The following is a 72,089-nucleotide window of genomic DNA, read 5'->3' on the forward strand; positions in this document are numbered from 1 at the left end:
ACAGATGAATTGGAGCACAGAGGAGCAGAGGCCCCAAGCAAACAAACGTCCCTGAAGAACATTGTGAAAATCAGCAATCACATGAGAAGTCGTTCATACTAGTACAACATGCCAGTCAATCAGGAAACAGATTATTTTATCAGAGTTTTTAAAAATGTCTTGCAAGGCCCCTAGAGAACTATGCAGCCTCAACCATGCCCTCAGTATCTCACGAGGGAAGCATATGCACAAGAACTCATGTACGAGGAAGTGTGCATGTATGCTTCAAGTACAATGGCTTTTACTTGTCAGTGAGTGCAGATAGACATATGGGGTTTTAGTCCAAGATTTTTCACAAACTAGTCATGAATCACTTCTTGGCGAGCCACTTAAAAAAAAAGTTAAGTACTGCTAGTAAGCAGTTGGAAAAAATTATCCTCCTGGTATAAAAGTATCCAACCTTTGGGCTAATGGCCATGTGAAACAGAGTTCTCTGTCCCTGGAGAGCTGGCCAGTGCAGTTGGTTTACCCCTGTGTACCCAGAGGAGTGGATTCCCCTGCCTGATCTGGGAACATCCCTGATGAGTCTCATTCCTATAACTCTTTTGTACAAGTTGTTCTCTCCGTAAGAGCTGACACCTCCCTCTCTCCCTTTCTGACCTTGGTCTTCAGGAGAAACTTTGCCATTTCTTTCTTGGAATTGAGCCTCCGTCACATAAAAATGCTGTCCGTTGGTTTCCCTGTGATCTGGAAGGAGATCATAAAAGATGATGCATGTTTTGGACTATAACTGTAGGCTTTTGGGGGTTATAATTCTGCTTCCAGAAATTTACTGTTAGGAAGTATTTCTAAATGTGCTTAATGATTTAAGCACAAAGATGTTATTCATCAAGCTGTATAATTTATAACTGAAAAAAAGACCCGGTAAGCATCCAGAAAGTTTAGAATAGAGGAATAGTGAAGATGGTAGACTTAATAGAATGTCATGTTTTTAAAAAAAACATTATTAAGAGTTTGAAATAACTACTTGGAGGATGCTTATTTTGGAAGTGTATAAAAGTGAGATTTTAGATATTATGTGTGGGGGATGGTTTCAATTCTGTCGGCCAAAAATGAATCGGCAAATAGTTGTAAAGAAATGCATCAAGGGGGGCTGGAGCAATAGCACAGCGGGTAGGGCGTTTGCCTTGCACGCGGCCTACCCGGGTTCAATTCCCAGCATCCCTCCAGGAGTAATTCCTGAGTGCATGAGCCAGGAGTAACCCCCGTGCATCGCTGGGTGTGACCCAAAAAGAAAAAAAAAAAGAAATACACCAAGAGCTGGGGGTGCAAGTGTAAGGCAGAGAGTTCCAGTCCCATTGCTGCTGACAGGCACCTGAATGTTCTTTTTCCAGCCCACAACCAAGTATGAGAGCAAGGTCTGCAACCAAGGGTATGTAAAAAAGTGTGCAACTCCGGGGACCAGAGTGATAGTACAGTGATCGGGTATTTACTTTCCATGTGTCTGACCTGGGTTCAATTTCCAGCATCCATATGGTCCCCCGAGCACCACCAGGAGTAATTCCTGAGTGCAGAGGCAGAAGTAAGCCCTGAGCATCGCTGGGAGTGACACAAAAAGAAAAATTTTAAAAAGTATGTACCCTCCCCAGCAAACACCATGGAAAAGATGTATGGACTTCTGGTGAGTACCACCCAGGACTGAGCATGCATATAAGATGCCCTCCTCCAAACCCCTCCCCCCTCATAAGTATACACAGCAAATGGAAGAAAGGAGGGGAAAGGATATACCAAATTGCTACGTAGTTTTTCTAGATTATTTATTGCTTCTGAAAGAACTCACCTTTTATTTTTAATCTGTTATTTGTCCAAAGTACAATTATGATTCAAACAGAAACAAGCCTGAATTAACAATGAGCTCCCCCAGTGAAGAAAATACAGACGATGTTGGCGCCCTTCTCTACATTTTTCTGCATTTTCCAAGCCATCTAATATTTGTGGAATCAAAGAAAACATTCCAGCAGCCCAAGTGCTGAGTTTCCAGCAGGATGTTTCTGGCTGGCTCCCCGCCCTCCCTGCCCTTGCAGCATCCCTGGGGAGCTTCTACATGGGCTCCTTCACACTCGGGACCTTCCCAAGTGACTCAGGCGGAAGGTGTGCTGCTGTGCTTGTCACTAAATTTAGACTACAGGTGGCAGGAAGGACACGGGGGAAGGAGGAGGGCCCCATGGGGAGGTTGCCTGGAAAGCTCCAGCCCTCTCGCCTGGGTGGAGTAATGGTGGAAGCAGAGGACGCGGTCAGCCCCTGCCATGTGCTTTATTCTGAGACCACCAGCACCTGGGCACCGCCCCAGAGGCCCAGAGCAGCCTGCGGTCAGGAACTGAGGGGGCGGGGAGTCCACGCAGGACTCTACCATGTGGTCTGCTGCTTCCCTTCACTACTCCAAAGATGGGGAGACTCCAGCTGGCTGGAGGGGTCAGTCAGAGTCCATAGGCACAAACAGGCAGAAAGCAGTCCAGCAAAATTCTAGAAACTCCTGGTTCTTTCCATCTCTGAGGCATTCCTGTGAAGAATGAGCGCTCGCTCATCCACTGGAGCTACGCTTGTCTTCTGGCTCTTCCACCGACTTGCTAAGACCATGGCACAAACTGTTTGCTATGTGCCTCAATTTCCCCATTTCAGATCATCTGTTGAACCCTATTTGGTGATAGGTGGGAATAGTGACAAATGAATATCTCAGCGTAAGAGAGGGTGGTCCTCATCAGACATACTCTCAAGGAACTCACAGGGGTCCTCTTCTTTGGGAAGACATGGAAGGGTACACCTACCACACCACTCCACACCCCAACGCACTCACACACACTCAGCTCAGAGGATTTCTTCCTGCTCACCCAGGCATTTTTCTGTTTTTCCTCTTGGGGATCAGGCAGAAATTCAATTTCCACTTCGGCATTACTCCCGGGCTTATCTGGGGCGTCACCCAGCCCCAACTTTATCAACATCTGGCCCAACACAAGTGAGTGAGAGAGGTGATAAGCGGGCTAGAAACAGACATGAAAGACCCGCTTAATCCCTGCCCTGCCCAAGTTCATTGTTAAACCAGTGGAGAATGAGCTGGGTGTGATTCAGCTTGCGGCATGTAAAGGAGAACCTGAACCCCCAGCTTGGGAGTGGAGGAGAGTCTGGCGAAGTGGAGTGAGGCCTCCCCTTTGAGCCATCGGGAAGGGGCACTCATTCGCCTCCCAAACAGCAGGTGAGTGAGAAGTGAACCGAGAGGACGGGGGTGCTGGGTTTCACAAGGAGACTGAATCCTCTGGGTGTCAGAGGGAGCATCTGTGTGGTTGGAGTCCGGGTGTGGGGGAAGTGTTCTGAGTGTTCACAGGCGTGAGTGGGCTGGGAGCCCGGCGACTCCCACATACTGTTTGGAACTCAGTGGGAGGGTAGAGGTTTGCTTCTGAGCTGAACAGAGAAACTATTTTTAAAAAAGCGGGGGGGGGGGGGGGGGCAGAGTGATAAGACAGTGGGTAGGGCATTTGCCTTGCACACAGCCAACCTAGGTTCTACCCCCGCCACCCTCTGTGGTCTTCTGACCCCTTAGCATCAGGACTGATCCCTGAACACCACCATACATGATCCCTGAGCACTACTAGGGATGGCCCTAAAACAAAAACAAAGCAAAAGCATAAAGAAATACAGGGCCAGAAGAGAGCACAGCAGCACCCTGTTCCATTCCCAGCATCACAAGTTCCCCCTGGCACCACCATGCCTTGGAGACCCCAGCCCCCGCGGGGTGGCCCCTGTGTACCCACTTCTGCAGAAACTGGGCAGCACCGCGTCCTCAAGTCTGCTGAGACTCACAGTGGGGACCCCTGGACCTCCTGTGCATGTTTGGGAGCCTAAACACCACCCCCCTGGGGGGAGGGGAAATAAAACCAGAAACACTAGGTGCAGAGAGCAGAGGGACTGGAGAGTTCTCAGGGAGATCCCCAGAATGACTTGGGGCAAAGGGCCGGCTCTAGGCATGAGGCTGGGGGTCCCACCCTGGCCCTCTGGACAGAGTGTGGGCTGTGGGCGTTGCCTTTGGGATCCCTGAGTGTCCCTGTGACCCCTGACCCCGTCCCTCCCCCACCCCAGCCATTACCATGGCAACAGCAAAGGGAAGGAAGTGGAACTGTGTCTCAGGGTGAGCTTTGTTGTCACAGGTGCAGGCCGGTGGGGTGGCGTGGCGAGGAGCTGGGGTACAGGCCTAGCGGTACAGGAGGGACTGCAGCATTATTTCTCCCCTCCCTCCCTGCCCTGCTTCCTCTCACACATTCCCGTGTCCCTGCTAACCGTGATGTTACCATATTATCTCTAGAAATAACGTGGAAAAGCCTTCCACCCCCATTTCCCACCACCTCCACCCCGCACCCCTGCCTCTGGTCACTCGCAGTGAAGTCTGGGCTTGCTCAAGCCAAGAGAAACCAGCGCACAGGGTTCAGAGCCCCCAGGGGGCAGGCTACATGAAAGAAACCATAACAGGAGATGCAGGCATCCCCAGGGGCTGGCGAGAGAATGTTCCAGCCCACAGTCTTCCCCAGGGCCTGGGAGGGACGGGAGAGCTTCCCCCGGGTGAATCTGAGCAGGGAGATTAAACAGAAGAGAAAACCAAGAGAGGGACAGAAGAGGAGGGGTGAGCGGAAGCCACCCCCAAAGTCAGATAATGTTCTCTGTGCCTGTGAGGTACCCTTCAGAGTGGCCACTGTCATGGCTGCCTTTCTCCCTCTGGGTAGACTGGGGATTCCTCCGACACTGCACCAGACATCAGCCAAGTGGACAAGGAGCCGTAGAGTCAACGGGTGCTTGTGTGTGTGTTTGTGTGTGTGTTTGTGTGTATCTGTGTGTGTGTCTGTGTGGGTGTGCCTGTGTGTGTGTGTGTGTGTGTGTGTGTGTGTGTGTGTGTGTGTGTAAACAAGGTTTGAGTTTGTCCACTAGCAAATCAGCCCCACCAGCAACAACTGTTCAGGCGATTGGGGATTAGAAACTTCCTCAGAGGCTAATTTAAGTCATGTGTTGGACTTAGTTAAGTGAGTGTTGTTGGGTTCTCCATGTGGGCACTATGGGGAAACAGAAATTCCTTCTCAGTGAGGTCTGAAGAGTGAGTGAAGCGAGGCCAGAGAGTTGGGAGGAGCAACTGGGGTGTGTGTGTGGGAGGTGGGGGGGGAGGCTGGTGGCATCAGAGCTTCCACATGGAGACAGGGAGCCCAGCAGGAGAACATCATAAAATGCAGCTTCCCCAGCCCTGGCCTGGGGGTCCCATTCTGTTCTTCCTGTCCCCACCGACTGTGAGTCAGGACCAGCTTCTCCTCCCAGGATCCTGAGTCTGAGGGAATCCTAGTCATAAGTAACCATAGTCACACCTTCCTATCCCCTTTTCCAAAGAACGTTTCTTTCATTGTGTTTCCTACTCCGTGCCAGGGATGGAACCCAGCTCTCATGTCTGCACAGCTGCAGGCATGTGCTTGGCTATGGAGCCAGGCTCCCTGCTCCTCTTTCATTATGTTTTCATAGCAAAAGCACCACTGCTAATCACAAATAATTTGTCTTTTAAATGGACAAGTAAAAAGAAAGGCAAAATGCCCATGGTCTTTATCTTTCTTTTTTATTTTTTGCAGGGGTCGCACACCTGGAGATGCTTAGACATTATTCCTGGATCTCCACTCAGGAATCACTCCTGGCAGGTTCAGGAGACTGTGTGGGGTTCTGGGATTTGAACCTGAGTCTGCCACGTGTAAGTGAAGCACCTGCCCTACCCACTGTACTATCACTCCAACCCATGGTCTTAGCTACTTTAAACGCTTACTGGTGATATTATGCTAGCCAACTAGAATATGCCCCTCTAATACATATAAGTGTGTGTGTGTGTGTGTGTGTGTGTGTGTGTGTGTGTAAAGAGAGAGAGATTGTGCTGTTAGACACATTTTTACATCACTTGATCACTTGACATCCCGTTACTCATTGATTTGCTCAAGCAGGCACCATTAATGTCTCCATTTGTCCCTGTCGCATGCTAGTGTAGCCCAATGGCGTCTGCTTGTTCTAGGAACCCAAAGAGCCTCAAACTGATTGTTCAGGGTCTTGACGAAGAAGTCTGACCATCTCTTAGGTGGGCGGCCATGCAATCTTTGGACATCCCGTGGAATCCAGTCGGTAATGGCTCTAGTCCAGCGGCCATCTCCAAATCTCATTACGTGTCCAGCCCATCTGATTTTCGATGCCTTGGCAAACGAGACAGTGTCCCTGATTCTTGATCTTCGACAGAGGTCCGAACTTCGGATTCTTTCTCTCATTTGAGTGAAGCGGGTTACTCCAAGCATAGCTCTTTCAGTTCCTCTTTGGGAAACCCTAATAGCGTTCTCATCCTGTTTTTGTAGGGCCCAGGTCTCTGAGGCGTATGTTAATGAGGAAGAACAGTGGAATGGAAAAGAAGTGCCCAGAGCTGGAGCTTCTTCATCCTCTTAGCTATTTCTTCGATGCTCTTGAAGGTGTTCCAAGCCTCTCTCTTCTTTTTGCACAACTCAGGTGCCAGGTCATTTGTCATGTTGACTTCTCGACCTAGGTACACATAACTATTGCATTCGGAGATGGTCGTTCCGTTGAGAGCAAATGGAATGTCAGGAACAAAACTGTTTCTCATAAACATTGTCTTCGTGAGATTCAGCTGGAGTCCAACCTTTCCATACTCACGGTCAAAGTCGGCCAGCATTTGTGCCGCTTGGCTAATGTTTGGTGTTATTAAAACGATGTCATCAGCAAAGCAGAGTTGGTGTAGTTGCCGACCATCTATCTTCACTCCCATTCCTTCCTATTCTAGTTGTAGCATGACGTTACAAGGGTGGCATATTTTCATATTTCATATTACATATTTTCAAAAACAAAAATATACCTTTTCAAATAATAAGGGGTTCTTTCTGTACGTACTCTTCCAGATTTTCTCTCCTATTGCCTAGCATTTTCTGTAGCTATTAGTCATTTCTCAACATTATTGTATTGTATTGTGTTTGGCAAGTGGGGGAGTTTAGGAGAGTGCTCAGAAGTGACCCCTGGTGCTCAGAAGTGACCTTGGGACCATATACAGTGCCAGGTTTCAAACCTAGGTCAACTGCATGCAAGGCACATGCCTTAACCCTGGGTCTATCTCTTTGGCCTCCTGGTGCTATATTTGAGAAAGTGGTATAAGGTTCATCCTCCATCTCAAGCCTTTTTAGTAGTACAGTTTCAATGGAACCACCCATGGTCACACATGTAAATCTATATTCTTCCCTTCCCCCTGAGGAGAGAAGTGAGGATGGGGTAACAAGATCAGCGATAGGTTTATGGGGGGATGCAAGTGTGTGTGTGTGTGTGTGTGTGTGTGTGTGTGTGTGTGTGTGTGTAAGAGAGAGAAAGGCTGCAGCCACGTCAGATGAGTGTTGGCCTGGGCGTGAGGAGAGGGAACCCATGCTCTGCTGGTGATGTGCTGTGTGGCTTTGAGGAAGTTTCTTTCCTATGCTGGTCCTGTTTCTTTATCAATTAGCCATGGGCATCAAACCAACTGAACTCTCCAGCCCCTTTCTGAGCCCGCAGCTTTGCTGTTCTTTGCTCTTTTGATCCACCCTTCTGTTAATCTGGCCAGGAATTTTTTCACAATTCTGAGGGTCATTGGTGTCTTCTGAATCTCTCCGGGCATGTTGCCAGGCATAGACCGAATGCTAATGCCATGGCAGCATTCCCTGGTCTTTGTCCATGGCAGCACCCCCACCCCCCCACTTACCTCTTCTCTAGCCACACGCTCTGGCTTGTAGGTCACTGTGCCCCTTGTTTCTAAAGCCCCAGATGTGGCGGCCTCCAGGAGCTTGGACTGTCCAGCTGTCAGTGAGGCTGGCAAGTCCTCAGCGTCAGCTGGACCTTCCGAGTCGGCAGAGGTATTTCTCCAGTGAACCAGCCACGTAAGTACTACATAAGTACACATAAGTACATACTCCCGGGGGGTGGGGAGAGGTAGGCACACTGGGCCCCTCCATCTCCAGAGAGAAAGCCAGGTCTCCTGGACCAGAGCATATGAGGGGTTGAGGACTCCCTGTTGAGGACCGGAATATTGGCTTCCGTCTCAGCTTTCCTGCAAGCGCTTTCCTCCATTCCTGGGAAGCGACCTGCAGAATTGAGAACAGGAGCTTGGAGAAAAGATGGTGACTGGTGCTGTCAAACAGGCCTGACGTGCACCCCAGACCTGGGTGCGTGGAGACAAGGCATCTCTGTCATCCCAGGCTGAGTTCCCTGGAGCTGACTTAAGCCTTCACAGCAATTACATCTCCGCATCCCCCCTTTGAGGTTAATTTTAGTTACCTACTACTTATTTATCGGGGGCTCCCAAGCAAGGCTCAGGCAGTTCTGGGGATCACTCTGGGTGCCAGTCAACCAGAATGGACAGGTAAGTGCTTCAGACATGCCCATGGTGCAGGAGGCCATGAAGACAAGAGTCATAAGCAGGGGTGTGGGTGGCCAGGATGGAACTTGGGTCCTTAAGCGTGCATGACATGTGTGCCTGACTCCTGAAGTATTCCCCTGCCTGGCTCCAAGTTTTATTTTTATACTGATCACACTCAGAGGTGCTGGGGAGTAGGGAGTGGGGAGTCTCTTGTGCTCTGAGCAATGTTTGGGCCTACAACGCAGGCCTAAAGTCTCAGTGCTTGGGCCCAGTGGTATTCAGGGGATACACCTGGCAGAGCTCAGAAAACATGCTGTGCTCAAGAGCACTCCCAAGGCTTGCTGGTCCATGTCCTCTGGAGCCACAGGTTGTTTGAAATCTTCTGTGGAAGAAGCTTTGGCTTTGAGGTGGTGGGGTGTGTCCTTGCAGTGAAATTGGCACCGAGCCTGTTTCTCTGGATGTAACATTTTATGGACTGGGTGTTGGAACTTCAAAGAAGATCCATGATCTTGGTCTGGCAATGAATAGCTGAGAAATCAGCACTTGGGCATATGTGTGATGCTCGCCACTCTCCCTTTCCTCATGACTGCAAAGGAAAGTCCCTCTCGGGAGCCGGTGTCAGAGGAGCTGCCCGTGTGGCACAGAACTAAGAAGGTCTTTCAGAACAGGCCACGGCAATCTGGGGTGAGCATGTGGCTCTGCTCACAGCACTGGACCCACTGGGCAAGCCACAGTCTGGAATCAGGTTCACCACTGTTAGCTGGTCAGGCCAGGATTAAGTTGGTTGGGCACAGGGATTAAGACTTGTGTCATATTGGTGGAGGGATGGATACTCGATCATTGTATGACTGAAATGCAAGCACAGAAGTTCGTAAATCTGTAACTGTACCTCACGGTGATTCACTAATAAAAAAAAAAATAGGCTTGTGTCAAACGCGACTGACCCTGGTTCAATCCCTGGCATCCCATAGGGTTCACTGACCCCTACCAACAGCATTCTCTGAGTGCAGAGCACTGAACACAGCCAGGTGGGGCCCAAACATCCCAAACATATACCCCTAGAATAGGAAAAAAAAAAGAAAGAAAGAAAAGAAAAGAAACACATTGTGTCCACTTTCAGCTTGTTGCTCACTGAGAAAAATAGAGTCACCTCTTCATGCCTTGGTTTCCTTATCTGTCACCAGTCCTGCCCACTCAAATGGGTTGGAGGATGATCTAACAGGGAACAGATGCAAGTGTACATTGAAACGTTGGCTCAGAGAGATTTAAACGAAAGGCAGGGTTGTTTGTTTCTGTAAGTGAAGCTGACCCTCTGCCATCATGACGGGAGAGGCTGTTTGAGCCAAAAGTATTTGACCTTTGAACTTTCCCTCTGGGCTGGCGCAGTGGTGGGTGGCTGGAATGTGAAGAGAGAGGATGAAGCTGAGTTAGCAAGCATGGATCTAAGTCTTAGCTGGCTGGGATTGGGGAGGGGAGGGGGGTTGTGGCCAGTGGGAAGGGATAATCTCAAGTAGTACTTTGTGGTCATGAGTAATGCATTTGTGGGACTGTCTCTAAGACAAAGCTTTAGGGAACACTTAATCAATGGAAGGCAGGAGTGGTACTCTTTCTACCTAGGCTTCACAAATCTACATGAAATGGAGAATTGAGGACATGATCTAAATAATTCTACACACATGCACATCACAAACACTCATGCCTGTGTGTACACACACATACACACACATGCAAGGATTATTCCACCCACAGGGACACAGAGTGGCTTCAGCGCCATGGCCCTCTTCTAGCTTCTCTCCATGTGAGAGATCATCCAGTCTTCAATCTTCTTCCGGTTCTTTTATCAGTGATTTAAACCTCAGTGCCAGGCACAAAATCTGTTTGGAAGCTAATTAATGAAATGACCTCTGACCCGGGGTGTCCTGTTACAGTGACACCCTGAATTGTGCCTCTCTGAATCCTGGCTCCTGGGACAGCCCCTGCCACACTGGCTCTGGGCTGAGTCACATGATTTGCTGTGGTCAGTAGGACCTCAGCAAAGGTCACATAAGCAGGCCTTGGAAAGCTCACCTGAGCAGGCACACTGTATGCACATGTCTGAGCTAGCTTGCTGCAGAGAGTTTGCGGTTAGTTCCAGCCACCAGTCACATAAGCGATGTGACTTGATGCAATAGACAGAATGTGACTAAATCCACTAGTCTTCTTCAAGCCGTAGGAGAATTTTCAATCAGCAAAGTCAGAAAGAATTACTGAGTTTAGTCAAAATTTGCTGACCCCACAAGAAAATATAATTGTCAATTGTCATACAAAGTCGCTGAATTTTAAGTAGACATATTGTACACAAACCAACTGTTAAGATGCTATTTATCATTTTTATTTTAAATATTCTTTAATTTTTCTTTAGAATAGAAACGATAAATGTGACATCATGGCATCTCATCCATTAACTTGAATGGATTTGTAGTTTCTTCCCGAAAGGCTATGTTAAGAAGAATTTGAAGAGCAGTTTAACGGATCAGAAAGCCATGATTCACTAGGATGTGTGTGAAGTGCATAGGCGTGAGCAGTGGCATTAGACGTGCCTTTTATTTGCAAGACTCATTCCATAGTATCAGTCAGAGGTTAAGGAAAAGGAAAGCAGAGTCACCAAAGTTAGATGATAGAGGACCCATTGGAATGGGGATTTTCCAGCGAGTTGGGTGACGTCTTCCAGCCCCAGAGATAATGAAGCTGAACTCCCCAGGTGACTTCAGTCAGACATGATTTATGGCACAGAGAATGCAGAGCTGTGAGGAAGGAGACCTGCTGTGTGGGATGCTGGTTAGTTCCCTGGGCTTGTCAGATTTACAACTAGATTCCCAGAGCAGGCCATGGGCCCCGGAGGTCCCAAAGGTTAGTGTTGGGGCATCCAGAGTGGACTGGGCTTTGGGAACTGGTCAAGAACACGTTCATGAGCTACTGACAGCAAGCATGCATACGGCAGCTTTCATCTGCTCTGTAGACTGAATGAGTCATCATAAAGGCTGAGTCCCACAAGGATGAGAAGAAGGAAAGTCAAAAAGTTCAGAGGGAATACTTCATAGGAGTTAGGGAAGGCAAATAAACCATCTCTGACTGACAACAGCACCCTCTCTGCACCCGTGGGAAAGTTCCTGCGCATAGGTCTGCCCCCACCCACTTCCTTGTGAATAACTGGAAGGACACTGACATTTTGGAAGCATGGATTCCTCTTCTAGCATCTCTCATTCCTTCCAAGAGATGATATTCCTCAGACCTGTGAGCCTAGTCCATCAGGCCTTTGCTTCTGTTCTGCTCAGAAGGACCATCCGTGAGTCCCACCTTACTTAGAGTTTGTTTCCTTGGGTTTCCGACTATACATTACAATGTTGAGATACAAGGCCTCTTGTCTCGTTGAAGATTTTTACACAATGTTCTGATTTTGACCACCCACTTATCCATCCTCCATCCATTTATTCATCCATTTGATCCATTTATTCTGCACGCAGTTGGTGTTGGGTCTACAGAGACAAACAGGCACAGGCACTGTCTCCCAGAGGCCCTCAGGAGAAGAAAGGCAGCCCTGGGAATAATGCAGTAGGCTAGAAGGAAGCCAGGGAGAGTATGAGATCCTGGTGCCACTTTGCAGTGAGGTGATATTGACTGCACCCACCCAGTTTAGGCTCCCAGTAATTGGGATTGGGGGGGGGGGGAGACAAGAAAGAAGCCAGCATCTAGGTGGGATACGAATCCTTCACAGCCCATGGAAAAATAAGGATATGATTGAGCAGAGAAGATTGGGAGGAAGGGGCATATAATTTTAAGAAAAAGTTAAAGAAAGAAAACAAACTATGACTATCTTTGTGACTTGGCATGAGGGAGAAGGAAAAGACCAGAATAATAAGAAGGAGGAACTGGAGCAACAGTATGGTGGGTATGGCATTTGCCTTGCATACGGGTCAGCTGGGTTTGATCCCCAGCATCCCATATGGTCCCCTGAACATGCCCAGGAGTAATTTCTGAGGGCAGAGCCTGGACTAATCCCTGAGCATTGCAGAGTGTGGCCCCAACACAAAAACAACATAAAAACAAAAAATTGGTTGGTAACTTAGAAGCATGCATTAGTTGTCATTGTTTTTTGAATAGCAGTGTTTACTGGAGCATTTTCACCAAGTCAAATATAATTCTGTCCTTTACAGGCTGGAGCGATAGCACAGTGGTAGGGCGTTCGCCTTACAAGCGGCCAACATGGCCGACCCGAGTTCGATTCCTCCGCCCCTCTCGGAGAGCCTGGCAAGCTACCGAGAGTATTTGATATGCCAGACACAGTAACAACAAAGTCTCCAATGGAGACATTACTGGGCCCGCTCGAGCAAATCAACGATCAACGGGAGGGCCTTTTTTTAATTTTTTTTATCTTTACAGGCATAAAATTAATTTATTATTAAATCCTTGCAAGATCAGGACAAGTTCGTATTTCAGGTTAGCAAATGGAAGTGCAGTGGGAGAAGCAATATGTCCCAGGTTGAGGCCGGCTATCAATGGGGGTGTGTGGAGGGAGCCAGGATCACCCCTGTGCCCAGTGCAGTGTCTGAGTGGGTGTTCCCTTTGATGAGAGATAAGAGGAGAAGACACACAGAACAGTTCGAGAAGGTGTGGTTTGGGATGCCTGGCCCAACTCCGCAGAGCACACCAGGATGGAGCTGAATATCTGGAACCAGGACCACAGAGAGCATCTGTGCTGGAAACACCCATGGGGACCAGCTGTCCTGCATGTGGTGGTGACACTGCTGAAGCTCTCATGCAGACTTTCAAAAATGTGACCCAGGTCAGGACTTGGGAGAAGACCCGTGAGTCAGGGGCAGTTGGAGGAAGAGAAGGAAGAAGGCAGCGAGAGCCTGGAAGTGAATGGATGAGACTCAGGAAGGGGTGTCCATGAGGGTGTGAGAGGGAAGAGCTTCAAAGAGGTAGCAATAGGCCACTGGCTCCCAGATCACCAAAGCATGCAAATGGGGCCTGAAATGTAGCCATGAAATGAGATCATAAGAGCCTTTGGCAATGAGTGACCTTGACAAGCACAGACATGAGCACAATAAAGCAAACGGATCAGTGGTCCTCACAGGCTGAGGCAGAAGAATCAACAGCAGTTGCCCAAAAGGCAGATTCCTAGGGTTCCTCATCTCCAGTGGGGCCCAGGAATCTGAATTTGTATTACATCTCCATACCCTGTAGGTGATTCTCATCCCTTTTGTTCACAAACTGGATTTTGGTCAACACTATCCTGAAGGTATCAGCACTTCCTTTCCCTGGGGCCTGGGCTCCTTTTACATGGACCATAGCCTTGCCAACCTTCACAGTTCACATCTTCTCAGAGGGCTCCTCTCTCTGAGGCCCAAGTGGCATAGTTGTAATGCCAATATGACAATCAGCAAAACATTTCTGTAACACACATACACACACGCGCACGTGCGCACACACACACACACACACACACACACACACGGTAATGTATGTACACAGACTAGGAGGGAAAAACACTTCTCTCAGAGATGAATATTTCCAACATAAATGACCACAAATGCACGAGATCGGTGGGACCAGGGATGGGAAGAAACCTGGGAGCCAGCACTCGGGTGAGTCACATACCACCAAAGGAACATCTCAAGGAGGTTACTACCTATGAAGAGTGCATCTAAGGGGGTGGGGGGCGTATAGAAGAGAGGCACAAATTCATAGCTGGGAGGAGTGGGTGAGGACATCCTTGAAAAGATGACATGGGAGTCATTGACCAGTAAGAGGCCACAAAGTGGAGGAAATAAGAAGGATGCAAGCAGAGGCACCAAGGCTCCATGAAGGAGCACAAGGACCATGGGGTTTCCGGGAGGGATAAGATGCTGAGCGTAGCTGGAACTTTGAGGCAGAAGGGTCTCGGAGGGAGGGGGCTGGGGAAATTCAGATGGAATGATTCGCCAGTGAGGTTGGACAGCTACCTCAGTCTGCCCTTAGCAAGTGCCTTGATTTGTGGAGGGGAATCTGCACTTCAGCTTGGAAGAAATAGAGGCCACATGTGATGTCGGTGGGCCCCACGGGTGACTTATGTGAAGCAGGGCGGAGAAAGACAGTCACTTTCTCCCCACCCACCTCTGCCACTCGGGACCCAGGGTTGCTGGGTTCTTGTCTCGCCTCGCAGAAAGGAATTTCAGGAGTAGACAAGCAGTGAAGTAAATAGATTTTATTTGGAGGATTTTTAGGTATGGAGGGAGGGAGAGAGAGTGAGAGAGTAAAGTTAGACACGAAAGCATGAAAGTCCACATCTCAAGAGGGGAGATGCGGGCGACACACGTGCTCGGGAACCACATGTGCTCGGCCACGTGGGCGCAAGCAGCACATGGGCTCGGGCAGCAAATGCGTGTGCTTCCTTCGTTCAAGGTGGCCTTTATAGGGTTCCTCCAACCTGCCCCCACGTGGGGCTTCTTCCCAGGTAAATGTCCCGTTGCTAAGGAGGTTGCCAGGGAGGATGTGAGTGGTGATGGTCTTCTTTGAAATTCCTTTCCTGGCCTTTTGTTCCTAGAGGAGCTTCTTTGGGTCCGTTGCTGGAGCCAGGTGAGGGTCTTATCAAGCCTTAGTTCCTGTTTTCCTATTTTCTGCAGGGCTGGCTTTTGTCCTTGCCTCGGGAGGGGGCCCTCCCTGTCTACCTGCCTACATCAACATGGTGCAGGAAGGTGTTCCCATCTTTTGTTTGCAGAGGCTGAGGGACTCACCCTGTGAGTGCTGCTATGTCACCAATTCGACCCTGCTGCAGCATCTTTCATAAAGAAGATCTCCAGTCGAGACAGATGCCTGGTTCACAGGGTATTTTCCCACCTTGGTTCCTCAGTGTGTTTCTTTAAGCGATGGCTCCTGTGAAGCCCATCATTTGGAAAATAAACTCCCGAGAATTGAGAGGAGAGCGGAGAAAGAACTAACACTCAAGCCCACTTACTCCCATGGGGTAGGAGGCAGGGACCTGGGGGGAGGAGAGAAGTAGGTAGAGCGTCTCCCTGGCTAGAGGTGGGTGTTTAAATACCACCAAAAAGTAAGGCTTATTTTTTGTGGGGTGAGAGAGAAAATTTAAAAAGGAGGGGAATCCAAAATGGCCAAAGAACAACAAAGCAGAGAAAACAAGCAGAGGAGGAAGGACTATGAGAACAGGATGCGGCAAGCCAGCAGTTCCCCGTGAGGTCACTGGCAAAGGCCCAGGGGCGATTACCCACAGGCCTGAGGGTGCAGGGTGGGGAGGAGGAGCTGGCATGGGCTTTTCCTCATAGCCTTGAGCACTAGACCAGGCCAGGACCCAAGGTCAATGCTGTAAACACCTGGAAAATTCCCAAAATGATTTCTATTTGGGATAGGGAGAGGGGGCAGCTCCTGGCTGAAGGCAGCAACCAAATTCAAGCCAAAATCTGGGTCCGGTGTGTGTGTGTGTCTGGAACAGGAAAAGCCACTGCCACCACCAGGGACCGGCCTCGTCTGAGATTCACTGTGGTTGGCATCTGGGTGACCAGGGAACAGCACCTGAAATCCAGCTGGGCGCTCGGCAGGAGTGATGGCCAGGAAGAGAAAACATTCTCTTCTCCTGCCAGCCTAAGCCAGAGTGCCCCGGATGGACGGACGGGGGTCTCTCCAAGGGGTGCCCTTTCTCTTTCCTTGGCTGAGCTCCAGAGAGGGTGATGACGGCAGAAGTGTGGGGGGCTGCAGTGTGTGGGGTTGGAGCAGCGGCTGAGGCCGTGTCCCGGAGGATCTTGGAGGCCTTGCTGGCAGCTTGGGCTTGGTCTGGAGAGAAAGGGAAGGCGGTGGGAGCGGCCCGCTGGCTGCCTCCCTGTCTGGGCGCTCCCACCTCTTCCCACAGCTGCCAGCCTCAGCCTCTGGGCAGCGAGCAGGGATCCTGTGTTCTTTCCTCCCTTAACCGGGCAGCGCACGTTTTGAGGGTGTGCGTCCTGGTGCAGCTACGCCGGAAGTCTGGACTCCAGGATTCAGAGCACCCATGCCTGGTGCTTTGACTTGGTGCCTCAAAAGCATCCTGGTCCCTTCCTGATCTTCCCCCACAGAGACAGTCCTGACCCTACACAGAGCTGCACCTCCCAGTGCCCAGAGAAAACTGACACCATCTGGCGAGAAATCCCTCAGCCCGAAGTCTCCCTCCCAGGAACTTATTTATGTCTGCTGCCCCCAGCCAATGTTGGGGTGAGAGGGGGTGGCCCACGCAGCCAGAGCCCAGAATGGCTTGGCCTGTGCCCTGGATTCCCCACCCTCTGGGTTCCTCTGAAAGTGGGTGGTCTTTGCCACCCACCTCAATGCTCTCTTGCTCTTTCCATTCGCATAGATGAGTTATGTGTGGGGGGAGAGAGGTGGAGGGGTGAGGGATAGAAAGAAGGAGGAAGGGAGGGAGGGAGAGAGGAAGAGAGAGAGGAAGGGAGGGAGGGAGAGAGGGTGGGAGTGAGGAGGAGGAGAGAGGGAGAGAGAGCACAAGAGAGAGAGAAGAGAGAGGGAGGGAGAGGAAGACAGAAAGAGGGAGGGAAGGAGGGAGAGAGAGGGAAGGAGGGAGGGAGGGAGAAAAAGAAAGAAAGAGGGAGGGAGGGAGAGAGGGAGGGAGAGAAAGAGGGAGAGAGAGAGGAAGGGAGGAGAGAGAGTACAAGAGAGAGGGTGAGAGGAGAGAGGGGGAGAGAGAGGGAGGAGGGAAGAGAGAGACAAAATAAACTGGGTTTTTGAAGTCTCTACAGCAAAGATCAGCAGTTCTCCAGGCTGCCTCAATTTCCTCAAGTCTTTGTGTGCCTTCAGAGGAGGGCAGGTATGGAAACAGCCTGAGGAAGGCCAGGCGTGGAGCCCACTGGTGTCAGCTGCAGCCCTGCTCCGAATGTGACCCCACCTTGAGGCCAGGGCTCGTCTTCCAGCAGCATCGGAGCTTCCGCAGGTTTTGGGCAGCCGAGCCTCTGTCCTAGGTTGCCCTGGGCAGCCCCTCCTGCCCAATGGCATCTTCAGTCTCCAAGCCCAAGACTGGAGAGGACCCAAGTTGGGCCAAAGGCCTGTCCTGTCTGGGGCTCAAACAGGCCCAAATGTCTCAGCAGGAATAGCGCAGGGCAACGTGGGGACAGGGGTGAGGGGAGGACAGGTTCTGCACCTGGGTTACTCATGTTTTTTTTTTGCTTTGGGGCCATACCCAGAGGTACTCAGGGATTACTCCTAGCAGTACACTCAGGAATCACTCCTGGTGGGCTTGAGGGACCATACAGGGTGTCAAGGATCAAAGCCAGGTGGGCTGCACACAAGTTCTGCCCATGGTACTATCTCTTTGGCCCTTGATTGCTGTTACTTTATAAAAAAAAAAAAAACTAACTAGCATACTTATTTATTTTGGTCTGGGGGTCACACTTGGTGGTGGTCAGGCTTTACTCTGGGCTCTGTGCTTAGGGATCACTCCTGGCAGGGCTCAGGGGACCCTAGGCCATGTGGGAGACTGAACTGAAGTAGATGTCTGCAAGGCAAGTGCCTTCCCCTCTGTGCTGTCATTACTGTGCTCCATTACTGCTCATGACACTCTTCATGTCCCAACAGAACCCCCAAGATCAGAATCGCGTCTGGGAAATCTTCCAGACTGGCCTGCTGTCCCTGCCCAGCCCTCCGGTAGGCCAAGGACAGCGTCGGCAGAATGCAGACTCAAAGTCTCTGGACACCACCTCTTCACTTTCCTCACCATTGCATCAAACCAGCATTGTGTGAGCGGAGCCTGTGTCCAGTCATCGGCTAAATATCTCACACACGTCATCGCCTTTCATGCCCTCAGTGCTGACTCTGTGAAGTAACTGCTTTGGTCTCTATCTCACCGAGGAGGAAACTGGGATGAGACAGGTTAAGGATCCGCCCAGGTGTATGTGGGTAGCAAAGGAGCTGAGCTCTGTCTGTCTGACTGCCCTCAATCCTGACCCAAAGGCAGCGCCAAGAATGATGAGTTGATGAGCCTGAGAGGTGGTACAGTGGACAGGGCTCCTCCACGCATGCAGCTGACCCAGGTTCTGTTCCCAGCACTCCTGCCAGGAGTGACCCGGGCCTAGAATCAGGAGTAAGCTCTGAGCACCGTTGCATGTGGCCAAAATCATGATCATGATCACGATTATCCTGTTGTTCATCGATTGCCTCGAGCAGGCACCAGTAACGTCTCCTTCTTCTTAGCCCTGAGATTTTAAAAAGTGCCAGATTCAAGTCTCTGTCAGGGTTTAGGAGAATGAGACCCATCATTGTTACTGGTATTTGGCATACTGGGTACACCACGGGGAGTTTGCCAGACTCTGCCGTGTGGGCAGGTTACATTTGGTAGCCTGCCATGTTGTCCAAAGTAAGAATGAGATAATAAGATGTTGCGCTTCCGGGAGCTGGGTTTTACAGTCTCTGGGTCTTGGCCGTTGATGGGATTACACGGCGCCAGGGTGTGATCCCTGCCTACTGGAATTTGGAGGATCTGGGTAGAGGATGCTCAGCCCCTATCCCAGCAGGCTTGAAGATCTCAGCCCCGGGACCCGCATGCCTTTGTTCCTCTGCTGGTACCTTCATGCGTGTGGACAGTGGTCTCAGCATGGTTGTGGCTGGTTAAGGAGGTCTTCGGCTGCTGGAACTCTGCTCGGGGCAGAGAGGGAAACTCTACCCACCCCCCTCCCAGGGGCCCCTGCGAGGACAGCCAGGCGCAGGGGCAGGAGACTCTGCGCTGTTCCCTTCCAGTAGCTGGATTTTATAGTCTCTGGGTCTTGGCCGTTGATGGGATTACACAGCGCCAAAATAACAACAAAATAACAACAGAAAATAACAACAACAACAAAAAAAAAATCTTAGTTTGTACCAAAACACACTCCGGATGAAGGCAAGTGACACCCCAAACGTGGCCGGCTCTCTGTTGCCAGAGTCAGCAGGATCCCCAAGGCCTGTGACTGGGAACTCCCCACATTAGCTCCCTTAAAAATCAAAGAAAAAAAAACACTAAGAGGCCAGGGTGAGGTGCCAATGGATAATGTGGTGTGCTTTTTTGGGGGGCAAAGGGGGAGGAAGAGGTGGGGCTATCCCAGGGCAGTGAGAAAGGGAAAATGAGGCAGGGAAAGAGTGAACGTCAACACAAAGGTGTCTGTTCCCAGTGGCTGGGCAAGGCAGAGAAATTCAGGGAAGCCACAGAAAGTGTCCCCTGCTGGCAGCTCCAGGATGTCTCCTGGGCCCTCAGAGGAAGGCACGGCTCTTGAGAACTATTTATCCAGGCTATTAAGGGGTCGGGAGCAATAGCACAGGCTGGAGCGATAGCACAGCGGTAGGGCGTTTGCCTTGCACACAGCCAACATGGCCGACCCGAGTTCGATTCCTCCGCCCCCCTCGGAGAGCCCGGCAAGCTACCGAGAGTATTCGATATGCCAGACACAGTAACAACAAAGTCTCCAATGGAGACGTTACTGGGCCCGCTTCGAGCAAATCGACGACAAACGGGAGGGCCTTTACCTTTTACCTTTATTAAGGGGTCGGGAAACTCTTAATTGCTTCCTCTTCGTCTCAGTCCTCTCCTGGTCTAACGTCACCCTATGGCACCTCAGCCACCGTGTCCTTCCAGGTAATGGGCATGTGCACCTGTCCAATGGTGGGGCCAGCTCAGGGCCAGCTCATGTTGGCCTTGGAGGCTGGAGTGTTTTCCTGACTTGTGTGAGTGCAGACTCCCAAACAGTGCACCTGCCCGCAAGTAGCGCACACCCCCGCAAACAGCCCACACCCACAAACAGCCCATACCCAGATCCAGCCCACACCGTGGCAAATAATGCATGCGCGCACCGCCGCAAACAGCCAGCGCATCAGGATCCAGCGCTCGTAACGCAGCCAGAGCTCAAACCCACCCCCAGAGCTCACACCCACAAACAGCACGCACCCCCACAGCCAGAGCTCAAACCCACAACTAGCGCGCACCCATGCAAACAGCCGGTGTATCACCATCCAGCATGCACATCCGCAGTCAACAGGCACACCGGCAGCCAGCCGCACCCCTGGGCTCTGAGAGCCGAGAGGGAGGGCTGTGTCTCAGAGCCGCACCCACTGGGCCGAGGACACCATGATGCGTGGATTATTCCCCTCTCCCCTCACCCTCTGCTGAGCAGTCAGAAGGGGCAAAGCTCAGGGAGATGTTCGCTCCCTCAGGGCCGCCCACCCACTCCCCAGGGCAGTCTCGGCTTCCTCTCCAGGCCCAGAGACTGACAGCCCTCGTTCTCTGCTCCGGCGCTGCAGGGCAGATGGCCAGGTGAGACCCCTACCTTCCCAGAAGTGTGTAAGTGTGTGTGTGTGTGTGTGTGTGTGTGTGTGTGTGTGTGTGTGTGTCCACATCTGGCAGTGCTCATGATTTCTTCCTGGCTGTGCTCTCAAGGATCACTCCTGGTGGAGCCCCGGGGACCATAGGGGGGCCGGGGACTGAACTGGGTCTGCTGAGTGCAAGGCCCTACCCACTGTACTATCCCTCCAGTGGGGACTGAGATCAGTGTTTCCATGCTGGGATCCCCAGTGGTGGAGCTAGGCAGAGCCCGCTGTGGCCTGAGTGTACCTGAGTGTACAAGTGGAGGTATCCCCATAACCTCTTGCCCATAACCTCGGCCCACCCCCAACTCTGCCTCCTCCCCAAGGCCCCATCAACCAGGTCAAGTTGCCCTGCCAATGTCCACTGGTGCCAAGGTCAGCGGCATCTAAGCTTTGTTCCTGGTCCTCTGATGAGCTGATGGTGACTGGCTCTGCAGTGCTCCGTAGACGGGCTGTCTCCTAGGACTCCCCATGAAGGGGAAGCAAGGGGGTGTGGAGGTGTGTGTCTGCACAGGAGACTCAGACAGGACAATGAACACCCACTCCTGTCCTATATCCGGGAGAGATCGGTGCTTCCCCACGTGCCATGAACTCACAGACACCCCTAGGCAGAGGCAGCCCAGGCTTTTAGGTGAGAGATTAATCACCGGGATGGGATCCACCGCGCTGCTCACTGCTCTGAATTGCTCCCACCTCCTGCGCTCTCAGCAGACTCAGGGCTTTCCGTCTCCTCCCTCGTTGTGTGGAAACTGTTCTGCTATCCTTGTTGTGCCGCCCCCTGGTGGTCCAATAGTGTAAGTGCTCATTAAGGCTCATCCAAGCCTGGTTTGTCAGGTTCACTCTAGCAAGCACACTCGGAGAAATCCAGCCAACTCTTTATGTTAAAAACAAGAACCAAGGATGGAGACATAGTAGAACGCATAAAGCACTTGCCTTCCATGGTACCCAGGTTCAATCCCCGGTACCACACACAGTCCTCAGAGCCTTGCCAAGGAATGATGCCTGTGTGCTGTCAGGAGCAAGCCCTAATCCCAGCCAGGTCCCCAACCCTTCTCTACCCAGAGAAACAAAAAAACAGCCAGACTCCAAGGAAGGACCCTTCCCCAGGGATCAATGGCAACTGTCTTGAGTCGGGGGGGGGGGTTGGTTCAGAGTGGGGAGCGTTCCATTGCCATCCCTCACAGGCTCTAGTTCCTCTCCACTCTATTCGCCATTTTACCCAGCATCACCCAGAGTGGGATGCTTGACCACGTCCTATTCCAGTGGGGTCATTTCTCATCCTTACCCTCAGCAGCTGTTGGTGTGGCTGCCTGCCTGTGAGTGTCACCTTCATAAAGGCAGTGACGTCCGGACCCCCACCTTGAGTTCTGATTTAGTTGTTTGGGGTGAAACATCGGTACGAAGCTCTCCCTGTGGTTCTAACATGCAGTCAGGGTCAAGAGCTGCTGTAAAAATGAGTAACACGGGTCAGACAGCACCATGTTTATTGCTATTTCTGCTGGAAGTATTCTTCTCACATGCACACCTCGCACACAGGCAGAAGTGGGGCATGCACCAAATCTACATGGCTGGTAGGAAAAATGAAGTCATAAAATTTGCTTATAAATGGATGGACGTGGAGAACATCATGCTGAATCAGAAGGAGAAGGACAGGTATAGAATGACTGCATTCATTCGTGGAATATAAAACGTATATATAGTATGAGACTAATATCCAAGGCCAGGGTAAACGGAGGCCAGGAGGACTGGTCAATGGCACAAGAGTATGTGGAGGAAGAAGGGCAGTTAGGATATAGAAGGGACCAGCATGACAATGATACTTGGGAATGGTAGTTTTGGAAAGGAACCGAGTGTTGAAAGTAGGTAAAGGGATAGACCTGATAACCTTTCAGTGCCTGTATTGCAAGCCATAAGGCCCAACCAAAAGGAGAACAGAAAGAAACACACACACACACACACACACACACACACACACACACATACACACGTATACACCTAGCTGGAGCTTGCACATTTTTAGCTGTGACCTTTCTGAGGCTGGGGTTGGGGGTCGAGCATCCACACATCAGGCCTGGTCATCACCAGGCACACAGTTCTTTCGTTTTGTGTTTGCACTCTCAGTTGGGGCTCACAGTCATGGTTGTGGGGTGTGCTGGGGTCTCCAGGGTGCTCACACATCTGCTAGCCAGGGGTCAAGGCCACAGAACTTGAACCCAGATCCACGCTCTCGTACCCATCACCCCAGACTCCCACATGAGGTCCCACTGTTCTCCTGCCCAGTAAGTGCGGGCTGTGGGGAAGCCACAGAGGAGATGAGGGGAGTTCTGGGGGGACCCGCCTCCCATTACTCTTTGTGTTGTGTTTTATTTGGTTTGGGGGGCCATACCTGGTGGAGCTCAGGGCTTTCTCTGGGCTCTGTGCTTAGGGTCACTCCTGGAGGTGCTCGGAGGACCAAGTGCAATGCCAGGACGGAACCTGGGTCAGCTGTGTGCAAGGTAGATGCCCTGCTCATGGCTGTCGAGGCTCCCCAGCCCACTCCCCATTTTCTTTCTTTCTTTCTTTCTTTCTTTCTTTCTTTCTTTCTTTCTTTCTTACTTTTTGGGTCACACCTGGCGATGCTCAGGGGTTACTCCTAGCTCTGCACTCAGGAATTACTCCTGGAGGTACTCAAGGGACCATACGGGATGCTGGGAATCGAACCCAGGTCAGCCACATGCAAGGCAAACACCCTACCCACTGTACTATCTAGGTTTTCTGGCACAGATTAAAGAGAAGCTCCATTTCCCCCCTTTCCTATGTGTATATTTTTGTCTTTGTTTTGCTCTGTTTGGGTTTTAGTAGAGTAATTACCAGTGTGTGTTTGTGCAGGCAGGGGGGAGAGGGAAATCTCTGAGTCACGACTTTCTCCTCTCAGTATAAGCAAAGACTCTGGACTACATTACCTCCACCCCCCACCCCAGTGAAACATTTCCATTTCAAATGGTCTCAAATTTGAGTTCTCACACTAAGTGATTCAAGGAGGCAGGCCTAACCCTTTCAAGGAGGCATTTCCCCACAGCCATGAGGAACGGGCTTTGATGAGAAAAAGCCCCAAAGCCGGGAAAGGCAGAAACATCCCATGAAACCTTGACTGAAATATCCGCTTTGAGTGGGAATTGGCAGCTTGGGACAGGGTGGAGGGAGGGAATTAACAGTCTCCTTGCTCTCTTTCCCTTCCCTCCGCCTCCCCGCCCCACCCGCTGCAGACACCCCTATTAGTGCTCCATTACCACTCTTTTCTGCATTCACCAAGGCGCTGGCTTGGCCACATGCCCTTTCTGGAACATTTGGGAGCAGAGGCGTACCTCCTTCCCGTGATGCTCCGTTTTCGAGACAAGCCTCACTTGTTGGTGGGCATAAGGCCGCACAGAAATGGCTCTGGGAGGTGCTCAGACTTGCCCGGGTCCTGAGCTGTGAGTTCATAGTGACAGAGTCCAGGCTGGGGGCCGCAAACAAGCTGGCAGCACTGGTTTCTGGGGCCAGGCGGGGCCGCCCTGTGCCAGAGACCCTCTGCAGGCCTGCAGACACCAGTTTGTTGATTTTGAGCCGGCAGCCAAGGAAACACATCAGAGGAGGCGGATCCCTGCAGCCTGAGAGTGAACCAGACAAGGAAATTCTCTCTGACCACAAGGCAAAGCCACACTTGAAAAGCAAACGGAGGATTGGATCCTCACAGTTGGATCCTTAGTCTCAGTTAAGTGTGCCGGTTTATTCGACCTCTCTTCTCAAGTCATGAGGGCTTTCTCAAATTAATCGTCCTTTACAGGAAAAGCCCCCTTCTGGCCAGTATTCCAGGTGAACTATGCAGTCAGAATGATGGTTAAGAAGTACCCAGTTTTCGAGGGTTGAAATAAAGAAACCAACATTGTATGCAGAAAACTCTACCACAAACAGGATTCTCAATCAACAGTGCTGAAATAAAAATGGAAGGAAAAAGAAACAAAATCTAGATTCATTTCCAGGTGGCTCTGCATGACTAATCTATTTCTTAGACCTCTGTGGGTTTGTGAAACTTTCTCTAGCTCAAAGCTCCAGCCAGACTGGCCTGGTTGTATTCAGTATTTTGGGGGGCTGGGAGAGGGGCTTAGAAACATTGGTAAGGCTAAATATACATCACTGTCATTGTCACTGTTCTCCCGCTGTTCATCGATTTGCTCGAGCGGGTCCAGTAACATTGTGAGACTTGTTATCGTGTTTGGCATTCGAATATATCACGGGTAGCTTGCCAGGCTTTGCGGTGTGGGCGAGATACTCTCGGTAGCTTGCCGGGCTCTCTGAGAGGGGCGGAGGAATTGAACATATACATATGCTCAATATTGTCTATCACTCTTTTATGATCTTAAAAAGAAGAAAACTTACTCCTGGTCAGTTTCACTCTTGTGACTAGTTTTATGAAGTTTCCCGGATACACAGGTTATTGGAATAGCAGCACAAATAGGGTGCAGAAAAACTCCACTGCCAGGGATAATTCCCACTGCCAGGGATAATTCCCACATGCCTCCACGTTGGAAGTCAGCTCCTGCCCCTTGTCCCCCACAACCACCTGTTCCTCAGGTTAGCCTTTTCCAGATTTCCTCAGAAATCAATCATGAGTATATAACATTTTGTGGTTGACTTCTTTCCCTTGTCATCACACAATCATAATTCAAGATTCATCCAGATGGTTGTGGATAGTCATGGCTGGTTGCCTTTTTATGATTGAGTAATATTCCATCTAACGGACTGCCATAGTTTTTTTATTCATTGACTCATTAAAGACTATTTTAGTTCTATCTAGTTTGTAGCAAATATGAACAGTGCAGCTATTATACATTTCATATGTGGTTTTGTGTGAACATACATTTTCATTTCTCATTAAAGACCTGTGGTGAGATTGCTGAGCCCAATGGTAAGCCCCTGTTTCCTTTCATAAGAAAATATCAAATTTGTCCCCAGAATTCCTGTCTCCACATTTTGTCAGCATCTCATATTATCAGGATTGTTCATCTTAATTATCCTGGCAGGCATGTAATAGTGTCTATGGTGGTTTTAAATTTGCATTTTCCTCACGACTAATGATGTGAACAGCTGTTTAATTGCCATCTTTATAACCTCTTTGGTGGGGTGCATGTTCAAACATTTTATTCATTAAGTAAACTGGGCTCTTATTGTTGAGCTATTGAGTATTCGTGCTCTTATTCTTGCATTTTTGAGAGTATTTTACATATTCCGAATACAAGTCTTTTGTGAGATACGAGATTTGCAAATATTTTCCCCCAATCTGATGCTTGTCTTTTAATCATTCTTTTTTGGAATATAATCTTTCATTCAATGAACTCCAATTCATCACGATTTAAAAGGATCTTGACTTGTGATCCAAAGCATGAAGATTTTTTTCTTATGTTTTAATCAAGAATTTTGTTTTAATCGAGAATTTTAATTTGTTTTAATCAAGAATTGTAATTTGTTTTTTTTTTTTTTGTCATTTGGCCACACCTGACAGATCTCAAGGCTTACTCCTGGCTCTGCGCTCATGGATCACTCCTGGCAGTGCTCAGGGGATCATATGTGGTGCAGGAAATCAAACCAGTGTAGGCTGCATGCAAGGCAACTATCTATTCCTATAGTATCTCTCTGACCCAGAATTTTTTTTTATTTTACTATTCATTCTGTGATTTAGTTTCAGTTCATTTTTAAAATATGATGTATATGTGAGGTATATGATGTTGAGATTCAAAATGCATATGAATATTCAATTGTTCCAGCACCATCTGTTGAAAGACAATCTGTTGAATTGCTTTCAAAGCTTCGAACAGACATTTTGCAAAAGAAGAGGTACAGATGGCAAATAAGCACGGGGAAAAAATCTTCAACATTAGGAAAATATCTTCAATGTTAGGAAGATGCAAATTACATCCACCGTGAATTATCACCATACACGCTTTAGACGGGCTGAAATTAAGTGTTGGCAAGGATCTGACAGCACGGGCACTCTCCTGCGCTGCTGGCAAGAATTTTAAATGAAACAAGCACTTTGGAAAACAGTTTGTCAGTTGACTTAAAACTTAAACACACAGTATATAATCCAGCCGGTCTACTCCTAGGTATTTATCCAAGAGAACGAAAGCATATGTCGATATAAGGGCTTGCACATGGATGTTCATAGCAGCTTTATTTGTAATAGCCAAAACAGGACACAATGAAAGCCCATCAGCAGTGAATGGATGATCAAGGCGTGGTACTCAGAGGGTCAGAGAGATCGGACAGTGGCAAACATGCTTGCTTTACACACGGTCAAACCAGGTTTGATCCCCAGCACCACATATGGTTTCCTGAGCACTGTCAGGAGTGATCCCTGAAAGAAAGCTCTGAGCAATGCCAGATATGATTCCAAAACAAACAAAACTTGGGGCGGTGAGGAGGGGGGCGGAAACGGGACGGTGCAGCTGGTAAGATAGTACAGCAGGTAGGGTGCTTGCTTTGCACATGGCCAACGCTGGTTCAAACTCAGGCACCACATATAGTCCCTAAGTCCTGTCAGGAGTAGTTACTGAGTGTGGAGCCAGGATAAAGCCCTGACCACCACCGGGTGTGCCTCTCTTCCCAATAGGGTTTAAGGAAAACACTGGAGCTGGAGGGGTAGTAGGGAGTAAGTATTTGCATTGAGTAGAGCTTACCCAAGTTCAATACCCAGCACCACATAAGGTCCCTCGAGCCCTGCCCGGAGTGATCTCTGAGCAGAGCCATGGGAACCCTAAATCCTTCCAGGTGTGGCCTTGAAACAAAGCAAAACAAGTGTGGAATACGGGGGCAGGAGAAGACTTCACCCAACAAAAACATACAAAATGCTGACATGAGCTCCAACAGAGAGGATTCTCCAAATGATTCTGTCTAGGTGAAGAAGCGAATCACAGGGCCAGGGAGAGAATCCAAATAGTAGAACACACTCATAGCATGTGCTGGCACTGAGTTCTATCCCTGGCATCTCCTGCCCCCTGCCCCCAGCACTGCGGGGCATAGCCCCAGTGGCCCCCTATTAGGAAAGAAGCAAAATACAAAAGTATATTGTGTGTGATTTCCTTAGCAAATATTTTCAGGAAATATTAACTAACAAATGACAGAAGCAGATCGGTGGTTCCTAGGAGACAGTGTGGGTGGTCACAAGGAAGAACTGCCAACAGACCAGAGAAACTTGGGGGTTAAGGATATGCGTATTATTTTGATGGAAGTGGTGGCCTCTCAGATGCCATATATACATATATATATCAGAGCTTATCAAATTGTCTATTTTAAATATGTGCAATGCGGCATAGGTCAACTATGCTTCCATAATAATCTTTAAAAGTGATCATATGTTGGGCTCAAGAGACAGTGCAGGGTTAAAGTCACCCGTCTTGTATGAAGCTGACCCTGGCTTAATCCCCAGCACCTTGTATGGTCCCTCCACATGCTGCCAGGGGTGACCCCTGAGCACAGAGCCAAGGGTGACCCCTGAACACTGATGGGTATGGCTCCAGTCCACCCCCCAGCCCCTGAAAATGTGACCTTTCTAGAATTTCTTCTGTTCTGGTTAACTATAAATCTATTTTTCAGTCAATAAATTTTTGAGAGCTTCAAGAGTTTTGCTTGTTTCTTTAAATTTGTTTCATCAGTTATTTCTTTTTAAAATTTTTATATCAGTCCTAGTGATTCTAATAATGAGAGTGTTATGTATATAATGCTTCAATACTCTACCCCCATCAAAGTGTGTCCTTCCCTCCACCATGACCTCAGGGGCCCCTCCCCAAAGCCACCACCTTCAAGACCTTGTGAGCTGAGATTTGTAAACCAATTCTCAGAGGGAAAGAGAGAGGGAGACGGACTTGGCCATTTGTTTTCCCGTGTATGTTTTTTTGTTCCACTATGAAAGAGAGAGACAGAATGATAAGGGTACCATACATTTTGGTCATTGCTGTCTTAGTTTATAGAATATATTAAAATTGAGTTGTGCCAGTCTTCTAACGTATTCTTTGCAAAATTATTTTAGACAGTCTGGTTTCTTTAATCACATATATAAATTTTATATCAGCTTGTTCATACCCATAGAGAAATTCATTTGGGGATGCCTTAAATCTATAGATCAATAGAGTATGAAATACTATAACCAATCTTCCCATTTATGCATTGGGAGATGGTAACTCCCCATTTTTGTATATCTTCATTTTTTTTATTCAAGATTTCCTAGGTTTTACCCTCCCTCTATGCCCAGCTATTACTTTGCAATAAGTCATAGCTAAGTATATCATGTTCTTTGTAGAGGTGGCTTCTATAAATTGCAATAGATCTAACAACAAAGTCTCCAATGGAGACGTTACTGGGCCTGCTCGAGCAAATCGACGATCAACGGGAGGGCCTTTACCTTTACCTTTATCACAATGATTTACAAAGATAAATTGAAATATTTTTAAATTTCAGCTTCTGTTTATTTGTAAATACAGAAATATAATTGGCCATTGTAGGTTGGTCTATACCGTGTCCTTGTTCATAACACATAGATCTAGAACAATTTTCTGTAGCTTCACTGGCACTGTCCACAGGTCACTGTCCACCTTTGAGAGATGATAGTTTCACTTCCTCCTTTCCATCAGAATTCCTGTCTTGTTTTATTATATTTCCAGTACAATATGGGGCACTACCTGCAGAACTGAAATGTCCAGTGATTATTCTGAACCAAAAAACAAGCCAGTGAGTGGACCCCTCTTCGTGTGATAAGCAGGGATACACTGTCAGTGGCAGCATGTTCTTTTTTAATTGATTTTTAATTGAAGCACAGTGAGATACACACTTACAAAGTTATTCATGATTAGGTTTCAGTCATATAATGTTCCAACACCCATCCCTCCACCAGAGTACATTTCTCACCACCCAATGTCCCTAGTTTCCCTCATTCCCTCGCCCCACTACCTGGCTTTTATGGCAGACACTTTCTTATCTCTGTCTCTGTCTCTTTCTGTCTCTGTCTCCTCTGTTTCTATCTCTGTCTCTTTCTCTCTCCTCTGTCTCTCTCTCCTCTGTCTCTGTCTCTGTCTCTCTCCCCCTGTATCCCCCTCCATCCCCCAGAAGCAGCATATTCTTTGTTTGTTTATTTGTTTGTTTTCTTTTTGGGTCACACTCAGCGATGCACAGGGGTTATTCCTGGCTCTGCACTCAGGAATTACTCCTGGTGGTGCGCAAAGGACCATATGGGATCCTGGGAATCGAACCCAGGTCGGCCGTGTGCAAGGCAAACACCGTACCTGCTGTGCTATTGTTCCAGTCCCAAAACAGCATATTCCTGACAAAAAAAAAAAATTAGACCAGACATTGACCAAAGCTCTAGCCTGAGCCAAAACTAGAACCGGCTTAAACCAAAGCAAACAAAAAAAACACTTCAATGATCAAGAAAAATAAAACATCAGTGCAGCCTTTTTCCAAAACAAAAGTCAATGGGAAAAATTCACCAAGAACCACTGTCACTGTCATTGTCCTCCCCTTGTTCATCGATTTTCTTGAGCGGGCCCAGTAACATCTCCATTGTGAGACGTTGTTGTTACTATGTTTGGCCTATCAAATAAAGCAGGCAAGATACTCCCGGTAGCTTGCAGGGCTTTCCGAGATGGGCAGAGGAATCGAACTCAGGTCGGCCATGTTGGCTGCGTGCAAGGCAAACGCCCTACCCGCTGTGCTATCGCTCCAGCCCACCAAGAACCAAAGAACAGAAATTAGAAATGAAAACAGGGTTGGTGTGAGTGTTCTGCCCTTTGCTTGGGACTCCAGCGCAGCCAGCACAGAGCCCTTGCCTACCTGGACCCGACTCACCATCCAGACCTGAGGACCACCTTACCGAAAATACAGTTAGAAGGCAGGCCCACTCAGTAGTGGGAGACAACAGGACATGGTAAAGCTCTTTTGTGAGTAAATTGTAAGAGAAAACCAACCGAGCTGGGGGTGCTAGAGGAATCACCACCAAGCGCATCCTTGGCGCTGTCTTCATTAAACAAGGACATGTGTCCTTTCAACAGGATGTTGTGTGGTAATAAGAATGTCTCACTCCCTTTCCCATCCCTCTGATGATGTTGCAATGACCCTAGGATGTACACGCTCTTGGTTGTGTTGCTCACACAGTTAGTGGTGGTGCTTGCTAGGGGTCACCCAGAGGGGTGTTGGCACATTACCTTGGAATTGGGGTGTCACACTCATTAGTTGTGGTACTTCTGCTTATTCTGCTCTCCTGACACAGCATTCTCACATCTGTTTTAGTACTTCTGGCCTTGTTGATGCTATGCAGCTAGAAATTGCAGTGCTGGGGGTCACAGGCAGCTGGGCTGCCAGGATTGTGTGTGGCACACAGAGTGGCGCCAGAGATCAAACTCACGGCCGTTTGCTCACAAAGCAGGTGCTCCAGACACTGTGCCATCTTTTGGGTCTCATGGGAATATTTGTTTTATATTTTATTCTGGGGTGTTCACACTCGGTAGTGCTCAGGGCTTACTCTTGGCTCTGTGCTCAGGGATCATTCATGGCGGGGTCCAGAGAACCATATGGGGTGTTAGTGATCAAACCCAGGTTGACCACATGCAAGTCAAGTGACCCCTGCTGTACTATCCCTCCAGCCCCCAGATTTTTTAGAATTTACATACAAAGGACAAGCAAGACTCATGTGAGTTTTAAGGGTACAACACAACGAGTCAATATTTATTATTACTGTAAAATCATATAAAGTCTTTGCCACTTTCTGTCAGACACTACAGTCTTTCTGCAGGCTGTTTATTACACCCCTTGGGGCCTAACTCATGGATGTGAGTTTGTACTTAACCCCGTTCTCCCATTTCTCCCATGCCCATGTCTCTGGGAACCACCCATACATTCTCTGTATTCACGACCTTGGTATTCCTTGATGTGTTTGCTTGTTTGCTTAGACCCCACATATAAGTTGGATCATAGAGGTTTTGTCTTTATTTCCATTCTGATTTATTTGATTACATCTGTCAAAGCTTTATATAAAGCTGAATATTCATCCTAACATTCCACATTGTTGAAATATTTCAGGTAAGATTTCCCTCTACTTCTGGTCACATAAAATTTGTGGGCAGCAGGATTTGGGTGAACATAGAATAAATTCCCTTCAGGAACTCTTCAGCATCATTCCACTTCTCCCACATTTGGTCGTTCATTTATTTAAAGTTAAAAATTAATTTGACCAACTGTTTAAATTCCCATTATTATTTCAAAGAATTTTGGGGTTTTATGGACTCTACTTTCTTTACATAGTTTTAAGATGTACAAAAACAAGAATAGATGTTTCATCTGTAAGTTCATATTAACTGGACTCTAATTCCTTTCCAGTGCCAAGGTCATTTTTCCATCTTATGAAGGGACTGTGAAACTCAGAATAAGTAAGTTTCTGTCCCCAAACCTAGTTCCTTAAAAGAAAAAGAAGAAAATTCTCACGTGATCTCTCTAGCATTTTATCACAGAAAAATACAAACAAGTTACTGTTTGTCTCAATAATTTTCTGTTCTAGTTGTGGGTCTGTGGACCTGTAGCATTGGAAGAATTGTTTTGAGAAATGGAGAATATATCTGTATTTACAACAACTGATGACTGTTCTTCCTCTGAGGTTTGTCCCATGGGCACTTGAGATGACATATTAGAGTCTCAAGAATTCATAAAATTGAATCCATCTTGAAACCTGTTCATGGAATTGGCTCTGTAGTGTATTCTAGATGCCACAGGATGTAATTTATCCTCCAGTTACGCCCACAAAAGGGAGTTTTGATGATCTTTTCATCTTGGCTACTTCTAAACTGCTCCCCAATAGAGCCTGATACTCATCTTTTCAGATTCCTCTGGGGTTGGGAACCTTGGAGTTAATCATGGATATTATGCTTTTTCATACCCTATATTGGAACAGACACAAACTGTAACACATGATTTCAGGGCCAGGTGTTTCAGGAACGTGAAAAGTGAAGTTGTCAACAGTCCTGAGTTGTAAAGTTCTTGGAACAGATGTGGCCTATAAGAGAATATGCTTAGATTTTTTTGGGAAACACTACATTTATATTACACCGTACAGTAATTTTCAGGTTGGACAAAGTGTTTATTCAGTATCTGTTTGATAAATATTTTCTGAACTTAGCTATGTGTTGGACACTAACACTAAGAACGATTTGGTCCTTAATCCCCAGTTCACAATCAAACAAAGAAAGGTGTATAAATAATTGATTATGAGAAAAGTGATTAGTCCACCTCTCCCATACTACTGACCACTAAGGTGTGGTCAACAACCATAGTAATGACATTTTGGGGATGGGGCAAATCTTTTTTAGTGTGTTTTGAAATATTTTACACAGATGATGCCCTTTATTTTTGCAAGAACAATTTTTTAATTTAGCCTCAGCCTTATGAGATGAGATGAGAAAAATGGGATAGAAAAGTGGATAGACCTGATAGTGTGGCAAATACAAGGTTAGACTTGCAACCAGGTGGTTAGGCTGCCTTTAACTTGAACTAATCTCAGTGTGGACACAAGGGGGCACTAGAAGAGAGCAGAGCAATGGGAGGAATCGGCCTCCAGACCAAATTCCACCTCTGAACAACCACAACAACTGGGCTTCCTGTGTTCATCTTTGAAGATGTGATAACTATGACCCAGCGGGTCCAAGAAAAGGTAGCTCATTGGGCTGTAGACACTCTCCAGGGATGTCTCCACCAACCTGTTTATTCCGGCTCCTGAACAAAGAGTGTCTGGCCACTGTCAGAAGCACCATCTGGTCCACCCCCGTGGTGATGGGCCCGAACACACTAGTCGCCTCCAGAACCACATGCCCTGTTGTTTTCATTCTCTTCTCCTTGGAACTTTGCTGTTAGTTCCTGGGCAGCTTTTCCACTGTGCTGAATACGTATCTGAAAACTGCTGGAAAAAGCTAGTTCAACATTTAGGGCAAGGATTTAAAAATAATCTGTGTCTTCAAAAAGCAGTTTGCCTTGTGTTTTGGTTCCGTGGCAGAAAACAAGCAGAGCCCTTTTCAACCCGGCCACACCCTGGAGTGACGCATTAGTAAACAAGACCCTGGCATGCACTAGCTTTGGGACCTGACTGGCCAGCCAGCCCTGGAGGTCACCACACGATGGGCTGTGTGGATCCACCAAGCTTCACTGCTTCCCAGGACGCACAGCTCGACAAGGACTGTAGCAGTTTAGCACCAATCCTATTAAGACAACGTTACCAGGACAATTTGGCCCACTACTCACTTCCTGAGGGGAAAAAAAATCCCTCACCCCCTCTCCCCCCACCACCCTATCCAAGTGAGCAAACAGAAAGTGCCCCCAACTCTCCTGGCTGCTACTCTGCCCTGCATACTTCCAGCACCTACTCTGAGAAATACTGTCAAGGGAACTGTTGGTTAGCAATGTTTCTTTTAAATAAGGCAAAGCATCGTCTTTATCCATGAATTCCTGCCAACCTCTGTTTCATTTTAACCCTCTCTAGATGTGATTTTTCTCAGAATGCCATTGACTTGGAATCATATAGTGTGTGACCTTTTCTTTCTGATGGCTTGAGAGGTTGTTCTTTATTTTAGTTTATTATTGGGGGTGGGGAAAGGGTCTAGACACACCTGGCAGTGTTCAGGGCTAACTCCTGAACTCCATATACAATGTTAAGAACCAAACAGGGGACAGTCACATGCAAGGTGCTTTCACCTCCTGGGCCCTGAACGCATTGATTCTTGTTGTTGAATAGTATTGCTATGTATGACTTCACCACCATCTTATCTAATCAGCTTTTGGTTGTTTCCAAGTTGTGATATTTATGAAGTTGGTAATTATTTTTAAAAAGAAAAGAAAAAGGGAGGGTATGCAAACAGACATCTGTTTTCAAAAGATGGTTCAGTGGCATTATGGGGACTAGATCATAGAGGAGAAGTAGATTTATTATAAATATAAATATTTATTATATTATTAAATATAATAGATTATACTGGAGTAGGGAGTCTGGGAGGAGGGCTACGGGAGGGGAAGCCTGTAAGAGACACTTGGGGATAGAGCACACAGCTCCCAGTTATTAGTGGTGTAGGGAATGAAGAAAGGATAAATATGACAGCGCCACAGTTTCTGAGCAGTTACCAAGTGCAAGTTACTAAGCGCTTTACAGATACTAACTCGTTCAGATACTAACTACAGATATTAACCCATTCCAATGAGTCTGTGGTAGGAAGTACTGTCCACCACCTTCTGTGGGAAGGACACTGAGGCAGTGAGAGGTGATGTCCTTGTCAAAGGTCACACAGATTTATTTGGAGGCAGGCTGTGGACCTTTGAAGGCTGCATTCTTCACAGATGCCGCTTTGTCTTCTGTCCATGTGGGCACCTCTGGGGCAGCCGGGCCACGCTGCAGGTGGGCATGTGTGTGTGAGTGGGTGAGACCAGGCAGGCAGGGTGGTGTTCTGGCCATGTGCGCGGTTTAGATGTCCTGCCAGCTCATCCGGAGGAGATGTCCAGCAGGCATCTGGTTCAGAGTGGAGCGCGAGCTGGTTTTCATTAAAAATAATGAGGCAGCCATGAAATACTGCTGGCTGCATTTCCAGGTCAAGCTACTCAAAGCCCTGAGGTACTAACAAACAGGAAGTCTGTGACCCCGATGAAAGGCTGGCTGGAGGTGTAGGAAGGTGGGGTTCATGGCAGTGTACAGCCCTGGGAAAGTGCTGAGGATGCTCTGCCAGGTGGTAAAAGTGCATGAAGGAGAGCAAGATCCAGCCTTGGGCAAGGAGGAGAGTCAGATGCCTAAGGCTTCATCTGCCTGTTCTATGTCCCCTCTCACTCCACTCCCCACTGCTTCTCTGCCCTGCCCACTAGAATCACAGTTTTAAAGGCCAGAGATAGTGAGGCCTGACCTCAGAACCAAAGCTCTCCAGGTGATTCTATGGTGGGGCTGAAGTTAAGAGCCAGAGCAACAGAGAAAGGTGAATCTCAGGAGAGCAGAGTAACAATGAACATCCACAGTGGCGGGGGGGGGGGGGGGTCATAAGCCACTTTCTCTCATGTGGCCTGATTTAAGGAGCACTGGACTGTGGACTAAAAGGAGAAGGACTTCCTCAAGGTCGGACAGCTAACTTATCTGAAAAGGCAGCCCCCTGAGCCAGAGCTGCTGACCCCCCGTTTGGGGGGTCTTTCCTAGGGCCATGCAGGGCAAAGCCAAGATAGTTCAAGCTGTTCACAGGGGAGGGGGAGGGCAGAGATGTTCTGACAAATGTGATGCTCTGGGGGAGCAGCTAACATTCACATAATCATGTGAGCCAGAGCTCCTGAGGGCAGCTCTGCCTACAAGGGAGAGTTGCTGGTGGGTGGGGTGCAGATGGCACCAAGGCCTGGGAGCAGGTATGGTGGCTAAGGGGAAGGACTATTCACGAAGGCAAGAGAAGCAGTCAGGGAATGAGGCACAGGGAGAGCCTGGGGGACCAGGGCAAGGCACTCAGAGGGGCAGGAGGCCTAGTAGTCAGGATGAGGCACTCAGCAGGGCCAGGAAGCCTGATGGTCAGGGTGAGGCATGCAGCAAGGCTGGGAGACCTTGAGGTCCAGTAACAGCCACAGGCCTTTGGATCATTTTTGGCTGGTCTTGATGGAAATGGCAAAACCTGGAAATTTCTGGAGGCATCACCAGTTCATAGGAACTCTTCTAGGTCTTTCTTTGTCTTGGGTCATGCCTAAGCAGTGCCTAAGCAGTGCTCAGGGCTTACTTACTTCTGGCTTTGTTCTCAGGGATCACTCAAGGAGGTGCTTCAGGAACCATAGGGGGGTGCCAGAAACCAAACCTGCATCAGCCACAAGTTCCTTACCTGCTAGACTATCTCTCCAGATCCAAGGTTTTAAGGAAAACACTATCCCACTAAGGAGATAAGGATCATCTAATTTGTACTGAGCTGCATAATTCCAAGTACAGGATCTCTTTCCATGTTCACAGTGACTTGAGGTCTTATCCTACCTCAGCAGCTCTCTGTGGGAAACAAATATTATAACACCTCTTGGGACACCTGGAGGGTAAATGAAACGTGTTTAACGAAATGCCTTGCGTTTAGGAGGTTCTGAATAAATATTATCACTTATCACTTAATCACTTAACTTCCCGTTAGTCGTCGATTTGCTCGAGCGGGCGCCAGTAACGTCTCCATTTGTCCCTGTCGCGTGCTAGTGTAGCCCAATGGCATCTGTTCGCTCCGGGAACATGGAGGGCCTCAAACCGATCGTTCATGATCTTGACAAAGAAGTCTGACCATCTGGTAGGTGGGCGGCCACGCGGTCTCTTGACATCCCGTGGAATCCAATCAGTAACAGCTCTAGTCCAACGGTCGTCTTTAAATCTCATTACGTGACCAGCCCATCGTTGTGGCAGCCTAGGTCGGCCTTGAGATTTTGTCGGCCTCTCCTTTCTCATCCTTCTCAGTGCTGCCATGTCGGTGAAGCCTTCAGGGACCAGTAACTACAACTGGTCTCATTCACCTGACCCTGAATAAATATTAGCACTTTTTATGGCTGCTTCTTTTTGGGATGTGGATAGTGCATTTCAGAGATTCTAAAGCAGCCTCTAAAGGCTTTTATGTGCATTTATCTTAAAAAAAAAATCTCACATCTATGAACAACTAGGAGCCAAAGAGCATGCAATGCTGGAAGGGAGGTTTCCAATAAAGGAGTTGCAAAACTGGGCAACCCCGTGAAAAACAATGCAAGCTAATTACCACCTTATGCCATTAACAAAAATTAATTAAATGGAGGTTAAAGATTTCCATTAAATTGAATATAAGACCTAAAGCTTAAAAATAGACGATAACATTGGCGGTAAGCAACTCCACACTGTTTTTGTGCATTCAATACTAGTGGAAGATAAACAATAGAAAAACAAATAAAAAGACTAAACCTGAAAGCTCCTGCACAGTTAAAGGAAACAAAATCATTATCAAAATGAAAAAGGCAATCTATTAAATGAGGGGGAATACTTGCAAAGCACACATTCAATATGGTGTTGATATTCAACATCCATACATAGTGCACATAACTCAACCAAAACTAACCCATTTTACAATGAACAGAGAGTTTGAATAGACTCTAAAAAAGATAGATGACAACTGGCATAGCAGAAGATGCACTTCATCACTTAGTCTTGGTTTTGGGGTATTTTTTTTTCGGGGGGTAACCACACCCAGTGATTCTCAGGGTTTGCTTGTGGCTCTATTCTCTCCTGGTGGTGCTTACTGTATCCTATGAGGTGCCAGGGATTGAGCCACATCAGACACACGCAAGGCAAGCGCCCTACCTGCTGTGCTATCATTCCAGCTCTAACCTTATAATTTATTCTTAGGGAAATGCAGAGCAAAACCAAACTACCACTCAAACCTGATAAGATGCTATTAACACATGTCAAGAAAGAAGGGTTGGTGAGGATGTGGAAACAAAGGAACATTTGTACATTGTTGATGGAAATCACATTGATATCACCACTATAAAAAAAATAGTACCAAGAGTTCTCAAACACTTCAAAATAGAACTACATAAGATCCAGCTATTCAACTTCTGGGTATTTATTTAAAAAAAATAAAACATAAAAGCACTCATTTGAAAAGCTATATGCATGCCTATTCATTGAAGCATTATTTCCTACAGCCAAGATAGGAAAATAGTAAGTATCTGCTGACAGACCAGTGGATTAAGATGTGGTTTATACACAATGGAATACTACAGCACTACAAAAGATGAAACTATGCCATTTGTCATGACAAGGTTTGTCCTTAACAGTATGATTCTAAGTGAGGTAAGTTAGGGGAAAGACAAACACCATAACATTTCACTCATATATTCCACATAAGGAATACGCAGAGACATGAACAATTACAACAGAAACATCTCATCATAGAGAACAGATTGGTGATTACCACGAGGGAATAGAGTTGGGGTGAATAAATGGACAAAGTGACTCATTTGTGTGCTGATGGGTGGAAATTAGATGTCTGGTGGCAGTAGTGTAGATAGATCATCATATGACAATGTTGTATACCTAAAACCTTGATGACATGTTATACACTAAGGTTACATCAATAACAATGTACCTTTTTTCCAAAGGAGAAGAGAGGGTGTCAGAGGGAAAATGTGGGTATTCCAGCTTTTAGTGTGAATTTTACCAAGTGTAGTTATCAGCATGAAAGTCCCGTTTCTTGCAGAATAAAAGATATAATAGTTAAGCCTTTGTTGTGTGGTAGTTGGGAGGAGGATGCATGGAAAAATTCAGCATAATTTCTTGTGTCTGATTGCTGTTTGATAATTATTAAGAAATTCTATTAAATATGACTTAGCTAGAATATTTCAAGGCAGAGAAGACAATGCTGAACCCTAGGCTAGTGCTCTTTCTGCTACTTCCAGGCCACTTGCAATGATAAATGGACAATAATCCAAGAAAAAAGTGCTAACATTGATGGAAAGTCAAGTGCATTTCAGACACAGACATCAAAACAAAATGCTTTTCAATACCACAACAAGGCTGAACAGAGACAGTAACTTTCCTAAGACACAGAACTACTAAATAGAGAATGTAAGAGTCAGACCTTTAGCACTACAACCTTAGTCTAGACCAGCGGTTCTTAAACCCAAGTTTGCAGTAGAGTCCCCTGGAAAGTGTGCTAAAATATAGATCTAGGCCCCTCTCTTATCGAGTTTTTGTTTCAGAGGGCCTGAGATAGGGCCTGGAATTTTGCCCTTTCAGAAGTTCCAGGTGATGCTAATGCTGCTAATCCAAGGGCATTGTGAAGAGAACTTTGTCTGAACCAAATTGCCTTCACTTGGTCTGATTCTATTATTATGAAAGATACCAATCTCTGGCATCAGCACAATTTCTGTTGGCCCTTTAGCCTGCCAGAAGCCCAGAGTATGCCAGCACACATTTAAGAAATGTGGGGACTGGGGAACTAGTACAGGTGTTAGGATACATGCAAAGCAGCTACCCAAGCCTGCTTTGATCCTCAGCATCACTTGGCCTCCTGGTATGGCCCCAGAGGTCCTTAAGCAATGCTTGAGTGGTCCCCGGTGGTCCTTTGCACTGCAGGGTCCCATGTAGCATCGAAGCCTCAGGCCCTGGCATTGACCCAACGGTACAGTGTGGTAGAGAATGGCCCCTGGGCCCCCTGAGCACCACTTCTCAAAATCAAAAAAAAAAGAGAGAGAAAGAAACAAAGAAAGAAACAAAGAAAGAAACAAAGAAAGAAAGAAAGAAAGAGAGAGAAAGAGAGAAGGGAGGAAGGAAGGGAAAAGAAGGAAGGGAAAAGGAAAGGAAAGGAAAGGAAAGGAAAGGAAAGGAAAGATAAGAAAAGAAAAGAAAAGAAAAGAAAAGAGAAAAAGGAAATGTGTCGGGGTCTTGTGGCACACTTCCCCTGGCCTTCTGAGTTTTGTGAGTTGGACACAGACTTTGGTCAAGCACTAGGACATTAGCGCCAGCACTCCTGGTTGAGTGTTTTATTATTTATTCACGTGACGCGACCTATAGATTTGGTCTCGGAGGACACCATGCGGCTAGCTGACTCAGTTGCCGTGCACCGCACAACTCCTCTGGCTCCCAGGAAGACCCAGCATGACCCAGCATGGCACCCCGGGAAGAACCCTCCTCTGAAGAGGAGGTCTACTGTCAGACCCGCCCCACACCCGGCAGAGCCACGCAGCACCCTCAGCGCGGGGATGTCATGCAGGGAGGAACAGGTGCTCTGAACGAGGCACGGTCTGAGCGCCACAGGTACCAGCAGCTCACAGGAGTGACCAGCTTATAAATTAAGAGGGCTACAGGATACAAAAGCTTCGGGGCGGGGGTGGACTTAGAGTCAGCTAGGTCATGCCAGGTGTTGTGCGCGCCCTTGAACACCAAGGGGGCTGCTCATGAAAACCAGACGGTGTCTACACGCAGGCCCGGCTCCTCTCATGCCCCCCGTGGAAGCCCCGGGTGTCGTCCGGGCCCCGGGGCCACCGCAGCACACCCACAGGCACCCCTTCCACAGTCTGCATCCTCCGGGAGAGCAGGGGGCTGGCTCCCGGGCTCCTCTCCTGTGTCCCCAGCTCGGCCTGGCGGCGCCTTCGCACCCAGGGGCTGCCCGAGGGCGTGACGCTGCTGTCGGAGGAGTAATCCGTGCATGTGCGCAGGGCCTCGGGGCTGGCACTGCAGTTCGGCCTGGTCTCCTCAGCCAGGGGGGACTTCCTGGGGACCCCTCTGCGCTGGGCCAAGGGGCTGCTCCAGGGGCTGGAGCAGGGGGAGGCACTGGGACTTAAGAAGAGATTCTGGTGGCCGGCGGGGACCAGCTTGTTGCTGAGTGGGTGCCGCCGGCCGGCCATGGGAGACGTGGGGTCGCTCTCGGGGTCGGAGGAGCTGTTGGCTGAGGACTCGTCGCCCAGGTACTGCAGCTCCTCGATCCTCTTGTTTGGGGACTTGTTGAGGTGGACGCTCGCAGCGGGCTCCTCGTCCTGGTTCCGGTCCTTGGCAGGCTTCTTCTTGGGTGGCTTCATCCCGATCAGGACAGCTTTCATGGTCTCCTTGCCTTGTGACTCGGTGACCATGAACTCGTGGGCCCTGATGGCCGCCTCCACCTCCTCGAACTCCACGATGGCACAGTCCTGGGTCCCCACCTGGCTGTAGCGGCTGCTGATGCGCCGGATGTCAGGGGGCAGCTCCCTCCCGGGCCTGAGGATCCGCACAGACGAGATCACCCCGAAGGTCCCGAAGAGCTGGAGGAGGTGCTCCATCACCTTCTCCTGCACCCTGCCATTCTTCTGGGGCGCAGCCAGGGCCCAGAGCTTGGGGGACAGGTAGAGGTCATAGAGCAGGAGCATCTTGCTGGGGAGGTTCTCGTTGGGGAAGAGTGGGACGGGGGTGGTCCTCCTCACCTTCCGCTGATCCTCATTCAGCTCCAGGATCACGGAGTACTTCAGGGCGTGCGCGGTGGTTCTCCAGTCCCGTGTGAGGTGCTTCACCTGGGGAATACAAAGCAGATCTGGAATGCCCCCTGTGCTCTGCCTCCCCGTGTTCTCTGTGCTCCTGTCCTGCTCTCCTTACCCTGCAATACCTGTCTTGGCACTTGGACCTGGTGTGTGTAGGCAAAAATTCTAGTAGACAAACACACTCTCTACAATGTCAGTCAAAGCAGTTCCACTGAGCCCAGGTTGCCCACCAGAACCTGCCATGGCAATGGAAACATTCCACTCTGCTCCGAGCCAATTTAGAGTGCAAGCCTGCAGGGTCTAGAGTAAGACCTGCTGGCTACAAACAGTATCTAGCTGGCAGAGAAACTCGAGGCCGGGGCCAGAGAAACAGCACAAGAGCTGAGGGACTTACTTGCCTTGCACGTGGCCCCTTTGGAGGTAACCCGGATTCACTCCCCAGCTCCACAGATGGACGTCTGAGTATGGCCAAGGATCACTCTTGAGCACCCAGCTAGGAACACTGCCAGGTGTGGCCAGGCTCTCCATCCCACCCCCCAACAGACCGGAAGCTTTTCAACCTGTCAGGACCTCATGTGGAAGATGGTGTTGTGATCCTACCTCACAGAGCTGCCTGGAGAAATAAATAACTATAGATATAAATATCTGCAACCAGACATGCATTTCATATATATGGAACTTAGAATAGCATCTAGCTCACATGTGGACTGAATAACTATCATGTGTTACAACTATTTCAAATATTTCATGCCACCATTTTGACAGAACTTGGGTATTTTAATATGTCAGGGTATTGGGTATTTTAAGTTCCTGTGAAACGGTTTTTTTCCTGTTTCTATTCATTTGACACATCGAAGGCTTCAAAGTATCTTTCATAGTTCACCTCTGTATCTCCCGAAAATGTGTGGGCTGCTTCAACTGGGAATTAAATCCAACTTGAGCTTCATGGCAAATGATGAAACATTCCCTCCCTCCTCTTCCCTTGCTGGAAATTGTGCGTATCAATGCAGTATATAGAAGCTATATTTATATTGTAATGCGGTACTTTTAGAGAGGACCACTTCCGGTGAAGGGAACGCCAGGCAGAATGAGTCACCCCAAAGAAAGAGTGGAAGTGGGTGGAGAGGGGAACCGCAGCCAGCAATGGTGAGACCACGCCACTGAGTCCTTGGAAGCCATGCCCATGCAGATGCTCTGCCCAGGATCCTGAGCCTGGACCGGCACCTTCCTGAACTGGAGCAGGGCGGGCTGGCTGACTGAGAGGGTGGGAGAGCGGGCTGCTGAGAGCTCTGTGCTCTGGGGAAGTGGCTCAGACTTGGGCTGAAGATTCGAGCAGCCACACACAGAATTAGGGGATTAGTCACCATTGCACAGGCTGAGGGCAGAGAAGCCAGTCCAGAAAGGGTGGCACTTCAGGTGGGCCGAGTCAAGCTGGGGTCCAGAACTGGTACTAATGAGGAGGCTCAGGTGAGGCTGTGTGAGATGAGACCCTGGCCGTGTCTCTCTGGGGTGAGACCAGGCTGGGAGCACAGAAATGGGCAAAGTCCTAGTCACTGTCCAGAGCCAGGAGCAAAGCACTGGTTGGGGGGAAGGGGGGGGGGGCGCCGGCTACAGTCTGAGCATGTGGGCCTGTGTGGGCCCTGAGAGGGCATCCAGCCATGACCTTCAGAGGAGCCGGGAGTCTATCTCGGCAACATCACAAGAAGTTGGCCCATGGCCTATGAGATAGACCTTTATCACTGAGACTGCCTATTGTAGAGGCCAGGACCCTCCTTAGCGAAGGGGCTTTGCTATCAGTTTAGAGGGTGTCTGGGTCTACTCTGCAGTCAGTTTTTGCCCTATTAAATAGGTCCACAGAGGCAACTTAAAAAAGGAAAATTCATTTTGAGGGGAGTAGGACCCCAACAGTGCTCAAGAGGCCCAGGGTCCCTCTAGGCAGTTCTCAGCAACTGGGCAGTTACATGCAAGCATCCAAGAGTTGCTGTTGTCTGGACTCTGCAGAACAGAGGAATGGCCAGAGCCAAGCCGGCAATGCTCAGAGGCCTCCAGGGCTGCTCCTGGGAATTCTCAGGGGACCATGGAGACCAGGGTCGGCCGCAGGCAAAACTAGAGACTCTGGGGAGGGAGAGTTGAGCCACCCCCAGCAGTGCTCAGGGCTGACGCCTGGCTCTGTGCTCAGTGATCTCTCAGGAACCACATGGGGTGCTGGACATCAAACTCAGTTGCTGTAAACAAACAAGTGCCGTCACTCCTGGACTATCTCCAGGGCTCCAGGGCCTGAGCCTTAACACCCCCCCCCCCCATATGATCTCTTTGGCCTCCAAATGGAAAGTTCTGTTCTGACTCTTAGGATCCTGGGGTGAAATTAAAGAACCTACCAGATGATTCCATTGCTGCCTCAGTCATTCACTTCTCTTGTGAGGACTTGTACATGCTTCTCTGTACGGGAAATGTCCCTCTCTTCTCTCATACCTTGAAAGTTCCTGCTCATTCTCCAAGATACCATTTCACTACCTCTGGGAGGAAAGTTTCTCGGTTCCCCGGATGGGGCTCGGTGCTCTGATCAACACGCTTCCGATGGTCCTGTGCCCTTCACTTGCCGATGTGGAGCTCGGCCTTGAGGTAATACTGAACCAGTTACCCTCCTTACTTGGCTTTCCAAAGGCTAGGGGGTGGGGGGAGCCACATTCATTTATATACCCCTGGTCTAACATCACTCTCAACAGGCGGAACGGATGTTTGACAGCCAAATGAGGGAAAGGAAGCAGAGGAGAGGAGAGAGGTCCGCAGGGGAGTGCCGAGAGCCCCCAGAGAAAGCACCCCCCCCCCTTCAGTGCTCTTGGTCAAAGAGCACAGGCAGCCCAGCCGAGGCCCACGCATTACACGTCTCGTTATGCAACGGGACGGGTGGGGCTTTTCCACCCTGGTAAACACAGCACGCCCTCAGGAGACACAGTTCTTCTTCCAGCAGCTCCAGCAGCCCTTTGAGAGGCAGGAACTGAAGGCCAAGTGCCACTCTGCACGGCAGAGGGCGGGAGATGGCTTGTGAGGCCACGGGCAGGCTGCATGCAGGGGACTCAAGTTGAACCCAGCTCTGCATGGACTCCCTCTTATACCTCCAGAGCAAGCCCCAAACACAGAGCTTTGAGTGGCTTCTGAGCCTCCCTTCCCTGGATGTAGCCCACCCCAAACAAAAACATAATAAAGAAGTCAGAGAGCTAGTACAGGGGATAGTGAAGTGCATGCCTTGCATGCAGCTGACCTGGGTTTGAACCCTGGCACCCAGAGCATCCCCCAAACAGAGTGATCCCTGGGCACAGAGCCAGGAGCAAGTCCCATACACAGCTGGATGTGCCCCAAAACAAAAACCAAAATACACAAAGAGGGCTGTGAGACCAGCAACCCAAGGAGGTGTTGCTCCCACTAGACTCCCTGGAGGAGGCTGATGCTTGGGGCCGGGTCGCCTCTCCTGGAGTTCTGGACCTGCCTTCCTCCTCTTGTTTCTTTAAGAATTGGGCAGTTTGAATCTCACCTTCTGGCAAGTCTAGTAAGTGTCTCTCGGGCCACTGAGTCCCTGGGCCCGGGCACAGGGCCCCCCACATGCCTGGTCAAGTAGTTGAACTTAACTGCCACCCTTAATGCTCTGAGATATTCCCTGAGTGCCACCAGGCCACTAGGTCCTGTCTCATCCCCCCTCTCCAGGACCCTTGTAAGAGGAGTGGGGCCTTCCCTTGTTCCCTTCCTCCTCCTCTCCCTTCCTCCTCCCTTTCCTCCCTTCTTTCCTTCCTTCTCTCCTTTTCCTTCCCCTCCCTCCTTTCATTTTTTAAAAATTTTTATTTGTGAGACACCATGAGGTACAGTTGTAGACTTACAAATTTTTGTGTTTGGGTTTCAATTATACAACAATCAAATACCCATCCCTCCATCAGTGCCCATTTCCCACCACCACGGGTCCCAGTATCCCTCCCACCCCCCATCCCCCCCATCCCACCCTGCCTCTGTGGCAGGGCATTCCCTTTTGTTCTCTCTCTCCTTTTGGGTGCTGTGGTTTGCAAAAGAGGCAATGAGTGGCAATCATGTTTGGTCTATAGTGTACTTTCAGCATGCTTCTCCCATCCTGGCAGGATCCTCCCAACACCCTTTATTTGGTGCTCCCTTCTCTGTCTGAGCTCCCTTTTCCCCTAGCATGTGTGGCTGGCCTCCAAGCCATGGAGCAAAATTCCTGATACTAATCTCGGCCATTCTTGGGTGTTAGTCTCCTATTTTGTTACTTTATGTTCCCCCAGATGAATGCAATCTCAATCTATGTCTATCCCTCTCTTTCTGACTCCTTTCATTTTTTTTCCATTTTTTCCTTTTTCCTTTTGGTGGGAGGGGGTGGGGAGAGACTGGGTTTTGAGTCCCATGATGGGGTGATCAGAGCTCACTCCTAGAGGTGCTCAGGGGACCCTATGAGGGAGCAAACCTGGGTGGGCTGCGTGCAAAGCCAGTGCTACCCTGGTACTATCTCTCAGGCTAGGAGGGAAGAGGTTCTTAATTGCATCTTCTTAACTGCATCTTCTTGTCTTGGATCATTTATCTCTTTTTCAAACCCCAGAAGAAAAAAAAATATATATATATATATATATCAGCCCACCTGGTTTCAGGGGGTGAAAGTGTTGAGGACTGGGTCCCTGCCTGAGCACTGTAACTTGGGGGGCGGTGGCTGAGGGGGGCTCACCTTCTTGAACGATGTGAGGAGCTTAACGCTCACGTAGCCCAGCTTGTTCCTCCGCACGTGCTTGAGAAGGAAGGCATCTTTCTCCAGGTTTTCGTCTGAGAAGTAGAACTCAATCTGCTCTACCAGCTTCCTGATCAGCTCTGGGTCCGGGGGCTTCCACTCCTGCTCCAGCTCATCTCGCTCATTCTCGCCCCCGCTCGTTGGGGCACTGCTGAGGCCAGAGGCAAAAAGATAAGCATGAGGGAGGGTATGAGCTGCTGACACCCCACACACACCTGCAAATGCCCTCAAAGAAGGCTCCTCTGGAAGTGGGCATCCTGCAGATGGCCTCATGCTGGGGGGTTGGGAGGGTTCCAGTTCACATAACTGGTACCCTGTGGGGAATCTGAGGACACCAGGAGACAGGGCACCAAGGAATGGCAGAAATGGGCATGAGCAGCAGAAGTCAGGAACAGGGGAAGGGTTGTACAGTGGGTAGCATGATTGCTTTGCACGGGGTCAACCCTGGTTTGATTCCTGACAGCACTGCCAGATGTATGTCTTCCCAAAAAAAGAAATCACAGAACAAATGGCAGCAACCCCCCCGCCCCCCCCCCCCGCAAAGTGATGAGGAAACTGGAGCAAACCTGTCCCGGCCCCTCAGAGGAAAGGGGGAGGAGGTCCTGCTCAGAACTGGCATTTGGGACTGCAGCCTCCACAGACAAGGGACAAGGAATTTCAGTGGTTCCAAGGTGCCCATCTTGTATTCCAGCTGCATCAGAAAAGCTCCTGGGTCAGACCTGCAGTCGGGTCAGTGGTCATAGGATTGTGGAGGAACAGGTGTTGCCCTCCACCAGCTAAGCAGTCAAGCTTCTGTTTTTTTTTTTTTGTTTTGGGGTCATACCTGGTGGTGACCAGGGCTTACTTCTGGCTCTGAGCTTAGGGATCACTCCTGGTGGGGCTCGGAGACTATGTGGGGTGCCAGGGATCAAATCAAGGTCAGCAAGGCAAGTGTCCTACCTGCTGTACTATTGCTCTACCCACAATGTTTGCTTTTATCAAGGAAGAAGAGTCCTTAAGGACACAGCGTGCCCACATGGGGTTCAGTTCCCAGCGCCCATCCACCGGGTGCCCTGTGCTTGTACTTATACCTCTCCTCCCATTTCATCTCCAAATCCTGACTTTTAGAATGGCGTTTCTCAACCTGGCACCCTCTTACCCCCAAATGGAAATCCCTATGAGATCCCCAAGCATTACAAGGGGGCACAGGTGAAATTTTGCAAATGGGGGTACAACATGAGACTAAGTAACCAATATATAGGACAGGGGAGTTAGAGGGAGGAAAGATGTTGGAAAATGGTTGTGACTGTTCATAAAAACAGCACAGAAGTGGAAGAAAAAGCCCTAATTCTTGACCTAGACCACCTGAGCAAGAATCCTCACATGATCATTTTTGTTTGGGGTTTTTTTGGGGGGGCACATATGGTGGTGCCCCAGACTTACCCCTGACTTTACACTCAGGGATCACTCCAGGTGGGCTCAGGGGACCATATGTATTACTGGGGACTGAACCTAGATGGACCAAGTGCAAAGCAAACATCCTACCCACGGTATTACTGCTCTGGACCTTCAAATGACCATTTCTGAGCCGAATCAACTTAGACATGGCATTTCCATTATCTGCGAACTGGGAATCCTGACAGAACCTGTCCTGATGGGATTGTTGTCAAGACTAAACAGACAAGTGGAAAGAGCTTCATAAGTGCCAGACTACCCTTAGCTAAGCTCAGTAACTGTTGGATACATTCCTTTGTGCATTCGTAAGAGACATATTTAAGATTCAAATTTAACTGCACTGTATCCAAAACCTTCCACATGTTGTGAGACCTGACAGAGAATGTGGAACCAAACTCTTTCAAAGCCGCCCCTGCCATCAGTGCCCTCCTGGGAGGCATCATCTTCCTCTCCATAAGAATATTAGACCTGAGCTGCCTTTTCCCCTAAAGGAGAGAGAGAACAAAGGGGAATTCCCTGCCACAGAGACAGGGTGGGATGGGGGGGATGGGATTGGGAGAGATACTAGGATCCGTGGTGGTGGGAAATGGGCACTGGTGGAGGGATGGGTATTTGATCATTGTATAATTGAAACCCAAGCACAAAATTTGTAAGTCCGCAACTGTACTTCATGGTGTCTCACTAATGAAAAAAAAAAGAAGAATATTAGACCTGGAGATACAGTCTAGGGGTTAAGGTACTTCCTTTGCACATAGCAGACCCTGGCTTGATCACTTGAGCACCTCTAAGAGTACAGCTGGGAGTACTCCCCACACTAAAATAAAATACCAATCACCCAAAGCATATTGAAGAAAAACAAATGATCAAAGAAACTAACTTTAAAAGTTCTTTTTAGGGGCTAGAGAGTAAGTACAATGGATTTGGCCTGCCTGGCATGCAGCCAACCCAGGTTTGATCCCTGGTATTACATATGGAACCCTGAGCCCCATCAGAAGTAAACCCTGAGCAACACAGGGTATAGTCAACCCCCCCCCCCACCCAAATAAATACATGGAAGTCTTTTTTAAATGGGATGACAAACTAAAGAAATCTATTAAGATAGACTAGGGGCTGGAGCGATAGCGCAGCGGGTAGGGTGTTTGCCTTGCAAACAGCTGACTGGGGTTTGATTCCCAGAATCCCATATAGTTCCCCAAACACCACCAGGAGTAATTCCTGAATGCAGAGCCAGGAGTAACAACTGTGCATCGCTGGGTGTGACCCAAAAAAGCAAAAAAAAAAAAAAAAAGACAAAAAAAGAAATAAATTAAGATAGTGTATAAAATTTAACAGGTCAAGCACAACTTAAACACGGGACAAGCTGATAACTTCCAAATTCTCTGAAAGGCAGCTATGAAGAAAATAATCTACCTACAATTTCTAGTAGCAAATTCATTCTCATTTTCTTTTATAGGAAATTATAAAAGCGACTCACTCCCTCAGCCTCTCTTGTGTTATGATTAATAACATGCAAATGATGTGACGTCTGGAACTGTAGCAGCTATTTCACTACCACAAGAAACCAGCCAAGAGGCTGCACTTGACTTGATTGGCTTGCAAAACTGATACCTCTAAACTTACCTACCTGCAGATTTCAGATTATTACACAAAAAGGGTAAAATCCCATTTATTTATCTCACTTGTTAGTTGGGGTTTCTATTACTTACATGAAACTATAATTCTATCAATGATATTTTTCTCAATTTAATATTATACTGAGAAAAGAAGTCCTTAAATCATGCCACATGTCAGTGTGACCATCAATAAAATTTTAAAAGATAAATGAGGAACAGAACGTATTTTTACTTCATTAGAGAAAGTATGTACCCCAAGCAGTGTTAAAAGAACTAGACTAGGACAGATAAATGCACTACAAATGCAGAGAGCAATCTAAACTCAGCTGACACATATTAAAGGGAAAGGGGTAATGTGGAAAGTCTGTGATAATAATTTTAGGTGAAGTTGGGGGCGAAGTACCCCAAGGACACCGCAAAAATAATCTATAAAGGTGTCTATGTCAGGGGTAACCAAACTACCAAAGAGAGCCACAGTCCAGCATGTCTGACTCCCAAACTGGAGCAGTTGAAGCTATTACAAAAGCAAACTCATAAGCAAAGCATATCAAAAGGCAGAGATGATGCAATTTTGCCATTTCTGCAATGCCTATTTAATAATCTCTCGTTCTTCTAATGGTCAATCATGGGAGACTCTACAGTGAACTCTCATGTTTACTGTGAAAATAAAGATCATCCACTCAAATTTGCCCCAACATCCCTGTGGATCCACCTACTTCCCACCTCAGTTTGTTTTGTGCATCTAAAGAATTTATCTGCCACATCCAGGTGCTTGATCTCCTCTTGGTCTCTTGTCCCCAAAGCAGGATGAAGACTACTGAGCACCTTCCTGAAACTCTTCCCCCTCAGCCTACAGCATTCTTCTTCCCAAGTGACTCTTCTCCACTGCCCTCTTTCTCCTCTTCTTTCCACATGTAAGCACTCCTTAAGGAGGTCCTTGACACTTTATCCCCAGCGACTTCTACCTCCCTTCTTCTGTTGCTCCTGTACTGTGCTCAATCATTAGCTGCTCCCTTCCCTGGATAATGTGGCATGGCTTCAAATCCACTCTGTCCAGGATCCAGCTATCCAACTTTGGCAAACTCAGGTATGACCAAAGCCTACCAAGAAAAAAAAAATCTTCCAGGGAAATGCCTTGTCCTTCCACAGTCTCAAACTATTGGGGAGCTTCTTGCATGCAGAAGACCACTCTCCCTGACCTTGCTCAAGCACTGCTGCACCTCCAAAGAGGAATTCGGAGAGCAGAAATGGCTGTTTCCAATTTGGAAGCACGATGCAGTGTTTCCTGGTTCAGGGAATAGCCTCTGCAGAGGAAACACCCTTCATCCTATTGGGACAGGGAAGAAGGTTTCTGTCTTTTGATCTGAATACTGGCACCTTCTCATCCTTTGCAACCATCCTAGGAAAACCTCTCTTCCTTCCCAAATGCCCCTCCACTACTTTCCCTGTCACTCTGTGACACTCTTGGGCTCAAGACAAAGATGTGTCGTTAAAAGATCACTTTTGCCCCCACATTGAGTCAGTTATCAAGTGTTGACTCAATTCTGCAGTCTGCCATCTGTTCTCTCCTCTACTCTGAGTGTTCTCATTACTTCTCCCAGGGACACTATTAATAGCTCATCAGAGATTTTCTTCATTAAATGTACCACCAAAAAACCATCAGAGAACTTTTGTATATGAAGCAACATTCTTTACTCCATCTCTTCACCCTAAAGGCAACCTCTACTCAACCATTTAGTTCCTATGAGGGGGCTGGAGCGATAGCACAGCGGTAGGGCGTTTGCCTTACAAGCGGCCAACATGGCCGGACCCGAGTTCGATTCCTCCGCCCCTCTCGGAGAGCCCGGCAAGCTACCGAGAGTATTCGATATGCCAGACACAGTAACAACAAAGTCTCCAATGGAGACGTTACTGGGCCCGCTCGAGCAAGTCAATGATCAACGGGAGGGCCTTTACTTTACTTTATTGTCCTACAGTTCTATAAAATATGCTCATTGCTCTGCTGTCCACTTGCCCACCTTAAATATTCTCTACTCATGGCCTGGAATATAAAATAAAGATCTCCCAAAGTTGTTTCTTCCGATTTTTTGAAGTATCATCATTACTTTTACTTTTCATTGGTAGGTAGAGACTAGACCATTGTTCTAAAGGAAGAATGTAAGTGACTTCTCAGACATTAACACCCCTTTTCAATCTGCATCCTTCACAGATTTCCCCACTAGCCCCTTTCTGGGGTTCTGCCTTCCTCCAGCCTCTTCGACTCTGGGTCTTATTTTATGTTTTGAAGAATAACTGTTAATATATCACTTCTGTACTTGAATCATGTTTTCTAGATCCTTGTAAATGAAACCCAAAGTCCTTTGCTCTTCTACAGATTCACTTAGGATCTTGTGTCCTAATGCTGTTCTATTTCCTTTTGGATTCCGTGCTCCAAACAAGTTAACAGACATGGTGTATAGAAGGCTTGTGGACTCTATGCTTCTGTGCTTACTGTTCCTCTCTGAATAATCTTGCCTATTTCTCTTAGGTCTGAATCTCAGCTACTCACTTCAAAGTTGATCTCAAATGCGGCTTTCCCAGGAAGAAATGTATTTCCAACTCTCCTAACTCTTGTGGATACTTGTTACATAGCAACTTCTGGATATGTCTTAAGTGGCTTGAACTCTAAATTCCTATAGGATAGAATTAATATTGTTTATTTTCATGCTGACACCAAACCATAACCTCCATCATAATAAAAATTTAAAATTAGGGGGCCCGAGTGATAGTACAGTGGGTAGGGCATTTGCCTTGCACGCAGCCAACTCACGTTCAATTCCCGGCATCCCATATGGTCTCCCAAGCACCGCCAGGAGTAATTCCTGAGTGCAAAGCCAGGAGAAACCCCTGAGCATCGCTGGGTGTGACCCAAAAAGAAAAAAAATTTAAATCAGTGCTATCTGAATCCTTTCCCAATGCAAAGTGAATCATTGGTATAGACTCTGCAACTCTCAGGATTCTCTGAGACACAAGAATGTAGAGCTATAGGTGGCCTTTCAAAAGCGTTTTAAAAACACTTTGATATTGAAGTATTATACTTACACCTTTGTTCTGTTGTAAGTAAGGTGTTATAAACTGGGAGCAGTGCTGAGTTCCCTTGTTAAATCTGCTAGGTATGAAAACAAAGGGTAGAAATCTAGGGATATATTTCAAAACAGATGATGGGGCTCTCCACAGATAAGAGCTGAACTATTTTTCACATATGTATAAGTGATTCAGTGAAATAAGTGAAGCATAAAATCTTTAAGTGTAAAAAAAATCTCCAACTGTGTTTTCTCATAAAATCTCAAGCTCAGGGCATAGAGGCTAAGAGCACCTGCCTTGCAACCCTGCAAGCATATGGGTATGAGTTGGAGTACCCCAATCCCTATATGCAATGGGTACAATCCTGGCAGCCCTGCTGTCTTGAGCCTGGCAACTCTGTATGTGGTATGTGATCCCCATCATATGCGCACACATACACCCCATACACACACACACACACACACACACAAACACACACCTCATGCTAATTTAGCTTTATTAACTGGTGGCAAGTCAAATGTTATCTTGAAGAAGAAAATATCTAAACAAAAATGTGACTTTTATGCCTCTATCTTTGTAAAGCACCATGGTGGTACTGTGACCACCAAGACCAAGAACATGGAGGTCAGTGAACACAACATGAAAAGCACTCTGGTCCACTACCTTGCATGTGGAGTTCCTTTTGACTTGCCTCTACAAAAAAAAAAAATTGACACCATAATTGTTAACAGCATTGTCTGTCAGTGCGTGACCTGGTAAAGGTAAAGGCCCTCCCGTTGATCATCGATTTGCTCGAGCGGGCCCAGTAACGTCTCTATTGGAGACTTTGTTGTTACTGTGTTTGGCATATGGAATATGTCACGGGGAGCTTGCCAGGCTCTGCCGTGCGGGCAAGATACTCTCGGTAGCTTGCCGGGCTCTCCGAGAGGGGCGGAGGAATCGAACTCAGGTCGGCCATGTTGGCTGCGTGCAAGGCAAACGCCCTACCGCTGTGCTAGGTGACCTGAATGATAATAAATAAAAACATTAATTTTCAGAAAAGAATCACAAACCGCAAATAGTTCAGAAAGGGAAATTGGGTGCATTTATCTAAAAGATTCACCCACATTGCAAACTGAGATGGGTAATTTCTCCCTCTCTTTCCCCCTCCATTTCTCCAAGTAAAACTCTCACTTCTCTGAAAACAAAACCAAATCCAACCAGCAGCCAAATTTCACAAATAATAGAAAAACATCCAAGAAGTTTTAAAAGATAAAGGTTCCTTGTTGAAATGGGATGAAGACATGTAGAGGCTATATTTGCAACTCTGGAAAAGATACAGGGCTAACTACATTTGAGTGCTTCTAGAAGAAGCCACGTCTGTCTGCAGGGACATTTGTTCTTCAATATTTATCATAGAGATCAGGACCTTCCTCTTTAACCCTGAATTTTGCCATGCCATTGTCATATTCCTAAGTCTGGGAAGGGGGTGCAATTTAACACGGGTTTCTGCAGCACCATCTGTGGGAGAAGCATGGAGGTCAGAGAGAGAAATAATGATTAAATGCAGATAAGGGTATGGAGCTGACCCTTTAGAATTCCTTCATACTGTAAAACACTGATAAATCCATGAAAAGATTAAAACTAATAAAGAAAAATGGTTTGTGATTCAGGGAAGAGACACGTATACAAAGTACTTAGCTATATGGCAGCCACTATTTGACGTGAATAAGCAGGGACCTCTCACTGCCATCATCCAGATGAGGGAGAAACTCTCTTGGTACAGGTGCTCACCTCTCAGAGAGGAAAAAGCCTGGGAGGTTCTGTTAAGTAAGAAGTAGGCATGTTCACTGATTTAGTATTCATGTTTAATATTTAGTATTAAAACTAGAAGTCATTTGAACGCATTTTTAGACAAGCAAATTAAAATATTCTAAGACCATTAGGAATGATGATCTTTTGGTGTAAAACTAAGAGAAGTAAAGCAGAAAACCTGTAATATCAAATTAGACTTGGGATTAACAAAATTAATTTTTAAGATTTTTTTCTTTTTGGGTCATACACAGCAATGCACAGGGGTTACTCCTGGCTTTGCACTCAGGAATTACTCCTGCCAGTGCTGAGAGGACCATATGGGATGCTGGGAATAGAACCTGGGTCGGCCCGCGTGCAAGGCAAACGCCCTACCCACTGTGCTATTGCTCCAGTCCCAATTTTTAAGATTTTTTTCTAGCATTTACTGAGAGGGCCCAAAAGCAATAATGTCCCATAGAAACTAGAATTGTGTAGGGGGAGGAGGTTTCAGAGAGTTCTGGGGATCAAACACAGGGTCTCATGCACACAAAATGTGCAATTTGCCTCTGAATTATATCTCCAATCAGTCACAGAAGTTAGCACTACATATCCCAGGATTTGGTTCCTAAATACCTTCACTTCTTGAAAGGAAAACAGAGAATTCCTGTCAAAACACCGGGCCCCCACAACTGGAGTAGGAAAAGAGCAGAAAAGAAACCAAGACGATCAGAAAGCATGGAAGTGCATGAGACTAACGGACGTGGTCCTGGAGAGTGTAATGAACAACAACACGAGGGGTTTCCACAGCTGAATCAGACGGTTTGAACTAACCAATTACAAAAGCAGATTCTAAGTGAGAAATAGTTTCTTTAAATTATTCGATGTGATCATTAAATCAGCTTCTCTCTATTACACTGGACAAACATTTCTGCCTGCTTCTTTAGGAGAAAGGTTGTTTAATCCCCAGTTATGATCCTCCCTCCTCCCTCCCTCCCTCCCTCCCGCCCTCCCTCCCTCCCTCATTCCCTCCCTTCCTTCCTTCCTTCCTTCCTTCCTTCCTTCCTTCCTACTTTCCTTCCTTCCTTCTTTCCTTCCTTCCTTCTTTCCTTCCTTCCTTCCTTCTTTCCTTCCTTCCTTCCTTCCTCCCTCCCTCCCTCCTCCTCCTCCTCCTCCTCCTCCTTCCTTCCTTCCTTCCTCCCTCCCTCCCTCCCTTCCTTCCTTCTTTCCTTCCTTCCTTCCTTCTTTCCTTCCTTCCTCCCTCCCTCCCTCCCACTTCCTCCTCCTCCTCCTTCCTTCCTTCCTTCCTCCCTCCCTCCCTCCCGCCCTACCTCCCGCCCTCCCTCCCTCTCTCCCTCCCTTCGTTCCTTCCTTCCTTCCTTCCTTCCTTCTTTCCTTCCTTCCATTCCTCCCTCCTTCCTTCCTTCCCTCACTCATCCCCTCCTCCATCCTTCCTAAGACACAGAACTCGAGGCTTTACATGAGACATGTGCTCTACCACTGAGTTACAATTCTGGTACTAGTATGCTCTCTTTTATAGAAGAGTGCCAGTTAATACACGTACAAAAAATGATAAAATTAGAAAACTACCAATCTGTAATCTCCAATGAATTAACTGACTAGTTTAAGGATTGACGGATGCCAAAAAAACATCAACTGGAGAGAACCAGAGCAATGCAGAGAAATAAACCAGCTTTGCACCAGAGTGGCAGGAAAGAAACAGCCAAGAGTCAGGGATAACTAGAAACCCATCCAATAGAGGGGCCTAGAGGTGAGAGAGACCTACGGGGACTTGTGAACACAAAACTGCCCTAGTGTCTGGGGAACGGGAAGCAAGTCAGGACTCATGCTGGGGTCACGGATATGTAGGACACAGGGAAGGTAGCCATGGGCTGAGATATAGGAACCCGAACTTTCTCCTGCTGGTTCCAGACATGTTCCCATGAGCAGCGGCTGCTGATATGGCAGATGGGTCCCCACAGGGCACAGTGTGGCTCATCTCCCACATGGTTTGGCATCATCGTCCTGTGCTTTGTGGTCTGCCCACTGGGCTCTGTCAACTTCGCTACCCTGAAGAGAGCCAGGGATTTTCCAGGATCAACACCATGCCAGCCAGAAGTGCTTCAGGATGATCCATGAGTCTAAGGTAGGGGCTTCCTGAACCTGGGAATCCCCAGTTAGGACACACACAAACTTCCCTGGAGCTGGGAGAGAAGGGGGGACGAGAAGGAGAGTGGGGCCGAAGGTGAGGACAAGAGCCCCATCTGACCCAAGGATCATGCCCACCGGCATCTCCTCAAGGAATCCTTCTTTCTGAATCCAAGAACTCAGCAGGGTTTTCATTGATGCTGATGATATAATCTCAGAAACAGTCCCTAGGTTCCTTCTGCCATCATCACAGGCAAATTAAGTCAGAAGGGTCTGGCAATTCTGGGCAATTCCACTGAAAATTATTTAGCTGGTGGCAGCCTTTCCTCAGTACTGTAGGAAGTCGCTCTTTGATACTCTGCGGAGAACCAATGAATGAATGAATCTGCCTTTTCGGGGCTGAAGGACTGATGCATTAGCTGCATCTGTGTCCCACGCTTTGTCCAACTTCCCAGCTCTAAAGATGGGACTTTCCACCTCCAAGACCTTGGTCCCCACTCAACTGCCCTGACCCGGGCTCTTAATCAGGGCCTTCCCCACTGAGGCAGAGTCAGCAGTGATGGGGTACAGCTCCAGTGGCCCTTTCCCATAGGCCCCTGAGGTTAGTATCATATCCCAAACAGGAAGATGCATGGGCCCGGGAAACTGCCTTGCCGGGTTATGTCAGCTAAAAGCAAATACATGAGTCCCAGGAGGAAGAGGGCTCTGCAGAGTTGGCTCAGGACGCACAGCTCTGACCCAGCTCTCCCCTCACGTCTGCAGCGACCACCACAGAGCAGCAGGGAAGCCAGAACCCTTCCATGGGGGGCCAAGCTGGGGACAGAGACCGATGCTAGGTATGGTCATGGGTCTGCAGCCAGGAACACCCCAGGCAGCAACGATGACGCAAGCACCTAAGGGGCTGGTGGTGGAGCTGGGGGCGCCCTGAACATGGGAATCCCCTGTTAGGAAAGACGCAGACGCGCGCGGCCAGCCCCCGCGGAATCCCCCAGCCCGCGCAAGTGGGTTCTCCGCCCCCACCAACCACGCCTCCTTGGACCCCCACCCACCTTCGCAGCAGGGGTGTCAGAGTCTGAGCGGGGCGGGGGTGGGGGAGGGCTCTGGGGAGGGGGTGACAGTCACCCAGGGCGAGAGTGGCAGAGAAGGGGGTCACTCTCACGGACGAGAGGGCCTGCCCGGGAGGCGACAGCCGCTGTGCTTGCGGGAAGGAGCGGGAGGAGCTCACGCGGGGCCAGTTTCCTGCTGCGGCCAGCGCGAGCACCGCGCCGAGGGGCTTCCTGCGGGGGTCCCCCCGCGGGCCCGGGCCAGCCCCCGGGAGCTTCGGCCGCGACGCCGGCGGAGGGCTCACCCCAGCCCGCATCCCCCCGCGATGCCGCGGTCGCCCCTGAGCGGGCCGGGGGTCGCGCCCGCCGCCTACCTGGGCCCGCGGCTCGGCTCCTCCTCGCTGGCGCTGCCCCAGCCGGGGCTCAGGTAGCGCGCCGGGTCCCCCGCGCCCCGCGCCCCCCGCGCCGTCCCCGCCGTCCTCGGGCTCGCCCGCGTCCTCGGCCTCCTGGATGGCGACGCGGATCTGCACGGCGGGCGCGGGCCCGGGCAGCGCCTCCTCGTCCGCCTGGGCCATGGTGGCGCGGGGGACCCGGCGCGCGGGCCGGAGGGTGCGGGAGGAGCGGCCCGGGGACGGGGGTCGCGCCGCCGCCCCGCCGCCCCGCCCGGCCGCAGTGGGCGGCTCCGCGCGCGCCCGGGACTCGCGGGTGCGGACGCGCGGACGCGCCGCGGGGACCCCGCACGGCCAGCGCCGCCCTCCCGGCCCGCCGCCGCCGCGCCTGGGAACTTCTGGGAAGGAAACGCGGCGGGCCGGACCCACCCGCAGCTCCCGGTGGGAACCGCACGGGCGGGAACGTGGGTGCAACAGCCCGGCGGAAAGGCACCCCGGAGAACTGGCCCGGCCCCCGGTGGCCAGCCGGCCACCAGACGTTGGGATGCAGAGGGGCAATGACCCGGCCGCAGCTCCCGTGCCAGCCTAGGGGCTGGGGGGGTGGCGCCGAGCTCGGTCGGCCTCCTGAACCCAAAGCAAATGCTGCTTTTCTCATATTCCGCTTCCCCGGGTGGACATCTCAGCCTTTCAGATAGGACTCAGGGACCGGAGGCGGGGGCGACAGAGACATAAAACCCCATCCGCCTTCATGAAGCCCTTAGGTACCTCAAATCTAATGTACCCACGTATTGCATGATTTCATGTTTTCTTGGTGGCTACTGAAAGACTCCTTTTAAAGACAGGAATATTAGCCGGGATGGTGACTCGGTAGCAAAACATCTGCACTGCATTTTTGTGCATGCACACATGTATACACACACACATACACATATACACACGCACACACACATACAGTCCGTATCGCGAGCAAGAGGGACAGACACAAAGTCTTTGAACTCATTTGTGGCATATAAAAAGAACATAGTGTGAGACTAATACAAAGGACGGTGAAAACAAGGGCCAGGAGGAGTGGCTCATGACTGGAATCTTGTCACAAGTGCTGCTGGGACAGCAGCTAGGATTAGAGAAGGGACCACTATGGCAAAGAGAACTGGAAGTGATCTCTCTGGACAAGGACTGAGTGCTGAAAGTAGGCAAAGGGACAGACAAGATAGACTTTCAGTATCCGTATTGCAAACCATAATGTCCAAAAGGAGAGAGAAAGAAACAGAAGAAAAGTGCCTGCCATAAAAGTAGGCTGGGGCTTGAAGAGGACAGGAGGGAACCCAGGGGCATTGGTGGTTGGGACACTAGTGAAGGGATGGGTGATGTGACTGAAACCCAATCATGAACAACTTTGTAGCTGTGTATCTCCCAGTGATTCAGTAACTCTATCTCTCCTCTCTCTCTCTCTTTCTCTCTCTCTCTCTCTCTCTCTCTCTCTCTCTCTCTCTCTCTCTCTCTCTCTCTCTCTCTCTCTCTCCCGCCAAAAGAACCCGGGACCAATATGTTTGGTTATCAGATGTGCAGAGCCTCTAAAACCACAATAACAGATGGGTCTTCTCTGTACTTTCTTCTTTGGAAGAAAGAAGCCTCTCCCACCCCTTTCTTGGGAAAAGCTCAAGAGTTCCTTGGAAAGGAGAGTTCTGGTAAAAGGATATAATGCTTGGTACCCCCATTCCCTGCCTGGGCCAGGATGGCCCGGGGTCTAGCAAGCACAGCCCACCTTTGAAGGGTCCCCTGGAGCCCGTGTCCCTTTTTTATTAAATTTTATTTATTTATTTGTTTATTTATTTTGCTTTTGGGTCACACCTGGTGATGCACAGGGGTTACTCCTGGCTCTGTTCTCAAGAGTTAATCCTGGCGGTGCTCAGGGGACCATATGGAATGCTGGGAATCGAACCCGGGTCGGCCACGTGCAAGGCAAACGCCCTACCCCCTGTGCCATCTCTCCAGCCCCCTGTGTCCCTTTCTTTATCAAAATATTTTTTTGGCTTTTTGGGTCACACCTGGCGATGCACAGGGGTTACTCCTGGCTTTGCGCTCAGGAATTACTCCTGGCAGTGCTCAGGGGACCATATGGGATATGGGATGCTGGGGATCAAACTTGGGTCAGTCCCAAGCAAGGCAAACGCCCTGCCCACTGTACTATTGCTCCAGTCCATATCAGCATATTTTTGTGATAGAAAATGGTGAAGGAATAACCCCCACCACACACACACACACACACACACACACACACACACACACACCAGCCCTGGATGCTCTGCAGAAATGCCATAGCCCAAAACTGCATCACTGGGGGAATGAAACACTGTCTCATGAGCTCAGAGTTCAGAGAATCTTTTTCAAGCTTTTGGGTCTCCCCACAGAAGACCCTTCTGTTATTGTGATTTTAGAAGCTCTGTACATCTGAGCACCACTGGATGCGGATGGAAAAGAGAGACAATTTCAGTCCCCTCTATGCCTCCCAGTCTAATCATTTTGTTCACTTGGTTTGATCAGTTGGTTTGGGATTGTTTTGTTTGGGGTCCACTCCCAGGGATGCTCAAGCCTGCTTAGAGGTCATGTCTGTAAGTGCTCAGAAGACCAGGCAGGGCTAGGGATCAACCTTCAACATGCCAAACATGCACTGAGCCCTGTGAACCATCTCTGCTGTCTGATAAATTTAGATTCTAAATTTTACAAAGTGATATCCCTTATCTCATATATGCCACTCTGTTGAGAGCGGAAACGGGCAGAGACGGCTGGATAGAGAGAATCCTGCCATGCAGCATTAAGTGCTGGAATGTTAACCCGGAATCCTACATGGCATGGGCTCCACTCAGAAAGCCCACTGGAGACTCCTGTCTTCATCTCTCAGAGAATGAAGAGGGATAGATTTCATAACTAAGGAGCATGTGGCATAGGAGGGGTTTGGGACAGAGCAGAGACGCTGAGGAGCAAAACCTTGTCCAAGGAGGCCAGCTGGCAAGGAGGGGGGAGGCGCTGACAGTCTTTGGTCTGCTCTAACCAAACTTGAGTGGAAAGCAAGAGTTAAGTTGACCATGATATTCGGGACTGGAATCCCTACAGGCTGCTCCTCAGAGAACCCCCTGTGAGATGGCAGGGTGCTGTCAGATGTGCTCCCGCTCCAAACCAGAAGCAGCCTGAGGGTCTTCTGGACTAAGACAGCACCTTGAGTGACATCTGCTTACCACAGTGAACAAAGCTAGTCCACATCTGACTGACAGCAGGCAGCAGAAATAAAAGACCAGAGACAAAAAGGGTTTGCAGAGACTTAAAGAAAATACACAAGTGAAGAACATTCTGTTGCCTTCTGAGTCCACACTCACTCCTTTGTTGAACATTTGAACATTTTGTTGGTGCCCAGGCCTGGTCACACTGCGGGCCTCAGATCTTAACAAACACCACGTCATGGGATCACTGGAGGTTTCCCAGGTTGGCTTAAATATAGCGGCTTGGAGGCTGCCAAGCACTGGCAAATGCAAATACCCTAGTAGATACCAGGACTGCTTGGTGTTCCACTTATTAATCGGGAGTTCCTGAACACAAGTGTCCAATTCCACCCAACTCTATTGGACATCAATACCACAGCTGCTGTCAGGCACTAGCAGCTGTGGATTCTGGGACATTGCACTGGGTAGCCTTTCCTTTAGCTGATACGGTGAGTTTGTGAGTACACATGCCCAGCAGTGGTCCACAGAGACACAAATTCAGAGCCACAGATATTGATGAGCGCGCACTGCACATTTTCTCTTGGGCCTCCATAAAGTCCTTACTGCTAGCCCTCATATGATACCAAACACAATGAAGAAGCAGATGCATTCACCTGCAATAATGTATGAGGACAAAGGCCTGGGAAAGACTCAAGTATATAAGAACTATTTTAATTCCCTGAAAAAAAAAACTTCAAAGGAACAATGGATAGTAAGATTATTCTCTAAATTGAGGAATAAAATAGAAGATAGCTCCAAGAAGAAAAGAGAAAATATGAGAACACTACATTCAGAGATTACTGAGCTATGGAATACAATGGGTGACCCAAAACACACACACACACACACACACACACACACACACACAATTTGTGAGCAGAATGGTAGAAATCAAGGGGAAAATCTGTGTGCTTGAGAGTAAGGCAGATGATATGACCAAAAGATAAAAGAAGGAAACCAAATTTTAAAGTGAAGAAAACATAAGAGCTCTATGCGACACCATCAAAAGAGATAACAGTTCCGTCACAGCTCTTCCAGAAAGAGAGGAGAGGTTTAGGGAGAATAACTTGAAGTTTTTATAGCAGAGAACTTTTCCCATATCAGGATTGAGTCATCTATCTATCTATATCTGTTCAAGCAATATAAATCCAAATAGAAGATCATCAGGATGCACTGAAGCTAAAAGACAAAATCCAGAGCTATGGAATCTGGAATGAGACCAGTTGTAGTTACTGGTGACCGTGAGTGTGGAAAGGTAGGACTACAGCTGAATCTTACGAAGACAATGTTTATGAAAAACAGCCTCGTTCCTGACGCCCCATTCGCTCTCAATGGAACGACCATCTCCGAATGCAACAGCTATGTGTACCTAGGTCGGGAGGTCAACATGACAAATGACCTGGCACCCGAGCTGGGCAGGAGGAAGAGAGCGGCTTGGAACGCCTTCAAGAACGTCGAAGAAATAGCTAAGAGGACGAAGAACCTCCGGCTCCGGGCACATCTCTTTGATTCCACTGTTCTTCCTGCATTAACATATGCCTCAGAAACCTGGGCCCTACGCAAACAGGATGAGAATGCTATTCAGGTCTCCCAAAGAAGAATAGAAAGAGCTATGCTTGGAATATCACGTTTCACTCAAATGAGAGAAAAAATCCGGAGTTCCGACCTCCGTCGACGATCAAGAATCAGGGACGCTGTCTCATTTGCCAAGGTGTCAAAAATCAGATGGGCTGGTCACGTAATGAGATTTAAAGACGACCGCTGGACTAGAGCTGTTACCGACTGGATTCCACGGGATGTCAAAAGACTGCGTGGCCGCCCACCTACCAGATGGTCAGACTTCTTTGTCAAGATCATGAATGATCGGTTTGAGGCCCTTCATGTTCCCGGAGCGAACAGATGCCATTGGGTTACACTAGCACGTGACAGGGACAAATGGAGACGTTACTGGCGCCCGCTCAAGCAAATCGATGACTAACGGGAAGTTAAGTGATTAAGTGATTAAGTGATGGAATCTGGAAAGCAGCAAGAGCAAAGCAAAGATTCATAATTAAGTGAGCCTCGTTAAATTCAGAGCAGATTTATCAAAAGAAGTCCTACAAGCCTGAAGAAGATGGTATGATATAGTCAATATGTTCAATAAATAGGCATCCAAATTCAAATACTGTGTCCAGTTTGGTTACCACTCACATCTGAAACAGTTATGTAAATCTTTGTAGATAAAACAGCTGTATATGCAAAGATGGCAATTTATCAATCCACCCATGATAATAAGTTACATTTTTTTTTTATTAGTGAAACACCATGAGGTACAGTTGTAGACTTACAATTTTTTGTGCTTGGATTTCGATTATACAATGATCAAATACCCATCCCTCCACCAGTGCCCATTTTCCACCACCATGGATCCCAGTATCCCTCCCACCCCCATCCCCCCCCATCCCACCCTGCCTCTGTGGCAGGGCGTTCCCTTTTGTTCTCTCTCTCCTTTTGGGTGTTGTGGTCTGCAAAAGAGGCATTGAGTGCCAATCATGTTCAGTCCATAGTCTACTTTCAACATGCATCTCCCATCCTGGGAGGATCCTCCCAACACCCTTTATTTGGTGCTCCCTTCTCTATCTGAGCTGCCCTTTCCTCTAGAATGCCCGGCTGGCCTCTAAGTCATGGAGTAATCCTCCTGGTACTGATCTCGGCTATTCTTGGGTATTAATCTCCTATTTTGTTAATAAGTTACATTTTTATGTTTTTACCATTTGTGAAGAATTTCTTAGGATTTTCAATGGCCTTATCCTAAGAGTTCTCTGAAAACTTTCCTGAAATACAGATTCATAGGCACTTACAGTTTGAGAATTGCCAATTGATGGGTTCATCTATTCTGCACAAGTGTTTTAGATGGTTGGAGTTTTGAACTGAAATAAATTTTTGAATTCAAATGAATTGAAATTTCAATGCCCACAGATTCAAATCTATATGCTTATGCTGCTTTTGCTATTAGTTATTTCTGACTCCTTATGAAATAACTTGGCATGCAGAGAGTATGCCAGATATGATTCAGGAGGCTCGGCGCCTCCCCTTAAGGAATGGCTGCCTTCTCCAGGCGGCTTTGAGAAAAGAGCCATAAGATGTGTTAAATCAACTTATAATCTACTGTGAAATCAAGTGCAAAATTTCTGCAGAATCTTTAAGGTAGAATCAGACAAGTCTCTCAATGTATAGGTTCTCCTTGAAGCGGATGCCCAGAACAGGAAGGTAAAATACCCTCATCTACATTAGGAACACTTTATCTGAACAGTCCTATTTGGGCACTTTTCAAGTGAGGAAAGTGAGCCTTAATGTGCTTCAGGGTGTTCGTCACATACTTACACATGGATTTTCTTAAATTAGTAAACATGCTGATGAGAGAAGGTGTTCTTCCGCTTTGATGCACCCCTCATTCTGTCTTAGGAATCTTTATTGCTTTTATTTGATTAGGCCCACACACCACATCATTTGTGTCACTGGTGAAAGAATGAAGCCTTTGAAAGGGCCATTTCTGTTCTTCAGCTTCTGCCTTCACAGAGCTGTGACTGGGGAATAAAGACAGTCTCACCCAGCCAGTGCTGGACATCATTGCAGGAGGTTTACATCAGCACTGAGATGACTAGCAAATTCTCATTCAAAATCATGACCTCAGCCTGGCATTGGCATCATTCCCTCTGCCTAGAATCTTGAGCACACTTGAAAATGGAAAACAGATTTTTCATGTAGCTTCTGAGCTTGAAACCAAATAAAAAGATATTGGCAAAGCATCAAAATATTTAGCAGGCATTAGGAGATTAGGATAAAACAAAATGCATGCCTGGAAGAACATAAAAAGTTATTTTGCAATCAATGGACCTGGTGTTGCTTAGAGTTTACTTTTGGGTCTGTGCTCAGGGGGTCACTCTAGGTAGTATTCAGGGAACCATCTGTGGAGTCAGAGCCGGGTTGAAGACATGCAAGGCAAGCACCTTACCCCCACTGCTCCATCAAAGAGTCCATTTTGAGTATACCTGTCATTACAAACAGAAACCAAAAAACTTAAAATAAAAATTTCATTTGCAAAAATTGAATGTTTAAGAGAAATATTGGTAATCTAGGCTTGAGGATTGGTAAAGGCTCTGGTTTTCAGGTTAAGGGGGACGTTTTATACATTCATTTAAACATATTTAAAGGAAATAGGCCTGTGTTATCCTCAGTTTTGCAAAATGGCTAGGACGTGATCCATGAATCCCAGGAGGTGAAGGTAGCTTGGAAAAGATAGCCCGCAATAATGAGAATGTGTCTATTACAATCTATAAAGTAGAATTCTTGATCAAGAGATTCAGTCAGTGGAACTTCCCTAAGGATGACTCGCAACTAAATCGAAAAGCTCACACATCAGCAAAGTGTGATAGAAAACAACAAGTTTCAGGGCTAGAGAAAGAGTACAGGAGACTAGGTTCTTGCCTTGCATGTGGCAAACTCTGGTTTGATCCTCTGCATTATCCCTGGCACTGAATATGATACCCCAAGCACTACCTGGAGTGATCCCTAAGCACAGAGCCAGAATTAAGCTCTGAGCACATCCAAATCTGGCCCCCAAACCAAAATACAAAAAGAAAAAAGAAAAACAACTTGTTTGCTGTCAAATAGATCTAGATTCAGACACCAGCCTTGCCACATCTTGGCTCTATAATCTCTACTCTGCTTCATTCTCTCACCTATAAGATGGTCTGAAGCTTGTCTTATAGAAATAGAGAGATATATCAAGTTAGTTTAGAGAAATAGTCTGTCAGGGGACTTGTTCAGGTTAGATGCTCAGTAAATGCTAGTGTACACTATAATGTCCCTCCATACCACAAAATCTTAGTCTGAATGGGGAAGGTAAACATTTAAGTTGCTAGCTATGTATCCTCCTCCACTGAATATTAAAAAACTGGAAATTTTTAATTTAATATACCTTGATATTATGCCATTAATTTCTTTCTGACATTTTCAAATACTGCTGGCACCTGCCTTAGAGAGAGTATTTCAGCCTTCCTTGCCATTAATACCTTGTGGGAGACAGTTTGTTAAATTGATGGACAGTATAAGATATTAAATAGAGAGCGGGATGAGAATACAGCTCAGGGGATAGAGCCAATGCCTCGCTTGTGTGAAGCTGGAGTTCAATCCCTGGCCCAAATGGCCTGCTCCTGTGTTGCTTGGCATAACTCTGGCTTCTGTATCCTTCTGGGTCAAACATCAAATCTTCAGGTCCATACCACTGGGCAGAGCATCACTGGAAGTGACCCCTCTTACCCGTATGATAAAAAACAGTGGATTTATTTGTGGGGAGAGAAATAAAAGGAAAACAAGATCTCAGACAGATCAGACAACGTAGGGGTCAGTGACTAGCAGGAACACTAAGAAGCACAAGCTTCTTTTATTGGGGGGCAGCCTGAGACTCTGCACAAAGTTTGACCATGTCATTCAGTACTGTCAGCTGAATTTCTCACCAGAAAGATGAGGAACGTCCTGTGATCCCTAGGATGCTGCAATAGCCAATGTTTCACCCAGATGTAGGTAAGGGCTCCATTAGGCTCCATCCTAGACATTGGCATCACCTTGGGAAATTTAAAAAATTCGGATGCCCCTATTGCATCCAGAATCAATTCAATCCTGGGGCGAGACCATGGTAAAAGGTAAAGGTAAAGGCCCTCCCGTTGATCGTCGATTTGTTCGAGCGGGCCCAGTAACGTCTCCATGGGAGACTTTGTTGTTACTGTGTCTGGCATATCGAATACTCTCGGTAGCTTGCCGGGCTCTCGGAGAGGGGCGGAGGAATCGAACTCGGGTCGGCCATGTTGGCCGCTTGTAAGGCGAACGCCCTACCCGCTGTGCTATCGCTCCAGCCCCGAGACCATGGTATTAGAATTTTTTTTTCTTTTTGGGTCACACCCTACCGTGCACAGGGGGCTCCTCCTGGCTCTGTACTCAGGAATTACTACTGGCGGTGCTTGGGGGACCATGTGGGATGCAGGGAATCAAACCCAGGTAGGCTGCATGCAAGGCAAACGCCCTACCCACTGTACTATCACTCCAGCCCCCAGCATCAGAATCTTTGAAAGCTCATAAAGTGATTCTAACTCACAGTGGAGGTGAAGAGTCAGGGTCCCCACCAGGGCTGGAGCTGGAATACTAGTGCTTCTGATCTCAGGGGAGAAGGGCAGGGTGGCGGGTATGCAGCACATCCAGCTAGAGCATTTTCATGGCATTTACTGAGAGATGAGGTGACTTAAGAATCACTTCTTTACTGAGTGTTGAAAGCAGGTAAAGTGATATACATGATAACCTTTTGGCATCTGTATCACAAAACATAATACCTAAAATGAGACTCGAGAGAGAGAGAGAGAGAGAGGTTCTGAGAGAAGAGAGGTGCCTGCCACAGAGGCAGGCTGGTGTGTGAGGTGACTTGAAGGGGTGGGAGGGAAACTGAGGACGTTGATGCTGGAAAATTACACTGGTGAAGGGATGGGTCTTGGAACATTGTACGACTGAAGCCCAATCATGAACAATTTTGTAATGCTTTATCTCACGGTGATTCAATAAAAAATTTTTAAAAAACAGACAAAAAATCAGTTTTTTAGGTACACCATTTCTTACTGGGATCAGGTTTCAGACTGGGCTACTGCAAACAGCTGTGCAGGTGGTGGCTGGCAGAGGGGAATGAGGAGCTGAGACGACAGCCTAAAGACCGCTTACCAAGCACCACTTTAGCCTGGGCTGGGTGCTACTAGAAGGGAAGGAAAGCCTATTTCTAAGTCTTGCATAGACTCCAAAGGGTTGCTAGTGTCCCCTGGTTCTGGCAGGTCTGTCCTAGAAGCAAAAGGAGATTCAAGTAGCATCTGCATCAGAAGTACATGGGGTCTTATTAAAATTCAGGTTCTTGGGACCTCAACTCAGATCAAAGGCATCTCCGGAAGGAAGGCCTTGAAATCTCTGCAATATCTCGAGCTCATCAAGCTGAAGTATGGCACCACTAGCTTAGGGCCTGGGATGGTTTCCAAAAGGAAATTGAGCACCGCCTCCATGCCAGCGCCCTGCCCTCTTTTGGGGTAAGAACAGCAAATCAGATCCACTCTTCCCTAAATCTTCCCAGTGACAGGGAGACACAGCCCAAGTCATGGCCACTGCTGGGTTAGACACATCCAGAGAGCAGCCCAGAAAGTTCTAGAGAAGGGACCAAAGCTCAACCAAAAGGACACGTCACCTCAGGGAAGTGGGGTCCAGGCACCATAAGCTGACCTGCTCACAGAGCCTCCATTTTCAGAAAGGAGGATCCCTCTGGTGGGGGGAATAGTGTCGAAAGGCATGTTTGCTTGTGGGTTAAACTCTGCTTCCCCACCCAGTAGACCATTGGGTTATGCAGCCAAGCTCCACGGCAAATTGGGGGCTTGTGCAGCAAAATGAGAGAGCTATTTCCCTATGGCCCTTCCCAACTCCTTGGAAGGTGTCTTTGAGACCCCAACAGCTGAGCAGACAGGAAAGAGAAGGCATTCTTTGCCACTTCTCCTGCAGGATTGAGCCAGTGGTGCCTGGTACGGTGACAGTCATGCTCAGGGACTGTATCAGCTGTGATAGGGGACAGGTGATGCCTAGCAGGCAGTGTCAGGGCAGCAGAAAAGGACTCATGGACAAGAAAACCACCGGGTGACAAGTTAGACTGATTGTGAAAATGGAAGGCACTGCCAGAGTCTGTAAAACACAGGAAAAAGACTTGGACTTGGCTTCTCCTCACGAGCCATTTCTTTGGCAGAAAGAAGCTGGTACCTAATCAGAGCAGCTCCTTACAGCAGCCCAGACCAAGGTCTCTGAGCACGTGGAAAGATCAGGAAGATGGGGTGGGAAGGACCACAGCAAACCTAAGGACAAGGAAGTAGGGGTGTTTGAGGGGGTGTTAGACACATTATGCCCCGCCTCCCCATTCTCATCTCCTGCTACCCTGGACTCCTTCTCTCTGCTACAGTGATGACGAACCTTACTCACTTACTCCAAGGCTCCCTTTGCTCCCTGTTCTCTAAACTCGCTGCTTCAAATGCTTGAGACTGATTCCCCGTGTTTGACCAAGCCCTAATGAACCAGGAGGTTTCAGATCAAATGTCTCTTACCTGGGTAAACCTTTCTGGAATCACCCTGTGGCTGTACGGGACATTAGATATAGTCCATAAAACTCAGCTAGGATGAAAATGTAGCTCTTTGGAGTGACAGAAATGAAATCTCGGTTTTTACTTTGGATGACAGTTCCAGGCCTCTGGTCACTAGTCCTCTAACCCAGAAATATGCCTAATAAGATGTCATTAGACAGGGCTCTCCTGACTGCGCAAAGGCCAAGTTTGCTGCTTCAATGCCAGGCTTGGCATGTTGACTATAATATTACCGCTTAGGGAGGAAGCCATGTCGAAACGTTAGGGCTGCCTGAAGGAAGAAGCCAGCAAAGCTCTGTTTAGTGACATCCCCCTCTCCCCAATACAAACTGGTTTTATACTATTTTGGCAAATGGGAAATTCTGAATAGAGGTCAAATTTACTTTTGAAGTTATATAGTTAGAAGGGGACAAGACATTCTTTTGCCAGGCCTAGGGCAATTTCCCAAACCAAGACTGAACAAAGAATGTGTTAGGAGTTTGAGATCTGAAGCAGGAAGCATTCTAAGTGTGAATGAATGAAGATCAAGAGGCATGATTTATCAATCATAACAATGCGGTTAGGGGGGGTGCCAGGCCAGTTTCACAGATGGTATCGATTGGCCTATTTTTCTACAGTGGCTTTATCAAGGAATGGGAATGTGGAAGGATGAGGGCCGTCATAGAGCTTCTCACTAAAAAGAAAAAAATGCATTTTAAACAGTTTTTCCTCTTCATCGATGCCCAGAAGTTTATCAAATCTCTGCTTGTCTGCTCCCATCCTTTATGCCTGGATAGAGCCAATAAAAAGACATAATCCTTTCCTTCCTTTTTTTCGTGACTTCCATTCTGGATGAATTTGTTTCTCATGCAGGAAGATGTCGTCCTTATTTCAACTTCTATTCTGCCTGATACTGAAATTGATGTAGGTGGACCCACAGATGGCTCACGTGAGTCAGGAGGAAAGAAAGATGGTCACTTTTTCCCAATCTGCCTCTGCCACCCGGAACCCACTGGGAGACTAGGACTTACCAGTCTGCAATGAGCCCCTATTCGGCACAGGCCTGAGCCCCCGCCCCGCCAGCCCCTCCAGGTGGTTGTCAGGCCACACCTGAAGTCTGCTTAGTCTTCCAGGCAAGGAAGTTGATCCTCATCACTCGATTTCTTGGGGAATATGAAGTGGGCTCAGGCTGGAGCAAGGATTTTCTCTTTGCAGGAAAGGAGAAGCCAGTCCCAGATCTTACCCAAGGTTTTCCGGGTTCTTGTCTTGCCTCACAGAAAAGAATTTCAGAAGTAGACAAGTAGACAGACATTGAAATAAAACAGAATTTATTTGGAGTGTTTTTGAAGGTGTGGAAAGGGGGTGAAGATGAGAGAGAGAGAGAGAGAGAGAGAGAGAGAGAGAGAGAGAGAGAGAGAGAGAAATGCACTCAAGGGAGAATACGGGCTTCTCCAAGGCTGGAGAGAGCCCCTACACACATCCCAGCATTAGACATGAAAGTTCATATCTCAAGAGCTGCGGGTGCCACATGGGTTCGGACGCCACATGTGCTCAGGTACCACATATGCTCGGCCACGTGGGTGCAAGCAGCACTTAGCACATGGGCTTGGCAGCGTACATACACCTTTCCTTTGTTCAGGTGGCTTTTATAGGGTATCCTCTAGGGGTGTCTTGGTCTGGAATATTCTGAGGTCTTCTCTGGGCTGAATCACTAAAGTGAATCAGATTAAGGGAGAGGTCTGAGGGTATTCGAGGAATTTCCTTCATGGGGAGAGGTCCAATCTCTTCAGGGTCGGCTGCTGGAGGTCTTATCTTGGGTCCTGCTTTCTGTATCCACAGGTGGGTCAGCCTTAGAATTTTCCTTCCCAGAAATTTCACTGCCATCATGTAGGAGGCCTTCCCTAATCTACATCCCTGCATCAAAGTGAACATCCTAACACTCTCTCCTAAGTTAAAGACTGTTGAAAAGTTGTCACCTTTATTTTATTACCTCTAAGTACACCGGCCTTTGTCTTCTAAAATTAAGGGAATTCTCCTACCTAATCATGGCACCATGGTCCTGTCTAATGGAATTGCTAATATTTCCACAAATTCATCTAGCTCCTATTTGGATGTCCACAATATTCCATTCCAGAATATTTTAATGCTTCAAAAAAGGCTAGGATTCAATTAAGAATTACACACTGCACTTTATTTTTGTTTCCCAGTCTGTTTTATTTTCTTATATTCAGATACTTCTAATCTTTTTTTTCACTTCTAATCTTTTTTAATCTGGAATCATCCTTTTGTCTTTCTATGGTGTTGCTGTCCTTGTTTTATAACATTGGCTATTTGAAGAGTTTGTGTCAATTAGCCTAAAGGAATCAGGCTAAATTTGTATATATAATGTATATATTCAGCCTTGGGACTCGGGGCTGAGATCTCCAAGCCTGCTGGGATCGGGGCTGAGCATCCTCCACCCAGATCCTCCATCTTCCAGTAAGCAGGGTTCACACCCACCAACTGACCTCCCCCCGCCCCCGCCAGCTGTGTAATCCCATCAACGGCCAAGACCCAGAGACTATAAAACCCAGCTCCCCGACATCTTATTATCTCATTCTTACTTTGGACAACCTGGCAGGCTACCGAATGTAACCTGCCCACACGGCAGAGTCTGGAAAACTACCCATGGC

The 72,089-nt window shown here is 48.2% G+C and overlaps 1 protein-coding gene across 1 annotated transcript; it reads right to left on the minus strand.

Moving 5' to 3' along the window:
• Positions 1-40,646: 40,646 nt before the first annotated feature.
• On the minus strand, positions 40,647-58,181 carry LARP6 (La ribonucleoprotein 6, translational regulator). Its single transcript, XM_056134905.1, is given in 4 exon segments — positions 40,647-41,788; positions 46,476-46,686; positions 57,981-58,066; positions 58,068-58,181. Coding segments are annotated over 4 exon segments (1,479 nt in total). The 3' UTR covers positions 40,647-40,720.
• Between the last annotated feature and the right edge of the window lie 13,908 nt (positions 58,182-72,089).

The sequence above is a fragment of the Sorex fumeus genome, unplaced genomic scaffold, assembly GCF_029834395.1.
Source record: "Sorex fumeus unplaced genomic scaffold, SorFum_2.1 ptg000109l, whole genome shotgun sequence".
NCBI lineage: Eukaryota > Metazoa > Chordata > Mammalia > Eulipotyphla > Soricidae > Sorex > Sorex fumeus.